General features: G+C 40.1%; 1 protein-coding gene across 1 annotated transcript; it reads left to right on the top strand.

Annotated features, from left to right (window-relative positions):
* The first annotated feature begins 49,830 nt into the window (after positions 1–49,830).
* Positions 49,831–53,611, top strand: LOC149228660 (cytokinin riboside 5'-monophosphate phosphoribohydrolase LOG8-like). Its single transcript, XM_089380826.1, has 4 exons — positions 49,831–49,896; positions 50,235–50,372; positions 52,431–52,568; positions 53,486–53,611. Exons 1-4 carry the CDS (start codon positions 49,831–49,833, stop codon positions 53,609–53,611), a joined length of 468 nt encoding a protein of 155 aa, XP_089236952.1.
* The last annotated feature ends 18,478 nt before the right edge of the window (positions 53,612–72,089 follow it).

Here is a 72,089-nt window from a genome sequence, read left to right as displayed (position 1 = left end):
GCTAAACCATCTGGTCAGTCAGGGCAATCCTCGGTTGTGCAGAGTCAACCCGCTACCCAGCAAGCTCAACCTTCTGGGCAAATGGGTCAACCTCAATCTCAACCAGGACCACCAACTGGCCAAATGGCTCAGCCTCAAATCTCCCAAGTACATCCATCTCGGACTGCTCAACCGGGCACTCAAACGCTTATGATTTCTCAAACCCAACTCGGTTTTCAGCCTCAGATTAGGATCCAGACCCAATCCGGTCTTCAAACCCAAGTTGGGCCCCAAAACCAACTTGTTTATCAAATACAGCCTAGCTCCGAGGCCCAGTTTGGAGCCCAGCTGCTTTACGGTTCTCAGCAGCCCCAAGGGCAAACTCAATTCGCCCAATACCAAAATTATCAACAACCACAAGTTAACCCCTATCATAATTTTCAGCAGCCATATGTTGCTCTTATGGGTTAGCTTGGTAATCAATGGAATGCAGGGCGTCAAATCCAAGGTCAACCATCCAGTTATAGCTAGCACCCCTATGGACAAAATCCCTACGGGCAAAATCCGTCTGGACAAAATCAATGGGGGAAATTGGGAACTAGGTGGAACTCTGGTGATGTTTCTTATCCACGGCCTTAGATGTCCTTCAACCCTCAATTACCCTTTTTGGCGACGCTGGAATTACCAGACGTGTCCAAACTAATTAATGATCCTATTCTTCATAATCCGTATTGGCCACCGGTTCCAACTAAAATCCTCGGTGATTGTCCCAAATTTGAAGGTAAAGCTGGAGAAGATCCCCAAGCTCATGTCATGACCTATCACCTATGGTGTTCATCGAATTCATAGCTTGATTATTCGATCCAGCTACGCCTGTTCCAATGGACTCACACTGGCTCTACCGCAAAATGGTATATCGAGTTAGCTCGTGGAACTTTTCAGGACTTTAAATCGTTGGCTATGGCATTTTTAACTCATTTTCAGTTACCGATTCGATATGAAACGGGCACACACCTCCTAACATCATTGAAACAGAACACGGCTATGCATATCTCTGATCACATTCATGAATGGAGGCGGCGTCGTCGCTTAATTAAGTTCTATATCCCCGACCAGCTTCTAACCGACTGGTTTACAACCTCGTTTTTCAGTCCGATAGCCCGGGACATTGTTATGGTGGCATGTGTAACTGAAGAGCAGGCCATTGCGCGTGCTCAGTACATTGACTTGGTTTACTCCTAGTCTGGTACGTTATATGATATTTTTCCAGATGCTCCACGACCTAGAACTTTCCAAGCCCCGTAAATACCATCTGTTGACGGTGTCATAGGTTCCGTTAACGTGTCCTCTAAAAAAGCTCCCGCCAACCCTGCGAAGCAAAAATCTAATGTTCCAACTGAAAATTCTTCCCAGGCTTCGTCTAATGCTGGTAAAACTTCTGAGGTTAATGTCATTCAGTCCACCATGGCGGATAAATCCTCGAAAGGTAAGAAGAAGGGAAAAGGAAAGAATAAAGTCGATCAACCAAAGCAGGATCCCCCTAAGCCTCTGGTTGAGGAAGGTGCCAAACGCCAACCTAAGTATCCTTGTCTTATTTGCAACGAGGATCACTATACTAAATATTTTCCGAGGTGGTCTTAAGTTAGTCATTTGCTAAAAGGTGCCCCTGGGACTCATACTATGCTTAAAGAGCCTTTTCCCTCGCAGCAGACTCAAATGGTGGCTGATCCATCTCAATCCTCTTCCCCATTTGGCTCTCAAGTTTTTATGGCTGGGATGATTCCTGCCCATATTAGCACGCGGTCAAAAGAATATCCTCCGCTCACCGGGAAGGAAATTGAGGCCCCCTCTAGTGTTCCTCCATCCAATTCGGGTCCACTCCATATTGAACGACCTAGTACTGAGACGGTCATTCGACACCCTCCCAAACGAGTGCTTCGGAAGTCTTCTTACAACCCTAATGCTCTTGTTGCTCAGCATTATAGCATCGTTGAGGACTTAGCCCAAGCTCCTTCAGATATGTCCACATTAGAGGTCCTCCAGAGTTGTCCCTCGCAAAGGAAGTCACTACTATCGGCCATCGGTGGCATTGACCCGGCTGACTAAGAATTGATCCCTTTTGATCTGGAAAGTCATGTACCAAGACTGCCTCACCAAATAACCTTTCTTATTCAAGTCATCATCAATTCTAAGACTATTCACCGTACTGTTATTGATGAAGGCGCTTCTACTTGCATTATGTCTGTTGCTTGCTGGAAGGCTATTGGTTCTCCAACCTTGAGCCAGTCTTCCAATACCTTGGAAGCCTTCAATGGGAGAGATTATATCCCTTACAGTATCCTCCCACGTCTGCCTATTACTCTGGAAGGGAAGACGGTCGAAGTGGAGGTCGAAGTTGTCGATGCCAATTTGACTTAAACCTCCTTTTAGGACAAAGCTAGACCTATGCCATGCGAGTCGTGGCCTCACCTCTATTTCATGTCCTTCGTTTTCCCCATCAAGGGAAGATTGTCATTGTAGACCAACTGTCATTCTTTGCCTCCTCTTCCTCTGATGGCAATGTGCCTTTCGTGGAGCATACCTTCATTCCGTATGAGAGTGTGGGCGCTGGACTCTTTAAAGATCCTGCCCTTATGGGTGTTTTTTCACTCCCACCTCCAAACATCGCTCTCATAAATATATGTTCATTTGGATCTGTGGTTTCTTCCCCTCGCTGATCAAATAGAATCATGGGGTGATGTTATCTCGTTGAGTCCTGCCGAGCTACACTACGTTGAAATTGTTTCTGCAACGACTTCAGTTTCTGAACCTACTCCTTTGAGTAGGGCTCTCGAATCATACGTTCAATCCCCTTAGCTCGGAGATGGCGCTTCTTTGGATCCATTAAAGGAAGTTTTTCCTTCGGATGAAGTGATTATTGAGACTATGTCTTTTGAGGAACCCCCTGGTCTGATCATCATCATCGTTCCTCATTTCTCCCCACCCATGGGGCTACACTTGCTTGTCTTGAGCGGTTTGCTTCCAATGTCCCTTCTTAACCCCTTCAAACGCCTATACAAATTCATCAAGTTTTCTCTGAAGGCAACATGGGGAACTTCACGCAAACCCAACATATCGACATCTATGTTAATCCAAGGGTTGTCGAGCATATTCACATCGGAGTCACTTGCGCTACCGAGGAAATTCAACTTTATACTGACCTTTTTCGAGAATTTCGTGATGTTTTTGCTTGGTCGTATGAAGAGATGCCCAACATCAATCCTAGCATCGTGATGCATGAACTACCTACGTACCCAGGTGCTAAACCTGTTCGACAGCGTTTGCGCCTCGTGCACCCCTGAAAGGCCGCAACTATCAAAGCAGAAGTTGAAAAGCTTCTTAAAGTTGGTTTTATTTACCCTATCCCACTTACAGATTGGGTTTCTAATATTGTCCCTATAACCAAGAAACAGGGCACTATTAGGGTATGTGTTGATTATCGTGACATCAATCGTGCCTGTCCCAAAGATAATTTCCCCACACCTTTCATTGATCAACTCATTGATGAGTGTGCTGGGAGTGAAATTTATTCATTCATGGACGATTTCTTTGGTTACAACCAGATCAATATATCGCCCGCAAATCAACACAAGACCGCCTTTATCTATCTGTCAGGTACTTTCACCTATAAGAAGCTCTCTTTCGGTCTAAAAAATGTTGGTGCTACCTTCCAGCGTGCAATGTCTTATGCATTCCATGATATCCAGCACATTGTACAACCTTACTTGGATGACCCTCCGGCTCATTTAGTGAAGCACTCAGACCATCCAAAACACCTTCGTGAAATTTTTCTTCGCTGTCGACACTATCGCATTCGCCTTAATCCACATAAATGTGTCTTCTGCATTGAATCCAACAGACTTCTTGGGTTTTTCATCTCCAAAGAGGACATCCGCTTGGTTGAAGTCATCTTGAATCTTCCTCCCCCTGCTTCTTTGCAGCAATTGCAGCGTTTGTAGGGTAAAGCAAATTTTTTACGACGTTTCATTCCAAACTATGCTGAAGTGGCTAAAGGCTATACACAGCTATTAAAACGGGATACCCCTTTTGTCTGGGATACCATTGCACAAGAGTCATTCGCTCAGCTCAAGGCGCTCCTTGTTTCTGCTCCATTGTTACGTCCACCAAATTATCACCGTGACTATACTCTTTATTTAGTCGTCGCTGATACCACTATCGCATGGTTTTGGTCCAAGACGAAGATGATGGTACTGAGCACGTTGTCTACTATCTCAGTCGTAATCTACTCGATCCGAAAACTCGATATGCCTATGTCGAGAAGTTGGCCTTGGTTTCCGTTCATGCCATCCAATGTTTCCGTCACTATATATTGTTGCGCACCACAACAGTGATTTCCGATTGCAACCCAATGACGTACATCTTCTCACGTCAGTTACTGGGGGGAAAATACTTAAAATGGATTGTCATCTTTCAAGAGTTTGACTTGGAGTTCACCATAGCCAAGTCTAAGAAATCCCTCATTTTTGTTGAATTGCTCTGCTCCTTACCATCTACAACTACGCCATCTTGATCAGAGGACCATATTCCGGATGAGTCTCTATTTTTTATTAGCACCCTCGATCCCTGATACGGGGATATTATTGTTTATCTTCAGATGTCCTCCTTTTGTTCCAATTTATCTAAGGATGCTCGGCGACGTATTCACCACCATTCTCAACCCTATCACATTATTGGGGACACCGTGTACCGGGTCGGCGCTGACTCTGTTCTCCATCGCTGTTTGACGTTCGAGGAGGCCGAACGAGTCTTGAATGACTGCCACTCTGGTGCTTGTGGAGGTCATATGTCCAGGTATGCTACTGCTCAAAAGATCCTCCGTGCTGGTTATTTTTGGCCGTCTATTTTTAAGGATTGCCTTCTAGCTGTCCGCTCTTGTCATGCGTGCAAGATCTACCAACGGAAGATGTGTGCACCCCCTGATCCTTTGCACCCTATCATTACCGTCGGCCCTTTTTCCAAATGGGGCATTGATTATATGACCTGTAAACCTCGCTCGACCGGGGGGCATGGGTATATCATCGTTGCTGTTGATTATTTCACGAAATGGGCCGAGGCGATGGCCACGCTATCCAATGACGATAAGACAGCGGCGCAATTTTTATCCAATCATGTTATTTCACGTTTCGGAGTCCCTCAAGCTATCATCACTAATTACGGTTCTCATTTTCGTAATCATATGGTGACTGAGTTAACGACCCCGTTTGGCTTGCGGCATGATAGTTCAACATCGTATTATCCTCAGGCCAATGGCCATGTAAAAGCTGTCAACAAAGTGTTAGTCACGATGCTTCAACGCACCATTGGCATGCACAATTCCAACTGGAATCTCATGTTGTTTTCCCCTTATGGGCCTACCAAACTTCCACGAAAGATGCCACCGGGTTCACCCCGTTCCAATTAGTTTACGGTATGGAGGCCACTCTTCCAATTGAGTGTGAAATCCCTTCGCTTAAATTAGCCGTCGAATTGCTCCCGAACACTACTCTGGTAGAAGAACGTCTTCTTTACCTAGAACGGTTAGACGAGACCCGTCGACTAGCCTCTCTAGTTATTGAAGCGCAGAAGAAGAGAGTGAAAACTCACTTCGACCAAACTGTTCATCCCCGTTCTTTTGTTGAAGGAGATCTAGTCTTGCTCTATGATCAAGCGAATGATAAGCTGGGGGCAGGCAAATTCGAGCCTATGTGGCATGGGCCCTATATTGTGAAACGTGTTTTGCAAAAAGGGGCTTATGAGTTGATCGATTACGAAGGGAATCCTCTAGATAAGCCCTGAAACGGGCTTTATCTAAAAAAATATTATGCATGAATCCCGTGCATATGATTTGTATTTACGTGTGTTTTCAGCATGTATGCTTTTAGTGTGTGTTTTCTTGTATGGCTTGGTGTGCAGGGGTAATTGTCACTTATTGTGTCCTTTTACTTCTTTCGCGGATGTCTGCTACACTTTACGTTGGTTTCGCTGATGGTGCCTATTGTAGTACCCGAAATATTTCCTCTGTGGCATGGGTGATCTACGACCCTCACGGTGAGTTAGTAGACCTTCAAGGCGTTTGTCTAGGTTTCACCACAAACAATGTTGCTGAATATAGTGTTGTTATTTAATTACTGACCGAGGCAATTAACCTTGATATTCACACATTGGTTGTGAATCTGGTTTCTCAACTTGTTGTCCACCAACTCAATGGGCGTTATTCCATCAGAGATCATCGGATTTTAGGGTTGTATTTACGTGTTAAATTATTGGAAAGTAGTTTTGATTTTATTACATATCAACATATTCCAAGAAGATTAAACACGTTAACTAATGCATTGGCAAATCATGTATTAGACAGACAATTACGCAACATGTAAATCAAACAGTGTGTAGAAGCATTTAAACACAATAATAAACCATAAGATAGCATGTAGATATATATATATATATATATATATATATATATATATATATATATATATATATATATATATATATATATATATATATATATCGTGTGGCGCACCAAGGTGCTCAAAAATAAATGTATATGTCAAAAAATAGAGTCTATGTACATCTGAGACACATGTCTCTCAAAAATCAGCAGAAAGTAAAACCTAGGCGTCTACTGCGGTGGGTTATGCTCTCTATAGCACACCACTGCTCGAGCAACTCGTCTCAAGAGTCTATGCAACCTAGGTATCACCCCTATTGTATGTATCTGGTACTCTATGGGGATCGCTTTGATCCCCTTGTAATCTGGGATCCCCTCTGTCAGGCCCTCGAGATTACGTGCCACTGTCTCCACTGAACTGCCAGCTGGAGGAACCAAGGCCAGCTCTCTGATGCCTTGTGGTTCCCTCTGTGCCTCTCGAGCCAGTCCCACAGGCCTCTCTGGCCCCACATCTACAGTAGCGTAAGATACATCATTAAGACATATGCATGAAAAATTCAAAAAACATCATAAAAGACAAAATTCAAAAATAGTGTGATCGAGTGTTTACCTCCATCGTCCCACTACTCGCCAGCGGGCAGCATCATGTCAGGGTCCCCACGAAAATCCATACCTGCGTATGGCCAATCCTTGACAAAGATCATCTAGCGATTCAGCCACTCTCGAAATAGTGTCCCCCATGACACTGGTCAACCGCCACCCCCTCGTGGCATGATATGTGCCCAGCAAGTGATCTGGGTCTCCCATGGTCTCGGATCGTCTAAATCCATATCCTGTAACTGAAGTGACGGGACTCGCTCCAGCATGAGTGGGATCAGAATAGACCCGTAACCGAACTGCTTCTCTTCCCCGCAACGGCATTTGGTGAGTTGCCTCTTCATGTTGATGGTCACTACCTCAACCCAGGTATACATGGTCGGGTTAAGGCACTCAAGAGCCAACCAAAGGTGGGTCTTTATCGCCTCATGCTGGGCCTGGAAGCCCGCTACTCTCGTCACCATAAATAGAACCAAACGAAGAATCAGGTCCTCTACTGATGGAATCACTAATTTTCCGCTAGTGCTTGATTTACGTGCCCTTGGGAACACCCGAGCTATCAACATGTCCAGTGATTCCCCGCCAACTCATTGGCCCTCTAAAATTGGCATCTCGCCGTGACGGGACAATCCAATTAAGAAATAGATGGCGGTAGCATCAAACTGAATGTCTTTCCCCCAGATAACAAACTTTCCATCCATTGGTTTCCAAGCACGAATCAACAACTCTAAGAAGTTAGGTTGGGCCCGAAGATGCGAAGTGAGGAATAATTTTAGTAATCCACATTCGAGCAAAGCCCTTTGGAACCCAGCATCATTGAATGCTTATTCATCATTGGTATCGTGAGTTCTTTCTTGCTATACAAATGTCATATTGCCCTGCATTAAAAGAAATATGAATTAGAACCCTTTTTACAAAGTTTAAATCCATACATTATCAAGAATTTCAACTTTACAGCGTCGTCGCGGCTGTTTTCCAAACAGCGATGATGGCTCGAGGACAATAGTTCATTTTTCCCGAGACCTTCGCAAGAGTACATCTGTCTCTCATGACGATCGTGGAGGTGGTCTGTGTTATCATGCTCGGTCGTCGCTAACCCGAGCGATTTTCTCGCGACGACCGAGAGGCGGACCCGGATTTGAAAATCCACCTAAAACCACCTATCTAACACTAAATTGCATAAAAAAACCACTCAAATGAAGTACAAGGAAGAATGTACTTGCTTGGAGAAGGTTTCAAGCAAAATAGTGGACTATTGATGCCAGAATCGACTTCGGAAGTTTGCTCAGGTTGATGCTCCAAAACACCAAAAGTAAAAGTGCACAATGTAAATGGTAAAAATAGAGTTACCACACCCCTTTTTATAGTGTTTTCTAGAGAAATTAGAAAATTACACTTTAGGGTGTGTTTTTTTCATTTATATTGGGTTTTTTAATTAGGGTTTTGCGTTTTGACCTTATTTCTACATATATGCTTTATTTATGTCAAAGAGATCTTATGGTGCGATATTTTGTGCAGAAATAACGATGGATGGCTGATACTACAAGATCGTATACACTTGATCCGTATTTTCCGCAAAGTCCTCTTTAAGCTCTTTTCTGACTTAAAAGATGAAAATATTGCCGAGTTATTCCTTTTGACTCGTTAAACGAAATAAGAGGCGGTCTACTTTGAACTCTTTTCCGGCCGTGTAAAAACGAAAATTTTGTCGAACTTTTGTCATTTCAAGTCCGATATTGGTTACGAAACGACCTGTCTTCGATCGCTTTTCTACTCTGTCGGATCGAGATCACTAATTATGAAAAGTACTCCTTGATCGTAATGGTCAAGCGGTTCTCTCGAGTATTATTTTATACTTTTTCGGGCTCGAGGGACACAAATCTACAAAAAAGGACCCCCTGGAATTTTATTTTCCATGTCTTTTTCAAACTCCCTAAACATGAAAAAGACTCCAAGTTTTACCTATGTCAGACTCGTTAAACCTTGACGACATTGGACTCGTCACAATGACAAGACTCGAGCTTTTCCTCCCTAGGGCTCGTTAAACTATTACTAGGTTGGATTCGACCGAAGGTCAAACTTATATTACAAGCATATGCTATCCCCTTCAAGCTTGTTTTCAAAAATAATTGGTGTACTCGCCAGCAATGGTGGGGGAAAAATTTGGAAGTCATCATTGGTTATCTACGGCAGCTAGTCACTCTTGAACATCGACACTTTTGCCTCTTGTCGGGTTGGGATATCCATACATCATCATTTGGCCTTCCACGGGTCTGGGTTCCCATTTTGCCTCATTCCACCTGATCCATGTTTCCTCCCTCGAGCCTCTGATCCCTTGGTACCAAAATGCTGCCTCATTCCGGTGTCATGTTGCCGATATGTTCAAGAGTATAATCTTTCTGCAGTTTACACCCTTACCTCCTCCTCAGATATTCTGTTTCGCCATCTACCACTTGTTCCTTATCTCATGTCATTGATGGGGGAAACATCATGGCCCTCCTGTGACGAATCATCTCCTGTCGACATCAGCCCCTTATCCAGGAGATTGATCTAGAGATCCCTTTCGGTACCTTGGAACTTGCATGCCTCAATGGCAAGTTTTTCGCGCCTGACGACAAACTTTCCTCATTGGTATTCGATTGGGTGATTCCACGAGTGTTCAACTTCAGCTTATTTTTCACACATAGTGGATTGTACTAGATAGTACCTTGAGAGCCATTGGCATTATTGATGGTTTCTCTCGCGCTTGTTAATGGTTTTCATCATTGACCGGTAATCAAGCGACTTTCTATCATGTTCGACTCCAAAGCATCAGTTCACATGATAGGATTTGTACTTTGATCGGTTGGGTTTCAACACCCCGAACTGAGATTGCATATGTTCGGGTTGTGTGGATTGGTTCGTGATTACATATATGACTCCTTGATGGATGGTTGCGACCATGCTTGAGTCTTCATGGATGGCTATGACCATACCTTTGTCATTATTATGGTCTTATTAACTGGGTGGCTGAGTCCCTACCACAGACCAAGTTCTATATGTCCTGTGAATGGCTGCGCACATGCTTAGACTATATGTATTTCACTATCACATATTGTACTTGTGCCTGCAGGATCTTCAAGATGGTTCCAGTTCAGACAGTTTTGTAAAGCATTTCACCCCTCCCACTCTCTCGGGCTTCATGCTTTAGGGGGCATCTGTTACACTGTAACTTTTCACTGTCCTCATTTTAGTCCTTCTCCTGTGTCATGTGTAAAATAAACATGTTCATATCCTCCCACTAATATAAGGAGCTTAAGCAAATGCTCTCTGCTACTGCAAATTGACCCTCATTCCCTAAGTTTCTGCCTTGTCATGAGTAAAACCTTAAAATCTGCGACGGTTCTCTATCATGCACTGTATCGTTGCGACGTCATCGCTAGTCCCCAGTTCATGACCCGCGACGATCCAGATTTGGCGAATTAGTTCAAACATTCGGCCTTCTGGATGTTTCTAGAGCTGGTTGTTGGGTCAATTTGGGTCGCCTTTCTGCCTCTAGGATGGTGGTTCCACCTCTTGTGCAACCTCCTTTGAGATAATCTCCCTCTCCCTCATTTCATGGAGGCTCCTCCTCCTATAAAATCACTCACCATTGCTATGATCTGCTAGCTTTTTTAACTATTTTTGGTAGTTCTTTTGGTTGGGCAGTGCTGCTAGTGCTTTTGAGTTTGATAGATAGCTGGTGTGGGTGTGACAAATGTGGTGTTGAGGGCCCCGAAATCGGGTCAACAACAAGGGGGATACCCACCCGGTCGGGAACCTGGTTGGCGGCTCCTTGCCCGTTTGGTGTAGCGGGTCCGACTGGGGATGATGGGACCAGCTTCCCAATCTAAAATATGTGTGTGTGTGTGTAGATTTTGAAGACACTAATCTAAAGGTAATTTTAAACTAATTTAATTCTAGACTCTAAACTGACTCTATGCTACTGTAATCTAACAAAAACAACACATCTAATCTATACTAACCTGGGTAATAATTCTTTCATTATGCGATCTAAAAAGATTTCATACAACAACTGGTAATAAAGATCATTCAGCTATCATAAAAATATAAATCAATTTAAGATAAACCATTCTGCATAAGAAGTTAGGCAGAACAGTTGTGAACAGCATATCGCATAATCAGTTATTCATATGTTAAGCATAAACAAATGATTCCACCGTACAAAAGTGCCAAATGGTAATCTAGACATTCATACATTAACATATAAACAAATCAGCTATATATCACTCTAAGAATATGAGCAGAAATTAATCAAGAGATAAAAGTACCATTTATGACTGATTTCACTCACAAACTTCAAGCAATAATGATTTATCTCTACTTACTTCTAACATCTACTAAGAGTACAGAAGTGCAACATCAGCAGCAGACATTAAAATGCAAACATAAATAAATCTCGATCCATCATTCATCAAAAACCCCCTCCGAGGGTGCAAAAGTGCATGTTCTGAGGACAAGTTTTTTGACAAATTTCCGGACCCTTCTCCAAATGCCATGAGAAGGGTTAAATACTACTAACTAACTAATCTTAATTACACAAATTTAGGGAACGGCTTCAAATGACCGCCCTTTTACTAAAGCAAATTTATTTCTAAAAATTGAATCTAATTTCTAACCGTTTCTGTATCTGCTCCTTAGTGCTGTAAGCAATGTGAGGTTCGCCTGGAAAGAGTCGGCTGGTTGTCTTTTCCTTTTGTTTGGGCGATGAAAGTAGAAATAACAAAAGCTGGCACCTCCTTCTGACAACTTAGAAGATATTTTTGAAAATCTCCCTCTGACTGGGTGTTTTTTGCTGTGTGTATACTTAGTATAACCCAGATTTCTTTCAAATTGATTGTGCTGTTGCTATTTCGGTTTCCGGTCATGTGAATGACTCAATGAGTTAGGGATTTCATTGCTTGAACAATCTTACGTATTGAAAATTGTTTCCATTCTTTGTTCCAGGATTTTCTGAAGCATCATCCCTTTTCAGCGTTTTTCTTTTTGTTTTACCCAATCTGAGCTTCAGGATCTTTTGCAAACATGCTGCTTTTGTGCGCCTTTGACTCTGAGTCTTGGATATTCTATTTTCATCAGTGTCTATGGAGTGATACTCTAGACTCCGCGGCTCTGTTGCATGCGGCATTCATTTGCGAAGGCATCTCCTCTCTGTTCTTCAAGTATTGGCACTTTCCCCTTTTCCTTGGATGTTTCCTGCATATAGATTTATATTAGTTGCTGCCTTACAGTTTACGCAAAGGAAAAGAGATATGAAACGATTGACATGAAAGCTTTAAACTCTAATGAATGCATAATCATGACACTCATAAGGACTTGACTCTTCGAAAAACGCAACATGATCATTTTTGGATACTCAGGCGTGCCATCATTAATTTCGCTTAAGGTGAGCGCTCGATTTTGGGTTTACAGATCATGCCGAAGAAACTTTGCGATGAGTGGTTTCTGCGATTTGTATTGCATCAATTAATAGTTTCATTCGTCGCAGATCGCAAATCGCAAAATCACAGTTTGTAGGATCGCAAATCGCAATATCGCAATTTTCATTTGCTCGTTGTGTGCTGCTTTTGCGACATTTGCGATATGCGACGTCGCACATCGGTCGTCGGCGATTCCTTCTCATTTTCTTTTAAGGGCGCTTTCAAAATATGCGATGCGATGAATTTCGCATCGCTTCTTTGCAGCTTATTTATGCGCATAGGAAAACTCTTCACTCTCTCTCTGCGATGCGATATAGCTTTTAGGGAGTTAAAATACGAAAATTTGGATAAAAATATTTTTGGGATTTTTGTTAAGGGTCCCCCTTTGCTTGATATTATTGCTAATACTAAACAAAGAGGGGGCTTGTTGTTGACCACAACATGTGGGATTGTTGATAGCTTGTGGAAAGTTGTGGAGTGCCCTTAACTTTGTGTTAAATTTTATGAATGAAAGAGAGAGACATTGTATGTTGGGAGATTCATCCTTGAAAAGTGAATGCTTGAGAAACATACTGGCTGGACCCTCTGAGAAGGCTTGCGACGTCAAGACTTGGTTGTAAGCTTGCTCTTGATTCATTATTAATACAATCAATGATGTTTTCCTATGTCTTGTATGTAATTTACGTGATAGCTCATGACTTCTTGACTTTATGAGTAAATAGATCATTGTTGTTTCCTGGTTATGTGCTTTGTTGTTTTTCCTTTGTGTTGTTTCAGGTTAATCACTCATTGAGGAGAAGGAAGCAGACGCTAGGGCAGTGCAAAGGAACTTCATCGACCGCTGATTGAGGTAGGTCTCCAACGATGATTGTTTAAGGAAATCAATTGTTGATCTATCTTTGTTGTGACTAGACCCACTCTAGGGCTAGAGGGGTTGCCTCAATCCGCAGAGGGAACACTTCCCTACATCACAAGTTTGTCTAGACTGGGTCTAGTCCACCTCCATTCCGTATGAGAGTGTGGGTGCTGGACTCTTTAAAGATCCTACCCTTATGGGCGTTTTTTCACTCCCACCTCCAAACATCGCTCTCGTCAATATGATTTCTGTTCGTTTTGACCGTGGGTTCTTCCCCCCGCTGACCAAATAGAATCTTGGGGTGATGTTATGCCGTTGAGTCCTGCCGAGCTCAAATACGTCAAAATTGTTTCTGCATTGGCTTTAATTCTTGAACCTACTCCTTCGAGTAGGGCTCTTGACTCTTACGTTCAATCCCCTGGGCTCGGAGATGGTGCTTCTTCGGATCCATTAAAGGAAGTTTTTACTTCGGATGAAGCGATTATTGAGACTATGTCTTCTGAGGAACCCCCCTGGTCTAATCGTCATCATCGTTCCTCATTTCTCCCCACACATGGGGCTACTCTTGCTTGTCTTGAGCGGTTTGCTTCCAGTGTCCATTCTCAAACCCTTCAGATGCCTATACAAATTCATCAAGTTTTCTTTGAAGGAAACATGGGGAACATCACACAAACGCAACCCATCGACATCTCTGTTAATCCAGGGGTTGTCGAGCATATTCACATCGGAGTCACTTGCACTCCTGAGGAAATTCAACTTTATACTGACCTTTTTCGAGAATTTCGTGATGTTTTTGCTTGGTTGTATGGGTCGTGGTGCATGAAATACCTACGTACCCGGGTGCTAAACCTATTCGACAGCGTTTGTGCCCTGTGCACACCCAAAAGGCCGTAGCTATCAAAGCGGAAGTGGAAAAGCTTCTTAAAGCTGGTTTTATTTACCCTATCCCGCTTACAGATTGGGTTTCTAATATTGTCCCTGTAACCAAGAAACAGGGCACTATTAGGGTATGTGTTGATTATCGCGACATCAATCATGCCTGTCCCAAAGATAATTTCCCCACACCTTTCATTGACCAACTCATTGATGAGTGTGCTGGGAGCGAAATTTATTCATTCATGGACGGTTTCTCTGGTTACAACCAGATCAATATATTGCCCACAGATCAACACAAGATTGCCTTTATCTGTCCGTGGGGTACTTTCGCCTATAAGAAACTCCCTTTCAGTCTAAAAAATGTCGGCGCTACCTTCCAACATGCAATGTCTTATGCGTTCCATGATATCCGGCACATTGTACAGCCTTACCTGGATGACCTTCCGGCTCATTCAGCGAAGCGCCCAGACCATCCAAAACACCTTCGTGAAATCTTTCTTCACTATCGACACTATTATATTCACCTTAATACGCATAAATGTGTCTTCTGCGTTGAATCTGGCAGACTTCTTTGGTTTGTCGTCTCCAGAGAGGGCATCCACTTGGATCCCCTTAAGGTTAAAGCCATCTTGAATCTTCCTCCCCCTGCTTCTTTGCAGCAATTGCAGAGTTTGCAGAGTAAAGCAAATTTTTTACGACGTTTCATTCCAAACTATGCTGAAGTGGCTAAAGGCTATACGTGGCTATTAAAACGAGATACCCCTTTTGTCTAGGATACCGTTGCACAAGAGTCATTCGAGCAACTCAAGGCGCTCCTTGTTTCTGCTCCATTGTTACGTCCACCGAATTATCACCGTGACTATACTCTTTATTTAGCCGCTGTCGATACCACTATCGGCATGGTTTTGGTCCAACACGATGATGATGGTACTGAGCATGTTGTCTACTATCTCAGCCGCAATCTACTCGATACGGAAACTCGATATGCTTCTGTCGAGAAGTTGGCCTTGGCCATTGTTCATGTCGTCCAATGTTTCCGTCTCTATATATTGTTGAGCACCACGACCGTAATTTCTGATTGCAACCCAATGACGTACATCTTGTCATGTCAGTTACTGGGAGGCAAATACTCAAAATTGATTGTCATCCTTCAAGAGTTTGACTTGGAGTTCACCACAGCCAAGTCTAAGAAATCCCTCATTTTTTCTAAGTTGCACTGCTCCCTACCATCTACAACTACGCCCTCTCCATCAGAGGACCATATTCCAGACGAGTCTCTATTTTTGATTAGCACCCTCGATCCCTGGTATGGGGATATTATTATTTATCTTCAAACATCTTCCTTTTGTTCTGATTTATCTAAGGATGCTCGGCGACGTATTCGCCACCATTCTCAACCCTATTGCATTATTGGGGAAACCCTGTACCAGGTCGGCGCTGACTCTGTTCTCCGCCGTTGTTTGAAGTTCGAGAAGGCTGAACAAGTCTTGAATGACTGCCACTCTGGCGCTTGTGGAGGTCATATGTCCGGGTATGCTACTACGCAAAAGATCCTCCGTGCTGGTTATTTCTGGCCGTCTATTTTTAAGGATTGCATTCTTGCCGTCCGCTCTTGTCATGCGTGCTAGATCTACCAACAGAAGGTGTGTGCCCCCCCTGCTACTTTTCACCCTGTCGTTACCATCGGCCCTTTTTCCAAATGGGGCATTGATTATAGGACTTGTAAACCTCGCTCAGCCAGGGGGCATGGGTATATCATCGTTGTCGTTGATTATTTCACGAAATTGGCTGAGGCGATGCCTACGCTATCCAATGAGGGTAAGATAGAGGCGCAATTTTTATTCAATCATGTTATTTCACGTTTCGGAGTCCCTCAGGCTATCTTCACTAATCACGGTTCTCATTTCTATAATCATATGATGACTAAGTTAACGACCCAGTTGGGCTTGCGGCATGATAGTTCAAGACCGTATTATCCTCAGGCCAATGGCCAAGTAGAAGTTGTCAACAAAGTGTTGGTCACGATGCTTCAATGCACCATTGGCATGCACAAGTCCGACTAGCATCTCATGTTGTTTCCCGCCTTATGGGCCTACCAAACTTCCATGAAAGATGCCACCGGGTTCACCCCGTTCCAATTAGTTTACGGTATGGAGGCCACTCTTCCAATTGAGTGTGAAATCCCTTCGCTTAAATTAGCCGTTGAATTGCTCCTGAACACTACTCCGGTAGAAGAACGTCTTCTTTATCTAGAATGGTTAAATGAGACCCGTCGACTAGCCTCTCTAGTTATTGAAGCCCAGAAGAAGAGAGTAAAAACTCACTTCGATCAAACTATTCATCCCTGTTCTTTTGTCGAAGGAGATCCAGTCCTGCTTTATGATCAAGCAAATGATAAGCTAGGGGCAGGAAAATTCAAGCCTATGTGACATGGGCCCTATATTGTGAAATGTGTTTTGCAAAAAGGACCTTATGAGCTGATCGATTACGAAGGGAATCCTCTAGATAAGCCTCGAAATGGGCTTTATCTGAAAAATATTATGCATGAATATTTTGCATCTGATTTGTACATACGTGTGTTTTCAGCATGTGTGTTTTTAGTGTGTGTTTACTTGTATGGCTTGGTGAGTAGGTGTAATTGCCACTTCTTGTGTTCTTTTACTTCTTTTGCAGATGTCTGCTACACCTTACGTTGGTTTCGCTAATGGTGCCTACCGTAGTACCCAGAATCTTCCCTCTGCGGCATGGGTGATCTACGATCCTCACGGTGAGTTAGTAGACCTTCAAGGCATTTGTCTGGGTTGCACCACAGACAATGTCGCTGAATATATTGTTGTTATTGAATTACTGATCAAGGCAATTAACCTTGATATTCGTGCATTGGTTGTGAATCTGGATTCTCAACTTGTTGTGCACCAACTCAGCAGGCATTATTCTGTCAAAGATCATCGGATTTTAAGGTTGTATTTACGTGTTAAATTATTAGAAAGAAGTTTTGATTTTATCACATATCAACATATTCCAAGAAGGTTAAACACGTTAACTGATGCATTGGCAAATCATGTATTAGACAGACATTTATGCAACATGTAAATCAAACAGTGTGCAGAAGCATTTAGACACAATAATAAACCAGAAGATAGCATGTATATATATAGATATATATATATATATATATATATATATATGTGTCGTGTGGTGCACCAAGGTGCTCAAAAATAAATGTATATGTCAAAAAATAGAGTCTATGTACATCCGAGACACATGTCTCTCAAAAATCGGCAGAAAGTAAAACTTAGGCATCTACTATGGTGGGTTATGCTCTCTATAGCACACCATTGCTCGTGCAACTCGTCCCAAGAGTCTATGCACCCTAGGTATCACACCTACTGTATGTATCTGGTACTCTATGGGTACCTCTTCGATCCCCCTGTAATTTGGGATCCCGTCTATCAGGCCCTCGAGATTACAGACCAGTGTCTCTACTAAACTGCAGCTGGAGAAACCAAGGCCAACTCTCTCATGCCCTATGGTTCCCTCTATGCCTCCCAAGCCAATCCCACAGGCCTCTCTGGTCCCACATCTGCAGTAACGTAAGATACATCATTAAGACATATGCATGAAAAAATCAAAAAACATCACAAAAGAAAAAATACAAAAATAGTGTGATCGAGTGTTTACCTCCATTGTCCCATTGCTCGCCAGTGAGCAGTATCATGTTGGGGTCCCCACGAAAATCCATACCTGCATATGGCCAATCCTCGACAAACATCGTCTGGCAATTCAACCACTCTCGAAATAGTGTCCCCCACGACACTAGTTGCTCGCCACCCCCTCGCGGCATGACGTGTGCCCAGCGAGTGATCCGGGTCTCCCGTGGTCTTGGATCGTCTAAGTCCATATCCTGTAACTGAAGTGATGTAACTCGCTCCAGCATGAGCAGGATCAGAATAGACCCGTAACCGAACTGCTTCGTTTCCCCGCGATGGTATTTGCTGAGTTGCCTCTTCATGTTGATGGTCACTGCCTCAGCCCAGTTATACTTGGTCAGGTTGAGGCACTCAAGAGCCAGCCAAAAGCGGGTCTTTGTCACCTCATGCTGGGCCTGGGAGCCCACTACTCTCATCACCATAAATAGAACCGAACGAAAAATCAGGTCCTCTACTGATGGAATCGCCAATTTTCTGCTAGTGCTTGATTTACGTGCCCCTAGGCACACCTGAGCTATCAACATGTCCAGTGATTCCTTGTTGACTCATTGGCCCTCTAAAATTGGCATCTCACTGCTATGGGACAATCCAGTCAAGAAATAGATATCAGTAGCATCAACTCAATGTATTTTCCCTGGATGACAAACTTTCCATCTGTTGGGTTCCAAGCACGAATCAACAACTCTAACAAGTCGGGTTGGGCCTGAAGATGCGGAGTGAGGGAGAATTTTAGTAATACGCATTCGAGAAAACTCCTTCAGCACCCAGCATCATTGAATGCTTGTTCATCATTGGTATCATGAGTTCTTTCTTGCCATACAAATGCCATATTGCCCTGCATTAAAAGAAATATGAATTAGAACCCTTTTTACAAAGTTTAAATCCATACATTATCAAGAATTTCAACTTTACGGCGTCGTCGCGGCTGTTTTCCAAATAGTGGCGACGGCTTGAGGATAATAGTTCATTTTTCCCGAGACCGTCGCAAGAGTACATCTGTCTCTCGCAATGATCGCGGAGGTGGTCTTTGTTATCACGCTCAGTCGTCGCTAACCCGAGCAGTTTTCTCGAGACGAACGAGAGGTGGACCCGGATTTGAAAACCCACCTAAAACCGCCTACCTAACACTAAATTACATAAAAAACCACTCAAATGCATCGCAGACAAGAATTTACTTACTTGGAGAAGATTTCAGGCGAAATCGTGGACTGTTCATGCCGGAATCAACTTTGGAAGTTTGGTCAGGTTGATGCTCCAAAACACTAAAGGTAAAAGTGCACAATGTAAATGGTAAAAATAGAGTTACCACACCCCTTTTTATAGTGTTTTTTGGAAAAATTAGAAAATTACACTTTAGGGTGTGGGTTTTTTCATTTATATTGGGTTTTTTAAATAGGGTTTTGGGTTTTGACCTTATTTCTACATATATACTTTATTTATGTCAAACAGATCTTATGGTGCGATATTTTGTGCAAAATAATGATGGATGGGTCGTACTACAAGTTCGTATACACTTGGTCTATATTTTCCATAGTCCTCTTTAAGCTCTTTTCCGACTTAAAAGACGAAAATATTTCTGATTTATTCCTTTTGACTCGTTAAACGAAATAAGAGGTGGTCTACTTTGAGCTCTTTTCCGACCGTATAAACGCGAAAAGATTGCCGGACTTTTGTCATTTCAGGTCCGATATTGGTTACGAAATGACGTGTTTTCAATCGCTTTTCTACTCTTTCGGATCGAGGTCACTAATTACGAAAAGTGCTCCTTGATCGTCATAATCAAGCAGTTCTCTCGAGTATTATTTTATACTTTCTCGGGCTCGAGGGATACAAATCTACGAAGAAATACCCCTTGGAGTTTTCTTTTACGTGTCTTTTTCAAACTCTCTAAACATGAAAAAGACTCCGAGTTTTACCTATGTCGGACTCGTTAAACCCTGACGACATTGGACTCGTCATCATGACGAGACTCGAGCTTCTCCTCCCTAGAGCTCGTTAAACTATTACTAGGCTGGATTCGAACGAAGGTCGAACTTATATTACAAGCATATGCTATCCCCTTCAAGCTTGTTTTCAAAAATAATTGGGGTACTCATGAGTAATGGTGGGGGAAAATTTGGAAATCATCGTTGGTTATCTATGGCGGCTAGTCACTCTTGAACATCGACACTTTTGCTTCTTATGAGGTTGGGATATCCATACATCGTCATTTGGCCTTCTGCGGGTCTGGGTCGCCATTTTGCCTCATTCCATCTGATCCATGTCGCTTCCATCAAGCCTCCGATCCCTTGGTATCAAAATGCTGCCACGTTCCAGAGTCGTGTCGCCGTTATGTTCAAGAGTATAATCTTTCTGTAGTTTACACCCTTACCTCCTCCTCTGATCTTCTGTTTCGCCATCTAGCACTTGTCCCTTATCTTGTGTCATTGGTGGGGGAAACATCATGGCCCTCCTGCGGCATATCGTCTAATATCAACGCCAGCTCCTTATCCAGGAGATTGATCTAGAGATCCCTTTTGGTACCTTGGAACTTGCATGCCTCAATGGCAAGTTCTTCGCGTCTGACAACAAACTTTCCTCATTGGTTTTCGATTAGGTGATTCCACGAGTGTTCGACTTCAGTTCATTCTTCACACTTAGTGGATTGTACTGGACAGTACCTTGAGAGCCATTAACATTATTGATGGTTTCTCTCACGCTTGTTAACGGTTTTCATCATTGACCGGTAATCAAGCGACTTTCTATCATGGTCGACTCCAGCACATCCGTTCACATGGTAGGATATGTACTTTGGTCGGTTGGTTTTCAAAACCCTGAACTGATATTGCATATGTTTGGGTTGCGTGGATTGGTTCGTGACTACATATGTGACTCCTTGATGGATGGCTGTGACCATGCCTGAGTCTTCATGAATGGTTGTGACCATACCTTTGTCATTATTGTGGTCTTATCAGATGGGTGGATGCGTCCACACCACAGACCAAGTTTTATATATCCTATGGATGGTTGCACCCATGCCTAGACTATATGTATTTCACTATCATAGATATTAGTTATACTTGCACCTGCAAGATCTTCAAGGTGGTTCCAGTTCAGATAGTTTCGTAAAGCATTTCACCCCTCCCACTCTCTCAGGTTTCACGCTTTAGGGGGCATCTATTACACAGTAATTTGTCACTGTCCTCATTTCAATCCTTCTGCTGTGTCATGTGTCAAATAAACATATTCATATCCTCCCACTGATATAAGGAGGTTAAGAAAATGCTCTTTTCTGCTCAAATTGACCCTCATTTCCTAAGTTTCTGACTCGTCGTGATTGAAGCCTTAATATACGCGACGTTCCCATGTCCATAACAGTCTCATCGCGACTTCGTCGCAGGTGTACATCTATTTCCCGCAACGGCCGGATTTCTAGGCCCTAAGCGAAGTTATGAGTTGTATCCTGTGACGGTGGGTCCACATGCATAATATCCTCGCGATGTCGTCGCAAAGAATTAGTTTACGGCCAGCGACGATCCAGATTGGGAAAATTCGTTTCAACAGTCAGCCTTCTGGATGCCTCCAGACCTAGTTGTTGGCATAGATTGGGTTGTCTTTCCCCTCCTGGTATGGTAGTTCTGTCATTTGTGCTACCTTCCTTAAGGATGAGCTCCTCCTTCCACATTTTATGGAGACTCCTTCTCCTATTAAAGCACTCACATTTGCTATGATATGCTAGTTCTTTTGGTTGGGCAATGCTGCTAGTGCTTTTGAGTTTGATAGATAGCTGGTGTGGGTGTGACAAGTGTGGGATTGTTGATAGCTTGTGGAAAGTTGTGGAGTGCCCTTAACTTTGTGTTAAAGCTTATGAATGAAAGAGAGAGACCATTTAAGGTTGGTAGATTCATCCTTGAAAAGTGAATGCTTGAGAAACATACTGGCTGGACCATCTGAGAAGGCTTGCAACATCAAGACTTGGTTGTAAGCTTGCTCTTAATTCATTATTAATACAATCAATGATGTTTTCCTATGTCTTGTATGTAATTTACTTGATAGCTCATGACTTCTTGGCTTTATGAGTAAATAGATCATTAGTGTTTCCTGGTTATGTGCTTTGTTGTTTTTCCTTTGTGTTGTTTCAGGTTAATCACTCGTTGAGGAGAAGGAAGCAGAAGCTGGAGTAGTGCAACAGAACTTCATCGACCACCAATTGAGGTAGGCCTCCAACGATGATTATTTAAGGAAATCAATTGTTGATCTATCTTTGTTGTGACTAGACCCACTCTAGGGCTAGAGGGGTTGCCTCTCTCCGCAGAGGGAACACTTTCCTGCATCACACTTCCTGACCAGCTCAAGGGGGCCAATCATTTTAGCAAGATCAATTTGAAGTCGAGCTATCACCAGGTTCCAATAGAGCCCACAGAAGTATGGAAAACTTCCTTCAAATTCAAAAAAGGGCATTTTTGAATGGTTGGTCATGCCTTTCAAATTGGAAAATGACAAATGGAATGTTGATTTTATGTATTCAATGAAAAGAGAAAAATTAATTTAGTATTATTGGTCTTGAGGCATGGGTTTCATGCTCAAAGGAAATTTATTTTAGGTCAAACTCCCATTGAGAGCTTCTAGGATATGCCATTGAATCAAAAGAGTCAAAAGAATATTTTTCATGTATGAATAACCCTTCATGGGTATGTTACATATTTATTTGAGTCGATATGTTTCTACAATTGTAAAGGAAACCCCTTCAAGATTAAGGATACAAACCACCAGTCAAGTCATCCTAGAAACTTCATCAAGTCCGCATGCCAAGAGATGTTGGCCTATTTTGGAAGCCTAGTAACGCATATATAAAGGAGGGCTCGACCTCTCTCAAAGGACACAGAAGCAATCACAAAAGTTTGATCTAGAAACAAGGAGTCATATACCATAGCAAAGGAACAACAAAAAGGAAGAACAAAAAGCTGAATCGTTTGGGCCTGTGTATGAGACATCTTTTCCACATGTGTGATCTACAACTAGGGCACAATTCTCAATTGTCAAAAGACGAAATTTTGGTAGAGGAGGAGTCATCTTGGATGTCGAGTGGTTGAAGTAAAGGCATCTCCTCAATCGAAGAAGAAAGGAAGGCAATTTCTCCATTATCTTGACTACACGAACTGTCTAAGGTTTCTGTAGTTAAATCTAATTGCAGATCCAAAAAAGGAGGTCGAAAGAGAAGCCATCATCATTGGAAGGCTTGTTTGACTAAATTTGACTTTGTGAAAAGGTTCATCAGAAAAAAACATTGAGTTGATCTTGGAGGGATTGTGGTCAAGGGTCTAGGTCTTGGAATTTGTCAATTGAAGATTCTATAAGAAGAAGAATTCGTTTGGGTTTTCCTCTCAAGTTGGAGAGGTTTTGGCCCTAGCTGATTGCCTACATTATGTGTCTTGTCTCTTAATCTAAAGAAGTAAAAAGCATTCACAATCAGTTATCATATGAAGAGAAAACACCTAATCCTAAAGCCCTAGATTTCTCAACATGGTATTAGAGCTAAGGTGACAAATCAAAGAAAGGGCATCTCATCAAAAGACACACAAGCACTCAAGGATCAAATCTCGAAGGACATCAAAGCAAAGTCAAGTTCTACAAAGAAGTGTCAAAAACCTAGATTGAAGAAGAAGTCTACACCAAAGAACTCTTGGGATCCTCAAGTAATCATCAAAAGACCACAAAGACCCTACACAAGTTGAAGACTATTCATTAAAAAGAAGCAAGATCAAGAACATTTTCATCATCATCAAAAGTTCGAAGGCAATCTCTCTCATTGAAGTAAGTACTTCATCATTCAAGAAGTAAAAATCAACAAAAGGTCTAAGGTGATCTCTCTCTTTGGGGATTCAAGGATCACTCTTGAAGAGAACTACCTTCAGCAAGAAGAAGTCTTTTATCATCTATGTCTTCATCAAATTCAAAGAAGAAAGTGGAGAAATAAGCAACTTTACAAGTGAGTATATTTATGACTACGTCTGAATTTGTCAAAATGTATTTTTGCAAGGAAAGCAACAAATTGGTTGGGGCTTCAAACTTTCATGCATGGAAGAAAATGACATATCTGAATCTCATTGAGAATGAAGTCATGGAATATGTTAAGGGATCAATCACTAAAAATCCAAAAGAAGATGCTCAAGCACTTGCAAGGTTTATGAAAGGGGAAGTGTGGGCTCAAAGGATTCTCATAGAAACAATCAAGGTTCCCTTCATTCCATATGTATCTAAACTCGACATTTCAAAAGAAATATATGACAAATCGGTAGAGTTATTTTCTGTAACCACTATAGGAGAAGTTATCTCTCTAAGGAAACAACTCTACAAGCTAAAGATATCAAAAGAAGAAGGGATAGCCTCATACTTTATGAGGATATCTGAAATAAGAGATCAACTTCAAGATCTGGGAGAAATAATGTCTAACAAGGAGATGACCACCGTAGTACTAAATGCACTACCAGAGGAATGGGGTAACTTTACTTCAAGAATTTATGAGAAGAATGAAGCCACTCCATTCCTGGATCTATGGTCACTATGCAAGATTGAAGAAACCAGGTTGAAGGAAAAAACTGAAAAGAAGTCTAAGAAAAAGGAAATAAAATATATCTACTATGACTTAAATAGTGTCCCTCGCCTAATTCTTTTCAGGTTTCTGTTTTCAAGTTTTTAGTTGTAAGATATGGATATCATGAGTCTCTAAGGAAAATGATAAGACGCATCATGGCACCATAGAATCATTGAAAGAAAGAGCTTGTAACATCATCGTAGAGAAGCATGAAAGATGGTTGAAATAGAAGTCTATGGGAGTCACCTATGCAAGGATATAGGACTTGATAACCTCATTAGAAGTATAAGTGGTAGTTATGAGAAGGAGAAAAGTTCATCTAGTACAAATGTCATCATACATCAATGAAAAGGAAACATTTGTTGAAAGAGGATACACAAGATCCTCTATTGGAATTTTCATTGGAAGATTCAATGTTTGAAAAAAAACAAGTGTTTCATCAAATTCCAACTTGTAGGAATTCATGGAGGGTTCTTTCCTTACTAGTTAGTTTTCCTAAGATTTTGAATTAAATCATCCTGGCAGAATCACCAATCCCATCTCTCGTTCCAAGTGACCAAGGGTCTCCATCTTCTGTCACTCCCGAGGTACCGGTTGCTAGTGATACTCTTCCTGTTATTCCAAGTATCCAACCGCTTAACTCTCGCGCTCCAGAAGACAAGTCTTACGATATTCGTTGGAACCCTATTTGGGAGTCTTCCGAAGAAGACTTTCCCATTACTCCTATAGGTGTTTCGGTCTCAATGTCTTCCTCAGACATAGATGAGATGACCCCCGTCTCCGGTGAATAATCCTTTGTGGCAGGAGATGAAATCCCTATGCCTACGGAAACTTCGCCTTTCCGTGTCACCTCTCTTGGTGTCTCATTGCCTTTACGCTATAATGCTTTGGTGGATATCATCGGTTCTAGAACTCCCATTTTGAGTTCCATATGGTCTCGCATTGTCGCTCCGACTTCAGAGCCTTTTACACCCCAGATTCACAATGTGTCTGTCACATCTGTTCCGACTATTCCAACCGTTTGTGTGGCTTCTTCAACCACTGTTGTCAGTGCTGTCAATGCTTCTTCAGTGGTGACTACTGTTGTCGGACCTTCAACTGGTCCTGCAAATAGTGGTTCAATGGCAGGAGTTGTTAATCCTACCCTGAGTGCCCCACCTTCTTCTGGTTCCATTCCATCAGGAGGACCATATGATCAATATCTTCAAGCTCTTCAGAATATGAATCCACAAAATCTGTTTCATTATTATGATTCTCGAGGAGCTCATATTTATTACCCCGGACCTATGCCATCTCAACCTGCGGTTGAGGTCTCGGTTACGTTATTTGTTGCCTAGGGTACCACCACTAACCATGGTGGCCAAGCGCAACCTTCGAATTTTCAAGGACTACCTTATCAAGGTCAACAATCTTACGAGCAGCCATCTCATGTACAGCCGTACTACAGACAGCCTTATCCAGGGAAACCTGGCAGCGCACAAGGACAACCCTTCTAGGGACAACCTTCGGCCTTTGGTGGTTCATCTTTTACCTATTTCGAGCAACCTTCTGATAATCCAGGACAACCTTATATACAACAAGGTCAACCCGATCTCCAACAAGGCTACTCTTCTAGGCAAGTCGGTCAACCTTACGTTCAACAAGTCCAACCCACTGTCCAGCCTAGTCAACCATCTAGTCAAATTGGTCAGCCTCAAATCCAACCAGGCCAACCAACTGTCCAGTCTGCTCAACCATCTTATCAGTTAGGGCAACCCTCGGTTGTGCAGAGTCAACCCGCTACCCAGCAAGCTCAACCTTCTGGGCAAATGGGTCAACCTCAATCTCAACCAAGACCACCTTCTGGCCAAATGGCTCAGCCTCAAATCTCCCAAGGACATCCATCTCGAACTGCTCAACCGAGCGCTCAAACGCTTATTATTTCTCAAACCCCACCCAGTTTTCAGCCTCATACTGGGCTCCATACCCAATCCGGTCTTCAAACCCAAGTTGGGCCCCAAAACCAACTTGTTTATCAAACACAGCCTGGCTCCCAGGCCCAGTTTGGAGCCCGGCCGCTTTACGGTTCTCAATAGCCCCAAGGGCAAACTCAATTTGCCCCATACCAAAATTATCAACAACCACAGGTTAACCCCTATCAGAATTTTCAGCAGCCATATGTTGCTCTTGTGGGTCAACTTGGTAATCAGTGGAATTCAGGGGATAAAATCCAAGGTCAACCATCCAGTTACAGCTACCACCCCTATGGACAAAATCCCTACAGGTCAAATCCATCTGGACAAAATCAATGGGGGAAATCAGGCACTAGGTGGAACTCTGGTGTTGTTTCTTATCCACGGCCTCATATGTCCTTCAACCTTCAATTACCCTTTTTGGCGACGTTGGAATTACCGAACATGTCCAAACTGACTAATGATCCTATTCTTCATAATCCGTATTGGCCACCAGTTCCAACTAAGATCCCCGGTGATTGTCCCAAATTTGAGGGTAAAGCTGGAGAAGATCCCCAAGCTCATGTCATGACCTATCACCTATGGTGTTCATCGAATTCATGGCTTGATTATTCAATCCGGCTATGCCTGTCCCAATGGACTCACACTAGCTCTGCCACAAAATGGTATATCGAGTTAGCTCGTGGAACTTTTCAGGACTTTAAGTCGCTGGCTATGACATTTTTAACTCATTTTCAGTTACCGATTCGATATGAAACAGGCACACACCTCCTAACATCATAGAAATAGAACATGGCTACGCATATCTCTAATCACATTCATGAATGGAGGCGGCGTCGTCGCTTAATTAAGTTCTGGATCCTCAACCAGCTTCTAACCGACTGGTTTACAACCTCGTTTGTCGGTCCGATAGCCCGGGACATTGCTATGGGGGCATGTGTAACTAAAGAGCATGCCATTGCGCGTGCTCAGTACATTGACTTGGTTTATTCCCAGTCTGGTATGTTATATGATATTTTGACAGGTGCTCCACGACCCGAAACTTCCCAAGCCCCATCAACACCATCTATTGACGATGTCATAGGTTCCGTTAATGCGTCCTCTCAAAAAGCTCCTGGCAACCCTGCGAAGAAAAAATCTAATGTTCCAAATGAAAATGCTTACCAGGCGTCGTCTAATGCTGGTAAAACTTCCAAGGTTAATGTCGTTCATTCCACCACGGCGGATAAATCCTCGAAAGGTAAGAAGAAGGGAAAAGGAAAGAATAAAGTTGATCAACCGAAGCAGGATCCCCCTAAGCCTCCAGCCTAGGAAGGTGCCAAACACAAACCTAAGTATACTTGTTTGCAATGAGGATCACTATACTAAAGACTGTCCGCGACGGTCTGAAGTTAGTCATTTGCTAAAAGGTGCCACTGAGACTCCTGTTGTGCTCAAAGAGTCTTTTCCCTCGCAGCAGACTCAAATGGTGGTTGATCCATCTCAATCCTCTTCCCCATTTGGCTCTCAAGATTTTATGGCTGGGACGATTCCCGTCCATATTAGCACACGGTCAAAAGAATATCCTCCACTCGCTGGGAAGGAAACTGAGGCCCCCTCTAATGTTCCTCCATCCAATTCGAGTCCACTCCATATTGAGCGACCTAGTACTGAGACGGTCATTCGACCTCCTCCCAAAGGAGTGCTCCGGAAGCCTTCTTACAACCCTAACGCTAGTGCTGCTCAGCATTATAGCATTGTTGAGGACTTAGCCCAAGCTCCTTCAGCTATGTCCACATTAGAGGTCCTCCAGAGCTGTCCCTCGCAGAGGAAGTCGCTACTATCGACCATCGATGGCATTGACCTGGCTGACTCGGAATTGATCACTTTTGATCTGGAAAGTCATGTACCAAGACTGCCTCACCAAATAGCCTTTCTTATTCAAGTCATCATCAATTCTAAGACTATTCACCGTACTATTATTGATGAAGGCGCTTCTACTTGCATTATGTCTGTTGCTTGTTGGAAGGCTATTGGTTCTCCAACCTTGAGCCAGTCTCCCAATACCTTGGAAGCCTTCGATGGGAGAGATTCTTGCCCTTACGGTATCCTCCCACGTCTTCCTATTACTCTGGAAGGGAAGACGGTCGAAGTTGTCGATGCCAATTTGACTTACAACCTCCTTTTAGAAAAAAAATCTAGACCTATGCCATGCGAGTCGTGGCCTCATCTCTATTTCGTGTCCTTCGTTTTCCCCATCCAAGGAAGATTGTCACCGTAGACCAACTGTCCTTCTTCACCTCCTCTTCCTCTAATGGCAACGTGCCTTTTCGTGGAGCATACCTCCGTTCCGTATGAGAGTGTGGGTGCTGAACTCTTTAAAGATCCTGCCCTTATGGGCGTTTTTCACTCCCACCTCCAAACATCGCTCTCGTCAGTATGATTTATGTTCGTTCCAATCCGTGGGTTCTTCCCCCCGCTGATCAAATAGAATCATGGGGTGATGTTATGCCATTGAGTCCTACCGAGCTCAACTATGTCGCAATTGTTTCTGCATCGGCTTCAGTTTCTGAACCTACTCCTTTGAGTAGGGCTCTTGACTCGTACATTCAATCCCCTTGGCTCGAAGATGGCACTTCTTCGGATCCATTAAAGGAAGTTTTTCCTTCGGATGAAGCGATTATTGAGACTATGTCTTCTGAGGAACCCCCTGGTATCATCATCATCATCATTCCTCGTTTCTCCCCACCCATGGGGCTACACTTGCTTGTCTTGAGCGGTTTGCTTCCAATGTCCCTTCTAAACCCCTTCAAATGCCTATACAAATTCATAAATTTTTCTTTGAAGCCAACATGGGGAACATCACGCAAACCCAACCTATCAACATCTATGTTAATCCAGGGGTTGTCGAGCATATTTACATCGGAGTCACTTGCACTCTCGAGGAAATTCAACTTTATATTGACCTTTTTCGAGAATTGCATGATGTTTTTTCTTGGTCATATGAAGAGATACCCGGCATCAATCCTAGCATCGTGGTGCATGAAATACCTACATACCCGGGTTCTAAACCTATTTGATAGCATTTGCGCCCCGTGCACCCCTGAAAGGCCGCAGCTATCAAAGCAGAAGTTGAAAATCTTCTTAAAGCTGGTTTTATTTACCCTATCCCGCTTACAGATTGTGTTTCTAATATTGTCCCTGTAACCAAGAAACAAGGCACTATTAGGGTATGTGTTGATTATCGCGACATCAATCGTGCCTATCCCAAAGATCATTTCCCCACACCTTTCATTGACTAACTCATTAATGAGTGTGCTGGGAGTGAAATTTATTCATTGATGGATGGTTTCTCTAGTTACAACCAGATCAATATATCGCCCGCAGATCAACACAAGACCACCTTTATCTGTCCGTGGGGTACTTTCGCCTACAAGAAACTCCCTTTCGGTCTAAAAAATTCCAGCGCTACCTTCCAGCGTGCAATGTCGTATGCGTTCCATGATATCCGGCACATTGTACAGCCTTAATTGGATGACCTTCCGGCTCATTTAGTAAAGCGCTCAGACCATCCAAAACACCTTCGTGAAATTTTTCTTCGCTGTCGACACTATCGTATTTGCCATAATCCAAATAAATGTGTCTTCTACATTGAATCCGGCAGACTTCTTGGGTTTTTCGTCTCCAAAGAGGGCATCCGCTTGGTTGAAGCCATCTTGAATCTTCCTCCCCCTACTTCTTTGCAGCAATTGCAACGTTTGCAGGGTAAAGAAAAATTTTACGACGTCTCGTTCCAAACTATGCTGAAGTGGCTAAAGGCTATACGTGGTTGTTAAAATGGGATACCCCTTTTGTCTGGGATACCATTGCATGAGAGTCATTGGCGCAGCTCAAGGAGCTCCTTGTTTCTGCTCCATTGTTACGTCCACCGAATTATCACCATGACTATACTCTTTATTTAGCCGTCGTTGATACCACTATCGCATGGTTTTGGTCCAAGGCGACGATGATGGTACTGAGTACGTTGTCTACCATCTCAGCCGTAATCTACTCAATCCGAAAACTTGATATGCCTATGTCGAGAAGTTGTCCTTGGCTGCCGTTCATGCCGTCTAACGTTTCCGTCACTATATATTGTTGTGCACCACGACAGTGATTTCCGATTGCAACCCAATGACGTACGTCTTGTCACATCAGTTACTGGTGGGCAAACACCCAAAATGGATTGTCATCCTTCAAGAGTTTAACTTGGAGTTGACCACAGCCAAGTCTAAGAAATCCCTCATTTTTGATGAGTTGCTCTGCTCCTTACCATCTACAACTATGCCCTCTTGATTAGAGGACCATATTCCAGACGAGTCTCTATTTTTTATTAGCACCCTCAATCCCTGGTATGGAGATATTATTGTTTATCTTCAGATGTCCTCCTTTCATTCTAATTTATCTAAGGATGCTCGGCGACATATTCACCACCATTCTCAACCATATCACATTATTGGGAACACCCCGTATTGGGTCAGCGCTGACTCTATTCTCTACCGTAGTTTAACGTTCGAGGAGGCCGAACGAGTCTTGAATGACTGCCACTATGGCGCTTGTAGAGGTCATATTTCCAGGTATGCTACTGCTCAAAAGATCCTCTGTGCTAGTTATTTCTAGCCGTCTATTTTTAAGGATTGCCTTCTCGCCGTCCGCTCTTGTCATGCATCCCAGATCTACTAACGGAAGATGTGTGCGCCTCCTGCTCCTTTGCACCCTGTCGTTACCGTCAGCCCTTTTGCCAAATGGGGCATTGATTATATGACTTGTAAACCTCGCTCGGCCATGGGGCATGGGTATATCATCGTTGTGGTTGATTATTTCACGAAATGGGCCAACGCGATGCCCACGCTATCCAATGACGGTAAGATAGCGTCGCAATTTTTATTCAATCATGCCATTTCACGTTTCGGAGTCCCTCAGGCTATCGTCACTAATCACGGTTCTCATTTCTGTAATCATATGATGACTGAGTTAATGACCCAGTTGGGCTTGCGACATGATAGTTCAACACCGTATTATCCTCAGGCCAATGGCCAAGTAGAAGCTGTCAACAAAGTGTTGGTCACGATGCTTCAACGCACCATTGGCATGCACAAGTCCAACTAGCATCTCATGTTGTTTTCTGCCTTATGGGCCTACCGAACTTCCACAAAATATGCCACCGGGTTCACCCCGTTCCAATTATTTTACGGTATGGAGGTCACTCTTCCAATTGAGTGTGAAATCCCTTCGCTTAAATTAGCTGTCGAATTGCTCCCAAACACTACTCTGGTATAAGAACGTCTTCTTTACCTAGAACGGTTAGACGAGACCCGTTGACTAGCCTCTCTAGTTATTGAAGCGTAGAAGAAGAGAGTAAAAACTCACTTCGATCAAACTGTTCATCCCTGTTCTTTTGTTGAATGAGATCTAGTCCTACTCTATGATCAAGCGAATGATAAGTTGGGGGCAAGCAAATTCGAGCCTATGTGGCATGGGCCCTATATTGTGAAACGTGTTTTGCAAAAAGGGGCTTATGAGCTGATCGATTATGAAGGGAATCCTCTAGATAAACCCCGAAACAGGCTTTATCTGAAAAAATATTATGCATGAATCCCGTGCATATGATTTGTACATACGTGTTTTCAGCATGTGTGTTTTTAGTGTGTGTTTGCTTGTATGGCTTGGTGTGTAGGGGTAATCGCCACTTATTGTGTCATTTTACTTCTTTTGCAGATGTCTGCTACACCTTACGTTAATTTCGCTGATGGTGCCTGTTGTAGTACCTGGAATCTTTCCTCTGCGGCATGGGTGATCTATGATCCTCACGGTGAGTTAGTAGACCTGCAAGGCTTTTGTCTGGGTTGCACCACAAAAAATGTCGCTGAATATAGTGTTGTTATTGAATTATTGATCGAGGCAATTAACCTCAATATTCATGCATTGGTTGTGAATATGGATTCTCAACTTGTTGTCCACCAACTCAACAGGCGTTATTCTGTCATAGATCATCGGATTTTAAGGTTGTATTTACGTGTTAAATTATTGGAAAGTAGTTTTGATTTTATTACATATCATCGTATTCCAATAAGATTAAACACGTTAACTTATGCATTGGCAAATCATGTATTAGACAGACATTTACGCAACATGTAAATCAAACAGTGTGCAGAAGCATTTAGACACAATAATAAACCATAAGATAGCATGTATATATATATATATATATAGATATACATGCTATCTTATGGTTTATTATTGTGTCTAAATGCTTCTATATATATATATATATATATATATATTTCGTGTGGCGCACCAAGGCACTCAAAAATAAATTTATATGTCAAAAAATAGTCTATGTACATCAGAGACACATGTCTCTCAAAAATCGAAAGAAAGTAAAACCTAGGCGTCTACTGTGATGGGTTATGCTCTCTATAACACACCACTGCTCGAGCAACTTGTCTCAAGAGTATATGCACCCTAGGTATCACCCCTACTGTATGTATCTGGTACTCTATGGGGACCTCTTCGATCCCCCTGTAATCTTGGATCCCCTCTGTCAAGCCCTCGAGATTACGTGCCATTGTCTCCATTAAACTACCAGCTGAAGGAAACAAGGCCAGCTCTCTGATGCCCTGTGGTTCCCTCCATGCCTCCCGAGCCAGTCCCACAGGTCTCTCTAGTCCCACATCTGCAATAACGTAAGATACATCATTAAGACATATGCATGAAAAATTCAAAAAACATCATAAAAGACAAAATACAAAAACAGTGTGATCGATTATTTACCTCCATCGTCCCACTCCTCGCTAGCGGGAAGCATCATGTCGGGGTCCCCATGAAAATCCATACCTGCGTATGGCCAATCCTCGACAAAGATCATCTAACGATTCAAGCACTCTCGGAATAGTGTCCCCCATGACACTGGTCGCCCGCCACTCCCTCGCAGCATGATGTGTGCCCAGCCAGTGATCTGAGTCTCCCGTGGTCTCAGATCGTATAAGTCCATATCCTGTAATTGAAGTGACAGGACTCGCTCCAGCATGAGCGAGATCAGAATAGACCCGTAACCGAACTACTTCACTTCCCCGCAACGGCATTTGGTGAGCTGCCTCTTCATGTTGATGGTCACTGCCTCAGCCTAGTTATACATGGTTGGGTTAAGGCACTCAAGAGCCAACCGAAGGTGGGTCTTTGTTGCCTCATGTTGGGCCTGGGAGCCCGCTACTCTCGTCACCATAAATAGAACCGAACGAAGAATCAGGTCCTCTACTGATGGAATCGCCAATTTTCCGCTAGTGCTTGATTTACGTGCCCCTGGGCACACCCGAGCTATCAACATGTCCAGTGATTCCCCGCCGACTCGTTGGCCCTCTAAAATTGGCATCTCACCATGACAAGACAATACAGTCAAGAAATAGATGTCTGTAGCATCAAACTGAATTTCTTTCCCCCGGATGACAAACTTTCCATCTGTTGGGTTCTAAGCACGAATCAACAACTCTAAGAAGTTAGGTTGGGCCCGAAGATGCGGATTGAGGAAGAATTTTAGTAATCCACATTCGAGAAAAGCCCTTCGGCACCCAGCATCATTGAATGCTTGTTCATCATTGATATCGTGAGTTCTTTCTTTCCATACAAATGCCATATTTCCCTGCATTAAAAGAAATATGAATTAGAACCCTTTTTACAAAGCTTAAATCCATATATTATCAAGAATTTCAACTTTACGGCGTCGTCGCAGCTGTTTTCCAAACAGCGGCGACGGCTCGAGGACAATAGTTCATTTTTCCCGAGACCATCGCGAGAGTACATCTGTCTCTCGCAACGATCGCAGAGGTGGTTTGTGTTATCACGCTCAATCGTCGCTAACCCGAGCTGTTTTCTCGCGAAGACCGAGAGGCGGACTCGGATTTGAAAATCTGCTTAAAACCACCTACCTAACACTAAATTGCATAAAAAAACCACTCAAATGCAGTGCAAGTAAAAATGTACTTATTTGGAGAAGGTTTCAGGCGAAACCGTGGACTATTGATGTTGGAATCGACTTCGGAAGTTTGCTTAGGTTGATGCTCCAAAACACCAAAGGTAAAAGCGCACAATATAAATGGTAAAAATAGAGTTACCACACCCCTTTTTATAGTGTTTTTTGGAAAAAATAGAAAATTACACTTTAGTGTGTGGGTTTTTCATTTATATTGGGTTTTTTAATTAGGGTTTTGGGTTTTGACCTTATTTCTACATATATGCTTTATTTATGTCAAGCAGATCTTATGGTGCGATATTTTGTGCAGAAATAACAATGGATGGCTCGTACTACAAGACTGTATACACTTGATCCGTATTTTTCGCAAAGTCCTCTTTAAGCTCTTTTCTGACTTAAAAGACGAAAAGATTGTCGACTTATTCCTTTTGACTCGTTAAACGAAATAAGAGGCAATCTACTTTGAACTCTTTTCCGACCGTGTAAACACGAAAAGTTTGTCGAACTTTTGTCGTTTCAGGTCCGATATTGGTTACGAAATGACCTCTCTTCAATCGCTTTTCTACTCTGTCGGATCGAGGTCACTAATTACGAAATGTACTCCTTGATCGTAATGGTCAAGCGGTTCTCTCGAGTATTATTTTATACTTTTTCGGGCTCGAGGGACACAAATCTACAAAAAAGGACCCCCTGCAGTTTTCTTTTCCGTGTCTTTTTCAAACTCTCTAAACATGAAAAAGACTCTGAGTTTTACCTATGTAAGACTCGTTAAACCCTGACGACATTGGACTCGTCACAATGACGAGACTCTAGCTTTTCCTCCCTAGGGCTCGTTAAACTATTACTAGGTTGGATTCGACCGAAGGTCAAACTTATATTACAAGCATATGCTATCCCCTTCAAGCTTTTTTTCAAAAATAATTGGGGTACTCACCAGCAATGGTGGGGGAAAAATTTGGAAGTCATCATTGGTTATCTACGGCAGCTAGTCACTCTTGAACATCGACACTTTTGCTTCTTGTCGGGTTGGGATATCCATACATCGTCATTTGGCATTCCGCGAGTCTGGGTTCCCATTTTGCCTCATTCCATTTGATCCATGTTTCCTCCCTCGAGCCTCTGATCCCTTGGTACCAAAATGCTGCCTCATTCAGGTGTCGTGTTGTCGATATGTTCAAGAGTATAATCCTTCTGCAGTTTACACCCTTACCTCCTCCTTTGATATTTTGTTTCGCCATCTACCGCTTGTTCCTTATCTCATGTCATTGATGGGTGAAACATCATGGCCCTCCTGCGACGGATCATCTCCTGTTGACACCAGCCCCTTATCCATGAGATTGATCTAGAAATCCCTTTCAGTACCTTGGAACTTGCATGCCTCAATGGCAAGTTTTTCGCACCTGACGACAGACTTTCCTCATTGGTCTTCGATTGGGTGATTCAACGAGTGTAGGGCATCCAAAATAAGAGTAGGCAAGAGGACCGATATTCTTTGAGGGCTGGGAACCCAAGATAACAATAGTCCTAGAAAGTCATACTCAGTGAACACCCAAGTGGGTATGTACCTTGAAAGACAATGATGAAAGTGTATATAGTCACTGGTCTCACCAACCCAGTGAGAAACCCAATCTGATTCTTCTTATGAGAAATTCTTCAAATTGAGAATGACCAAGTACCATTTTAAATACCTCCCTAGTTAAGAGGGAGTGTTGAATATAGTGTAACAAGGTTCGTTGTTTACAAATGTAATTTTGATCTTTGTACTTGCTAAGAAAAATAAATATTTTTTTTGTAAATTATAAGAATGAGTTTCTTTCTCATTCCATAGGTCTAGGAAATTCAAAGAGTCAAAGTTATGTGTAAAAATCTCTTCTTGAGCATATATGTAAAATGTATACAAGTCTAGAACAGCCCTCCAAGACAAGCACGAAGAAGTTTGTCTACAAAATGATGAAGATAACAATTAAGTCGCCCTCAAAATGTATATTGAAGAACAGTCATGTCGGCTCAGTGAAAGTGACATCTATTCATGAATACAAGTCGGCTTACCTACAGGGCAGACCACTATATATACCAATATGGTCTGCGCAAAAGTGTGAGAAGATAACTCGGATTTCTCTAAGATTCTTCGTGGGTACAACTACAGGATCTCGGACTATTAAAAGATAATTACAGTGACTAAGACCTAGCAATCTCAGAAGGAATCAAGCCCTTTGGATGGATGACATACAGAAGATCTCAATGATTCAATGGTAACCTAGTCTCGGTATAATCATGAAGCATATATCTCACAGTCGCACTCTGACATGGAATACAATCTCAGCGTTATTTCTGAGTCAACGCATAACCTCGATCATTGATATAATCTCTCAACATAATTACAATCTTGACTTAATTGGATCACAGCGTATTCATTATGATGTTACTCTATTGTGATACTGCGTAATAAACAATCACAGCATACCTATAACAATGAAGATATCAATACATGAAGGAAAACATAGTCAGAGACTCGACATACATATAATAAGGTTACACTCTGTATCAGCGATCGTTCTGGATGATGGTGATCATGATCTCAGTCACAATACTCAAGGTCATAATATTAACAAAGATCTTGATAGAGAAGAAGTAATGGCCTTGGTGTTGCAGCAGTAATGACAATCTCAATAATGCAGTAAAGATGGCTTCAGTGTTGCAACTGTAATGATGATCTCACAGCAAGAAGAGTATTGGGGTCTTGGTCTTAGAGTGGACTGGCAGGTCAATGGTTGTGGTCTTGGTATTCGTCAATTGGAATCTCTATAAGAAGAATTTTGTTTGGGGTTTCCTCTCCAAGAGGGAGGGGTTTTGGCCCTGGAAAAATGTCAACATCTCGTGTTCTTGTCTCTTTGTTTTTGATAGCTATTTGATAAACTAAAAAAGACACACTCTAATAGTAACAAGTAAAGGTTGAACAAGAAGAATAAGTTGAAACACCTCACAAATAATTATCATGAAAAGAAGATTCACTCTAACTCTAACTGCGCTAGATTCTTCAACATGTCCTCCCTAAGTTGAGAGGGAGAGATAGACATGTCATTCTTGTCTTCGCTTGGGAAAAAAAATGGAGGATTAGCTAAACATTTGGCATTTGATACTCTTTGAAGATGAGTTAGGGCATCCAAGATAAGAGTAATCGTAGAGGACCGATATTCTTTAAGGACAAGGAATCCAAGATAAGAATATTTCTTGTTGAAAAGATATTAATCTAAAGAAATAAAAATCATTCACAAGTAGTTATCATATCAAGAGAAATCACCTAATCCTAAAGCCCTAGATTTTTCAACACCTACAACATTTATGGGGTTGATCGATGACATCTTGCAGTCATTCACCAACTCGTTAGTGGTTGTATATTTGGACGGCATTTTTATCTTCAACAAGAGTTGGGAAAAGCGCTTGCAACACATTCGACAAGTCCTTCAAACCATGCGACAGCACAATCTATGTGTCAACCTGGAGAAATGCACCTTTAGCATGAGTCAGGTCCAATATTTGGGTTACATCATAGATGAGCAAGGCGTGCATGTGGATCCAACTAAGATCCAAGTCATTCAGGATTGTCCACCTCTGAGCACTCTAACAGAGTGTCGCAGCTTTTTGGGCCTTGCCAATTTTTATTGGAGATTCATGTTGGGATTCTCCCGTATCACTTGGCCTTTGAGTCAAGTTACCAAGGGCGGAGCGAAAGCAAATTTTTCATGGTTTGAGTCCCAACAGAAGGTGTTCGTTGAGCTGAAACACCACCTCTGCTCTACACCTGTACTCACATTGTCAGACTTGGAATAGCCAATTGAAATTGAGACAGATGCCTCCGACTATTGGTGCAGTTCTCACCCAACAAGGGCATCTAGTGGCTTATCACAGTGAGACACTTTCCAATACAATTCGCAAGTACCCCACCTATGCTAAAGAGATTTAATCTATCGTGCAAGCTTTCTAGCAATGGAAACATTACATTCTGGAGAAGGAGAGGGTCATCCACACAGATCACTGACCTCTTCAATTTATACACACAGAGGAAGTTGCAAAATGATCATCATTAGAAGTGGTCTACATATCTGCAACAATTCCACTTGAACATTAAGTACAAGATGGGCAACACCAATCATTTTGCAGATTGCCTCAGTTGGCCCCTAGTTGCAACACTAACTATTGTTTTCAACTCTTGTGGTCATGAGACCTCTGGATGGATGCAGTTGTACAAGAATGATCCAGAGTTCTCCACCACATACCAGATGCTAGTAGATGGCAAGAAAGTTCTAAATTTCCACCTCCAAGATGCATTGTTATGCTACATGGGCCACCTTTGTGTTCCTTCAAGCAAGCGTGCCAAACTAATTTAAGATACGCACTACAGTTGGGCCACAAGAAACTTTGGTGTGGAAAAAATTGTGGTCATACTAATAAGTATTTTTATTGTCCAAGACTCTGACGGGATTTTGGAAAATATATCAGATCATGCACTACTTCTATCATCGCCAAGCCAACCGTTAAGAAGCAAGGTTTGTACACTCTACCTACTCCCATTCATCATTAGGAATCCATCTCCATGGATTGTCTGTCTGGCCTCCCTTCTACCAAGCATAACCATGACTGTGTATTTGTGGTCGTGGGCAGATTTTCTAAGATGACTATATTGACGACTTGCAAAATGAGACAGAGGACACTGCCACTCTTCTTTGAAGGAGTGTGGGTACATTTTGGGATCCTGCAGACCATTATATCAGATCAAGATAGCAGGTTCCTGAGCACATTATGGTAAAGTCTATGAAGTGAAAAATTCTCGATAAATAGCAATATATATATAAATATCTTATTAATAAATGAATACTAAATTGAATGATTACATTTTTAGAGAGAGGCCCAGCTATATACAACCTTAGGTGCCTCTTGGTGAGAGGGCATGATCTTTGGTCATGCCCTTTTGCCTAAATAACTACAGCTAATCTAATTTTACATAACCCTAACTAATTTTTACATAACATTGCCTTCCTCTCGAAAGAATGCTTTGTCCACAAAGCATACATAACGACGGGTGTTGTTGATAAAATGCTTCATTCTCCCAAGAAGCTTCTTCTTCGGGTAAGTCCTTCCACTTGATCAGATATTCCTTGCATAATTCAAGTTTTCTTTTAATATTTGGACGATTTTTTGGGTTTCTTCTAGTTGATCTTTAACAGTAGGTAGATTTGTCTGGACAATAGCTAGATCCTTCCATTTCGGGGCTTCATACCCATATAAATCTTGAAATGGCGTCATTTTTGCTGATGTATGATAAATGGAATTATACAACCACTCAGCAAGATGTAACCATTGAGCCCACTTATTTTGTTTTTCTGTAGCATAGTGACGTAGGTAGGCCTCCAAACATTTATTGACAACCTCTGTTTGGCCATTTGTTTGAGGGTGATAAGCGGAACTCATATTTAGGTAGGTTCCTATATGGTTGAACAATTCCTTCCAGAAATTACCCTTGAACTTGGCATCTCTATCACTCACAATGACTTTCAGAAACCGTGTAACTTATATATATTTTTGCAAAATATTTCAGCGATTTCTTTTGCCGAGTATGATTTCTTTATTGCCATAAAGTGAGCATATTTGGTGAGTCTAACGACTACTACGAAAATCTTGTCCTTGCCTTCAAATACTTGTAATCGTTCGATAAATTCCATCGAGATTTCTTCCCATTTCTGATTTGGAATGTTTATAGGGCAAAGTAATCCCGGTGTCGTAATATTTTCACTTTTATTCCTTTGACATGTGTCACATTCTGCTACATACTTCTGAATATCGCGATTCATTCCCTTCCAAAAGAATGATTGACGTGCATTGTAGTAAGTCTTAAAGAATCCTACATATCCAGTTGACGGTGAGTCATGTGATTCCTTGAGTATCTTAAATTTAAACTTGGAATTTGTATTTAGATAGATTCTTCCCTTGTACCATAGTATATCATTCTTCCACTCAAATTTTGAGTTGTTGGGAAGGTTATTGATTATTGCCGTTATTTTTGGATCCTTGGCATACTCACTTCGAATTTCGTTAAACCACTCAGGAACAACAACTGAAATTGCAAGTAGTGTTGGTTCTTCATCTTTCCTGGATAAGGCATCTGCTACTACATTGTTTTTACCTCTTTTATGTAGTATTTCCAAATCAAAAGCGGTAATTTTTTCAATCCATTTTTGTTGTTCTTCGGAAAGTGTTTTTTGTTGAAGGAGATGCTGGAGACTGTTGTGGTCTGTTCCAATGGAAAACTTAATTCCCAAAAGATATTGCCTCCACTTAGCTAGTGCGTGCATGATAGCGAGCATTTCTTTGTTGTATGTGGATTTGAGGCGTTCTCTTTTGTTGAGCTTCCTACTTTCAAAAGCTATTGGATGTCCTTGTTGCATTAATACTGCACCTATACCGAAACCGGAAGCATCACACTCGATGATAAAACGTTTAGAAAAATCTGGTGTTGCTAATACGGAAACATTAGACATAATTTACTTTAATTTTTCAAAACACCATCCTGCTTCCTCATCCCATAGAAACGAATTCTTCTTTAAAAGATTTGTTAGAGGTGCAGTTATATGTGCATAGTTTTTAATAACCCTTCGATAATATCCAGTGAAACCTAAGAACCCTCTTAGCTTGGATATATTGACAGGTTTGGTCCATTCTTTTATAGCTTTGATTTTATTAGGGTCCACCTTTACGCCTTCATGGGATATAATGTGTCCAAGGTATTCTACTTCTTCCTTTCCGAAGGTGCATTTGAATTTTTTTTGCATAAAATTGATGTTCTTTAAGTAGTGTAAGAACTTTGTCCAGATGTTGTAAGTGCTTCTTCCAAGTTTTACTGTAAATTACAATATCGTCAAAGAATACTAATACAAACTTCCTAAGATGTGGACGAAATAATTCGTTCATAGTTGCTTGAAACATTGTTGGTGCATTAGTTAATCCAAACGGCATTACTTTAAATTCATAATGACCTTAGTGTGTTCAGAATGTCGTTTTTGATATGTCTTCCAATCTGATTCTAATTTGATAGTACCCTGATCTTAAGTCCAATTTTGAGAAGTACCTTGCGCCATGTAGCTCACCCAACATTTCATCGATAAAGGGAATTGGGAACTTGTTTTTTATTGTTATTTTGTTTAATCCTCTATAACCAATACATAGCCTGAATGAACCATCCTTCTTCATTACCAATACCACTGGAGCAATGTAAGGACTTTTACTTTTCGAGATGATCCCACACTTTAAAAAGTCTTGGATAAATCTCTGAATTTCCATTTTATGGTATGGATATCGGTATGGCTTGATGTTGACAATGTCTGATCCTGCCTTGACTTCTATTCTATGCTCAATTTCCTTATTAGGCGGCATCTTCATAGGTAGGTCTTGAAATACTTTTTCGTGCTTCCGAATTAGATCTTGTATCTCTGGTGACTCTTCACTGGTCATATTTGCAAATAACATTTCTAATTGGTGATATTGTACTACAGAAGCGGGTGCTCCTTTTCGAATCATCTTCATCATTTGAGATGATGATACAATTTGATTCTCTGGTGCTTGGAATCCATGTAATTTGCACTTCTGACCTCTGCATATGAATTTTATAAACTGTACTTGATGGTTGGCGGCATAAGTACCTAAAGTTTGTAGCCATTGGATACCTAAGACTACATCTACTCCTAACGGTACCGTGAAGAACAGAGACTCTAAATTAAAGTCTTGAATCTGAAAATTGACTTTATCGCATTTCCCCACCTTTTCGTTCTTCTTACTGTCAGCTACCATCACTTTCATGTTTGGTAAGGGAAATGAAAAAATATTGAGTCTCTTTGCCACGGTTGCATATAAAAAATTGTGTGCTACCAAAGTCGATGAGAACCACTACGTTGTTCTTCTTTGTGTCCTTTTAAATTTAAGGTCTGAGGTTGTGATATTCCTATCATAGCTGATAATGACACTTGCGGAATACTTCCGTCATCTAATTCTGGTGAGAATTCTAGGGCATCTTCTATTTCTTCTATGTCAGAATCTTCACTATTTAAATCATTGGTTGCTTTACAATTATATAAGTTCTTTGGTTCTTTTCCTTTAGCACATCTATGTTTGGGGTCCCACTTCTCACCACAACGTTTGCATTTACCCTCCTTTATCCTCTGTGTTTCCACATTAGATTTTTCATCTTCACGACGATGTGTTGGAACATATCTTGTATTGTTTGAGTCCACATAATGGGGTACTCTTCGTCTTGAATATGTTTTTTCCGATTTTGACCAAAATATTTGTTCGAATTTCTTTTCAGTTGTTTTTGCTTTTCATCTTGCTACTTCTATTGATGTAATATCATGCATCTCAAGTTCTACTTGTAAATTGGTTTTGAGTCCTAAGACATATGATTGAATTAGACGAGATTCTGATAACCCAGGTACTCGTGTTACTAACGTCTCCCATTCTTGAGTGTATTCGTCCACACTTCCTTTTTGTCGTAATTTGATGAGTTTTGAAAAGAACTCTTCCTTTACACCTTGGAATCTTTTAAAGAATGCATCTTTGAATTTTCTCCAACTAATGACATGTGTTGTCTTTTTCCACCACATATACCAATTATATGCTTCCCCTTCCATTTTCATGGATGCATGCCTGAGGCTTTGAGCTTTTCGTCATCATCATTGATGTCATATATCTCAAAGTATTCTTCTGCTTTATTTATCCATGCAACATTTTTTTTTCGTTTCCATCGAATTTAGGCATCTCAACTTTTGCCCTTCACTAGTATGTCGCTAATGGTTGAGTGAAAAAGGGTGTTGATTGCTAAAGGTATCCCAGAGTTGCTTGTTTGTAAGAGTCGCGTTACTTATTTCTTGGTGGGGTGTCGCTGATATTTTTGGGGATTCAGCTTTTTCATGAGTCCTTTGATTTCGTTGAATCTAATGAGTTGTGCTCTTGAGTTTCTTCATCTTCTAGTAGTAGTTGTGCAGTTGTATAATTCATCTTTTTACACAGAAGTTTCAGCAATGTTAATGACTCTTTGAGATCCACTTCTGTTTGGACACAGTGATTTTCCATCTTTATTTCTATTCGATTTGTCATATCCTGAAGATTTTTGATATTGTCAACCTGCCCCTTAAGCTTGATCTGGAAATCATCTAATCTTTTACTGACCTCATCGTGGTTGTTATTTATCTTATGCTCCGTGTCAACCAATTTTTTTTGGAAATCCGCCATTGTCATTGTCAACATTAAGAGAGTTTGTGGGGGCGTGTATTTATCAACCAGCTTAAATTTTTTTTTAATTAATTAAAATAAATTTGATTAATTAAATTAACGTTATATATATAACTTATAACTTATAATTAAATTAAAGTTATGTATTATATATAGCATATATATATAATTATATTATATATATTATATATTATATATAAATAAACGTTATATATATAATTTTGACATTATAAATATATTATATATATCTACCGCTGACAGTCAAGCCTGCTAGTGGGGGTCACCTCCCGTTGACCATCCAAAAGAAAAACCTTCGAGCAGATAACACTCAGCGATTATTCCAAGTAACCGCAGGTCCACCACACGGAACCACAGGTCCCTCCGCAGAGAAAAACGTTGCTGGTTCCCAAGGGTTTAGTGTATTACCGCAGAGAAAACAACGTCGGTTCCCTGAGGGTTTAGCGTATTACTTCTGACGCTGTAGCGTTTTTTTCCCTGTGGTGTGAGATTGTAGTTGGCTATTTTAATCGCAATCCTGTAACAGCACACTCCAGGCAGAACAAGGATAGTCCACACGCACCGCTTTTTTCTGAAAGCCCGTAGGGCCTAATGGCCAGCAAAACTTGTGGGTGTCACCAGTTCGTTTTGGCTCTGATACCAGATGAAGTGAAAACTTCTTGATAAACAGAAATATATATATAAATATCTTATTAATAAATGAATACTGAATTGAATGATTACATTTATAGAGAGAGGCCCAGTTATATACAACCTTAGGTGCCTCTTAGAGAAAGGGCATGATCTTTGGTTATGCCCTTTTGCCTAAATAACTACATCTAATCTGATTTTACATAACCCTAACTAATTTTTACATAACAGTCTAAGGACATTATTGGACACCAAGTTCACCAAGTCGATTGCATTCCATCCCCAAACCGATGGCCAAACAAAGGTCGTCAACAAGATAATAGTGCACAGACTATACATGTACAACTCCAAGCATCCATGAACCTAGGATGAGAGCCTTCCTTATGTGCAACACAGTTATAACAAAGCTCTCCATAGCTCGATTGGTCGCAATCCCTTTCAAGTGAGTCTAGGATTTCAACCATTAGGTTTGATTGATGTTGTCATGCCTCATGTGACCACGCAGACAAAATCTGCACATGTACATTATGAGGCTAATAAAGCAACCAAGTTTATTGAATGCATACAGCACATCTGCCAACATGTGCACGAAATCTTAGATAAGTCCAATGTCAAGTACAAGCAGTGGCATGATCAACATTGGGTGCCACATAAGTTTCAGGTGGGCGACAAAGTTTGGTTGCATTTGTAGAAAAAACGTCTTACCAAAGCCCATCAAAAACTCTGACCACTCTGATATGGGCCTTACACCATCACCAAAGTTGTGGGAGAGACTGCTTTCAAGCTCAGCGTTCCCTCATTCATCGGCTTGCACCCAGTGTTCAATGTAAAACGCCTTCAGCCATACTTTCCTCCATTGTTTCACACATCAAACATTGCAGAACAACTAACAACAACAGAGTTCAACCCATATTACATGTAACAGGCCACCACTGATCAAATCATGGACACACAAATTAAGAACACTCGTCAACAGAAGATCCAACTATATCGAATTGTCAAAGTTAGTCAGCTCTTGCACTAGGGCAAGTGGCTCACTAGGGACCAAGTCCATCTCATGGAGGCACTCAACGCATTCGGGACCACTGTTTCCTAAGTGGGGAGGAATAATCCAAGTGGATATTGGTAGCCACCCACTTATTCCACTTGGACCCCTAACATCATTTCTTTCAGTTTTCTTAATTATAGCACAAACTACTATTTTTAACAATTTTTTGGGTCCTTAACTTCGAAGTCATTTTGAGGCTTCAAACAACGTTTTTTTTTTTTTTTTTTTTTTTTTTTTTTTTTTTTTTTTTTTTTTTTTTTTTTTTTGGAAACAAGCAAACCCATATGTTTGCAATAGAAAGTTGTAGTCCTCCAATAAATCTTTCTAACGAGGTATCGTATGCATCAAACGGAAATCATATGCCAAAGTTATGAACCTGAGAAGTTGATGTACCAATTTACCCCAACGAGACCCATAGTATTTTGGCATTTCATCTCATAGGGTTATATTTTTGGATGTCTGAGGTTTTCAAATGTTTCTCATGAATAAATAGGCATGTGAGCCTCACAATAACACAATTCAGAAGGCATGTAGCTGCACATCTCTTCTCCGAGATAAGCTACCATCATCGAACTAGTCTATTTCCATTCCGCACATAAACAGTGTTTAGTACTTCGTTATTAATGAATTGAAGTTTTGTTTTCAATGTAGCTTTGTGTTTCTATTTATATTTGTATTTCATTTCATTCCTTCATAAATTTGGATCAGAGTTACCAATTCCCATGGTTAAAAAACAATAATAATTTAATTATTTTGTTAAACACTGTAATGTCCATATTGTTGACTATTAATAGATATATAGAAGCATTTTTTGCCGATCAGATTTATCTCGAGTGCTTAAGAGGAATGATTGTTATCCTCCCCACTTAGGTTAGATTCTCACAAGTGACATGAACTCATATTGAATATATTGTTGTAATGGCTTCAAGACTACTTGTTAAGTGACCTTAAGCCCCAAAGAATTTCTTACCCTTGCCCATGGATGGCAGCGTAAGGGTGCTCGATTACATGAAATATATATAGGTTTGTTGTCTGATCCTTTTGGCTATATATATTTTCTTACTATATGCAAAGAATCTCTCTCTCTCTCTCTCTCTCTCTCTATATATAGAGAGAGAGAGAGAGAGAGATTCTCTACATATAGTAAGAAAGAAAATATATATATAGCCAAAAGGATCACACAACAGAGCCAAGTGTGCCACAAGAGAAATCCATTTCCAAAATCTTATTACATTCATTCCCATCAATGCTCCTACTCCTGTTTGAACACTTAAAATGGTATCTTCACAATATCCCTCCATTGATCTACCAAACATGATGAGGGGGAGTGGTCTACAACCTGTTATGACCAATGTTGCTGACGTTGACATCAGGTTAAATAGGCAAGCGTCCAGAAAAGCAAAAAAAATAAAAATCAGAAAAATATCAATAAAATTCAGCGAATACAACAATATTCATTTTTTCAACTTATTTAAAATATAAAGCAACAACAACATCAAATAAATGCATTGCCACATAAATATGAAAATAGAACTAATATATAAAATGTATAAAATGTCTAGTGCTACATCACACATCAACACTAAATTATGCCATGAATCTTTAGTCCTAACTAAGACTCAAAATATCACCAAAACACATATAATAAATGATCTCACCATCGTGAGTCATCTAGAGCGAAAATAAACACATAAACTAGTGTGGTTTCCTCTGCCCCTTTAACATGCAAAGGTAATGGCTTTTCCTCTAGAGAAAGAAGGCGCTAAGGCTGGTGTTGGACTCGGATGTCTTTTAGAAGAAGAAGAAAACCAGTCTCCTCCTACTTTGCTCTCCAAATGCTTCTCTTTGTTTGCAAAATGACCCAAAAAAGCCACTTAAATCACCTTTATCCACGTGGATGACAATTTTTTGTGCTCTCCAAATGCTTCTCTTTGTTTGCAAAAATGACCCAAAAAAGCCACTTAAAGCACCTCTATCCACGTGGATGATAATTTTTTGTTCTGTGTCACAATTTTTTCACTTGGTAAAAATTGCCAATTTTTACTGGTGATAAAATCAGCCAAGTGTAAAAATCACCATCACAAGATTTTTTTGCAATTTTATCATGATTTTCATAATTGTCGTTATGACTAAAGCAAAGCTCCCATACTACTTTTCTTGTAAGAGTCCAGGCCTTTGTTTCAAGCCTTTGTTTCAATAGAGAACTGAGCAGGAGATAAAATCTCCATGTACATTGGAAAACTCAGCAATCCTCATTTCAAATACTTGGGGCTTGATCAATAAGACAGCCCAGAAATATGGTGGCATTTCTATTTTAATGAAAGACATAAATTGCAACATTTTCTCATTCAAGAGTTAAGGATTTAATATTAGAAAAATTGCAATAGAAGGTGTGCCACCTTTGAGTTTATTCACTGAAAAAGCAAAGAGAAATTATAGCCAAAAAATTAACCCTTCTTGTTACACCGTAGGGCGTTCCCTCTGAAAACAACTCCCCTCTCACATTACGTGTACATTTGTGGGCCTTTGATTTCTAATGTTAGACGATTAAAATAGTTTCAACCATGCGATTAATTTTACCGGTAGCAGGTAGCGCTTGCTTTGCACTATCCATTGTCTAGAACACTTCTGGAAACCAGAACGCTTCTGCTACCAGACCGAGGGTGCAAAACTAGGGAAGAAGACGATGGCTGATGCGATGGGACAATGGCTTATGCGCGACCATGACTTTATTTGCGATGCACTGTTCTCATAATAGTTAGTTTTGAGCCCCACTGGAAATGTTGTTCTACTCTACTGCTGTGGGAATCCCCTTCTTGATTCCTCCAATGATTTGATTTCTCCTCATTTTCCTCCCAAAACCTTGTCCTGATTAGATCTTTTGGAAAAGAGCGCTCTCCTTGCAGGAATTCCCCGAGGAAAACTGGCAGGTAGAGGGCTTTTGCTTCCATGTTTTTTTCTGGGAAAAGAGAACAGCTAACAGAAGGCATGCACAATGTACAATTAGCAGGTCCTACTCAAGACTAACAGAAGGCATTCGTCAGAAGGGGAGGGAGAAATTTTTCAAATTCTAGATTTGGGCTAATCCGAAACAGTCTTCAGAATTGTTTAATGCTTCTATCTTATCTTGGCAGGCAGAGGGCTTTTGCTTCCATGTTTTTTTTCTGGGAAAAACGAACAGCTAAATAAATTTACAGTTGTCGATTGCCACTCATGGCCCCAACATTTTCTGGAAAAGAAAAAACAAGTTGGTCTCGCTCCAGCTGCAATAGTTCAGGTGCAGAGAGAAGTGGATAACACGCTCAAACCCCTGAATATGAATCGAACTTTAGTGGCGGGTGAGTTTTGAAATCGAAACTTTATTAATGTCCACAGATTATCAAAGTAGGTAACTAGGACGCATGAATTCTATCTTGTCCGTAGGAATTTGCAGGCTTAGCCATTTTTTCTCATTTGGTTGCTGCCAGGATGGTTGATTCAAAGTTTCCCTTTGTGTTTGGATATTGTCTGACCCATGCGGGTAAGGCCCATACACAACTTTCATTTACTATTGTAGACAAAAGAATTTGGGTAATAACCTTTGACACGAAGGAATAAAATCACACTATTTGTGAGGTTAGGTATTGCCCGTGTGATGTCCCATTGCTCTTAGCATCAAAATGAATTAAGACCCGTGGGAGCTATTAGACAGGGGTTTATATTCTAGGGTAGATGTGAGATTTTTCTAAGACTATATTCCGAGAGACAGTGTTTTCTCCTTGAGTCATGGATTGGATACTTTACCTAGTCGTGTCAGATCTAAACACAATTCCTTAGTAGCAATGAATATCTATTTAGATGGGGATGCAGAGATACTGAAAGAGCATCTCACAAGTTTAATCAGTTAGTTACTATCATGTCAGGCCACATACATTTCTTAATATATACAATCAATGATAATAATTGATTTACTGCTTATGTACTTCTGGTTCAAATTTTCTTTCAATGTACCTCAATTGTTTGGTTGTAATTCTATAGCTAGGTTTTTAGTACGTTTGGATTAAGGACCTTTGAAGACACAACAGGAGCTATTGTCTTTTGTTATAGAATACAATTATTTGTTTGCATGGCATTTATAATCATAGTGTCTCTTCTGTTTTAGGATAACGTTATTTGTTTACATGGTTTTTCACAAGCAATGTAATTTAAGCTAAATGAAAATGATGGAGGCTTAAAGGAACTGTCACTCTGAAATTAAGGGAAGCATTCTTTTTCACTGTTTAATTAACTTCAAAAATTTCAACCAAGTGATTGTTCTTATCTACAAGTAACTTTTATTTCATGTTAAATGACATTGAACCATTGGTGTCTATATCTGCTGCCCCAAACAGTTTGGGAAATTAGTGGTTACTGGCCTTCTCATATTACAAATCTTTAGTCCATCTTTGAAATGAAAATGGGACAGTTATCTCAAACTTCTCTAAATCTAGGCCAACCAGAACAGTATCAGGCTAATCAGAAGGTACACAGAACATAACAGAGGATATAAGAGAGGGAGATAAAATAAAGAACAATGACCTATTCAACCTGATGTTTTGTTGTATAACATCAGTCAAACATGCTAAGAGGAACAATGTATTGCAGTGAAATTACTGGTATAAGGCTTCTAGTTTTCTTTTCCAAGGACTGATTGCTCTGAAATTGGATGATTAGGATTTTGCATATTGCAACTGATTGATGTGCTTTTGATGCTATGGGCATGACTATTTTGGATTTTTATGTAATTGAAATAGTTTTACTATCGATGTTGCTTAAAGATCCTACAACCTAAACTGTTTAAGATGGTAAATTATATCACAGATATCTAGTCATACAGTCGGTGAAGTAAAGACTGTTGCTGACATGCATGAAAGGAAGGCCGAAATGGCTCGTCAAGATGATGCTTTTATTGCTCTTCCAGGTGATTTGATACTTTGCATTTTTAAGAAACTTTTTGGGGTATGATAAATAGGATGGTTTGTTGTTAATTGCAATTAAGTTTTAATTGCACCTTGAGAAGCCAGGTGCACTCCATAGCCAAAGCGTTGTTCTGCGCTGAAATTGTGATCCAGTTAAAACTTCATGTGGATACGGGAAAGGGCAGACTGAAATCGATAACTAAAGCGCTTGTTCCTAGGGGTTATTAAGAGGCAGGGGATTGAGTTCCAGGAGCAAAGTAAAAGGTAAAGGCAGCACATGTAGTTGACCTCGTTAATTGAGTACTAGAGCCTAGTCGAGCAAATCTGATTCCAGGCGAAAATATAGTGTCTTAATCACGAGCATCCTCACGACTTCCAACTTCGTAGCTGGCTGGCGTCCCTATTTCATTTCTCTATCCCTACCCCGCAGATTGAGACCGAGTTGGAGTTGAAACAGACCCAGTTGAATAAGCTTCTTAATAACCAGCATAAGTTACTATCTAACCACCACCATCAAATGAAGAACAAAAGCACGAGTTTAAGCCGCGACAATGACTGTTTTTATAGCCATAGTCTTTGGTTCGAAATATTTGGTTCTTGGCAGGAAGAGGGCTTTTCCTTCCATGTTTTTTTCTGGGAAAAGCGAACAACTAAATAAATTTACAGTTGTCGATTTCCACTCATGGCCCCAACATTTTCTGGAAAAGAAAAAATAAATTTACAGTTGTCGATTGCCACTCATGGCCCCAACATTTTCTTTTTCCTTCCATGTTTTTTTCCGGGGAAAAGCCAACAACTAAATAAATTTACAGTTGTCGATTTCCACTCATGGCCCCAACATTTTCTGGAAAAGAAAAAATAAATTTACAGTTGTCAATTGCCACTCATGGCCCCAACATTTTCTGGAAAAGAAAAAACAAGTTGGTCTCGCTCCAGCTGCAATAGTTCTGGTGCAGAGAGAAGTGGATAACACGCTCAAACCCCTGAATATGAATCAAACTTTAGTGGATTGGATACTTTACCTAGTCATCTCAAGATCTAAACACAATTCCTTAGTAGCAATGAATATCTATTTAGCTGGGGAAGCAGAGATACTGAAAGAGCATCTCACAAGTTCAGTTAGTTACCATCATGTCAGGACACATCCATTTCTTGATATATACCATCAATGATAATAATTGATTTACTTCTTATGTACTTCTAGTTCAAATTTTCTTTCAATGTACCTCAATTGTTTGGTTGTAATTGTATAGCTAGGTTTTTAGTATGTTTGGATTAAGGACCTTTGAAGACACAATAGGAGCTATTGTCTTCTGTTATAGAATACAATTATTTGTTTGCATGGCATTTACAATCAATGTAGTGTCTCTTCTGTTATAGGATAACGTTATTTGTTTACATTGTGACATAACGTTATTTGTTTACATGGTTTTTCATAAGCAATGCAATTTAAGCTAAATGAAAATGATGGAGGCTTAAAGGAACTGTGACTCTGAAATTAAGGGAAGCATCCTTTTTCTTTGTTTAATTAACTTCAAAAATTTCAACCAAGTGATTGTTCTTATCTACAAGTAACTTTTCTTTCATGTTAAATGACATTGAACCATTGGTATTTGCTGCCCCAAACAGTTTGGGAAATTAGTGGTTACTGGCCTTCTCATATTACAAATATTTAGTCCATCTTTGAAATGAAAATGGGACAGTTATCTCAAACTTCTTTAAATCCAGGCCAACCAAAACAGTGTCAGGCTAATCAAAAGGTACACAGAACAGAACAGAGGATATAAGAGAGGGAGATAAAATAAAGAACAATGACCTATTCAACCTGATGTTTTGTTGTATAACACCAGTCAAACATGCTAAGAGGAACAATATATTGCAGTGAAATTACTGGCATAAGGCTTCTAGTTTTCTTTTCCAAGGACTGATTGCTCTGAAATTAGATGATTAGGATTTTGCATATTGCAACTGATTGATGTGCTTTTGATGCTATGGACATGACTATTCTAGCTTTTTATGTAATTGAAATAGTTTTTCTATCGATGTTGCTTAAAGATCCTACAACCTAAATTGTTTGAGATGGTAAATTATATCACAGATATCTGGTCATACAGTCCGTGAAGTAAAGATTGTTGCTGACATGCATGAAAGGAAGGCCGAAATGGCTCGTCAAGATGACGCTTTTATTACTCTTCCAAGTGATTTGATACTTCGCATTTTTAAGAAACTTTTTGGGGTATGATAAATAGGATGGTTTGTTGTTAATTGCTTAATTTTTAATTTTTAATTTCACCTTGAGAAGCTAGGTGCACTCCATAGCCACTAAAATGTGCCTTGACGGTAGGTAATTCTAATAAACTAAAATGAAAATAAAATGTTAAGGTCCAATTATCAATGTTAAGAAAGGAGTTCAGGCCATTTGTAATTATGTTATAAAAAATAATAATAATAATAATAAATAAATAAATAATTAAAAAATAATAAAAAATAAATAAATAAAAAATAAAAAATGGCATAGATCCATCATACTTGGTAACTAGAAATTTGAATATCTTTTTGTTTGTTTGTTAAGTATATATCTCTTTGTTTAATAGATCAAAGGTTACAATGAATCTATGCTAATTCTAATAAACTAAAATGAAAATAAAATGTGAAGGTTCAATTATCAATGTTAAGAAAGGAGCTCAGCTCAAGCCATTTGTAATTATGTAAATAAAATTAAAATTAAATTGACATAGATCCATCATACCTGGTAACTAGAAATTTGAATATCTTTTTGTTTGTTTGTTAAGTATATCTCTCTATGTTTAATAGATCAAAGGTTATGATGAATCTATGCTAATGGTGAATATGCATTTATTAGGGCCTGGTGAGAGACAATATGCAGATAATTTATAATAAAACTTCCAAATCCTTTGATATTCCATTCCCTGATTTCTTCAAGATTTGGCTGATTGAAGGTGGTTATGGCACAATGTAGGAGCTGCTAGAGATGGTCACATGGTCACAGCTAGGCATTCATGATAAGCCTGTACATATCCACTGTTTAATGTTGAATTGTTTTAGAGTTCATTCAGTGCCCTTACCATTGATCTTCAAGAGTATTGCCAATTATTAAGAGTATTGATCAGTCATAACTTACTAAAAGTGCAGGTGGGTTTACTTAATGTTGATGGTTATTACAATTTCTTGCTTGCCTTATTTGATAAGGGTGTTGAAGAGGGATTTATAAAGCCTTATGCACGGCATATTGTTGTGTCTGCTCCAACAGGAGAATAACTTATAGCCAAGATAGAGGTAGGGAGAATGTTATGGAAGTGATTCTAGCTTGATGTTTGCAGTGTCTAGAAAAGAACATGGTCAGGGGTTGGTATCCAAAATAAAATGTTATCATTAATGGATTAGAACTTTCGACTGCTTGCAGTGTCTAGAAAAGGACATGGTCAGGGATTGGTATCCAAAATAAAATGTTATCATTAATGGATTAGAACTTTTGACTGCTCATCGTTTGGTTATATATTCACATATTCTGGTGACAGGGATTAAAAACATCATTTGGATATTCTGTGCAGGAATATGTACCCTGCAGCCTCTGATTTGCATTCATAATAAATTTGACCTGGCTTGGTCCCCAATTGTGGGCAGTTGTTTGTTTTGAATGATGATTCATTGTTGCAACATTTGTAAATAATGTGGAATGAACCATTCCATTGAATCTAATTTTTTGTTCTACAAACGCTGGCCAAATTATTGTGGGCATTAACATGATTGCAATGTAATGACATTGATATTTATTTGATCTTTTAATGTGTCCTAAATGTGTTTTGGGTGTTTTTGTTTTCTCTATACCCAAGAGCACAGTGAATGCCGGAAAAGTTGGGCAGAAGCTCCTAAAAATAATGGAAAAGAAAACTTTAATTTCTTACTATGTTTGTTTGTCTATAGTTGAGTATGTGGTGAGAGTATGTACATCTTTATAGATTTTGGTAGTCAAATCGCTGCATGGAAGTGGGTCCTTTATCCTACAAACAAGAGGTCCTAAAAAGATTGTGTATTCAATCCCTCTGTGAACCGTGCTTTTGTGGAGTGTTGTGTATCCAATCCCTCTGTGAACCGTGCTTTTGTGGAGTGTTGGCAATTTGCAGCCACAGTGTTAGCAATTTGCAGCCACATTTTGCATGAGATCTACTCAGATGAAGTGTTGGCAATTTGCAGCCACATTTTGCATGAGATCTACTCAAATTCATCTGTTTGCCCAGATAGGAAAAAGACAGGAGCCAGTGTTATAGTTCTTTCCATGGTTAATATGTTTGCATAAACTAGAGAGATCGAACGTTCTGCCATGTGAACCGTATAGCATTTAAAACTTTCGAGGAAAAGGTCTGATAGAAAGCTCCCTTCCATATTTGTAGGATTAAAATGCGAGTGCTATTGCTTTACCCGATGAATGGATGTAACAAATGCGATAGTTTATATTACTTGGCTAATAAAGCAACAATATATGAATGGTCATGGATTTGTCCATGGTATTGTAGTTTCATTTCATTCATACAATGCTGGTTAAACAACCATATTACAAGTAGATGAATTATGATGATCGAATTTGTCAATGGCCAGTATGTCTGTTTAAGTGAACACAGATTCTAGAAGATGACCTAGAAGCATCAAGCGTTGAATCACTTCTTGAGGGAGAGAGTGCGAGGTGTAAAAGATCTAGAAAGGAAAACAAGTCATGATTATGGAGATGCAAGTAGTGTGGCATGTGCAAATGGGGAGGAGGATGATTTAGATGATGTGCTTCAACAACTATTGTCAAAGCATCAAGAAGGCAACTCGGGCAGATGCCAATGCAGAAGAAAAAGATGTTGATGAAGAGGAAAGGATTAGGCGTGTCAGAAAGGCCAACTTAGACAAATGGCTCCAGAATTCGCTGCAAAACACAGAGGCATGAGAACAACATTGTTACAACATCATTGTTGCATTATATGGTGGGATTCTTCTCCAATTTATGCCTTACGGCATTTCCTTTGCAACATTTGGTGCAATTGCTAGTTTATTTACAAGGAATTGCAGCAAAATACCTACAAGGTCAAGTTCACCCACTATTCATCTGTTCTTATTGAATAGTCAATTACACTCCTAAAGCAGCTAATTATGTCAAATATTAAAACAAGATAAAGCTAAAAAAATTAGGAAACTGAACTAAACAGCACTATTACAACATACTGAATGTCTTCAAATTTCCAGCAGGATAAACAGTTCCAGATTAAAATACAAAATTTAGATATATCTGCTCACAAAATTTCCTAGTGTTTACTGCTACTGTATATTCTATAGAAAGGGCCTACCATTCTAATAGCTTTAAAAAACTTTTAACTGAAAATATAGTGCCTTTTAGCCTTTTCCAGACCCATGTTAGTGGGCACAGATCCCTGTTCCCCTATCTCCATATCCTCGATGAGCTGATGAACTGTATCATCTTCTTTTGGTTCTTCAAGACTTGAATTTATAGACAGCCTCTAATTTGATACCCCACATTGAGCATCTTTACACAGGTTGCCTATCAGGTTCCTTATCAAATCACATTTCGCTTCAAGGATGAGAATTTGTTTATTTAATTGAAGCAACGAACTCATCACAGAAGCAAGTTGAGAGACTATCTGCTATTCATTATCGTGCACCCTAGATGTAACAGTAACTATCGAGGTCCTGTTACTTTGGATCATTTCCTCGTGTGATCATAAGACTCTCCTAAACTCTTGCAAATCTCTGAAGTCCATGTATGCTATTGAAGAAACAGAAAGCCGATCTAAAAAGAACTGGTGTCAAACAAGCAAACAAAACCATAGCCAATCCCAAGATGACCTTAACCAGGCCAGCAAAAAGCACAAGGATACTGGTTCAGACTCCAGAGACCGCGACAACCAGACCAATGAGCTAAATTTGAGCAAAGGACTGGAGCTTGTGGACAGAATAACAGCATTCCCATAAGGACAGTCCACCCAGATACAAAATACCTTCTATAAGTTAAACAGACCAAGAAAACCAAAACACCATGCACACTGGGTCCACAGCAATCGGGTCTTCACGGAACAAAACGCAGCAAACAGTCTTGCTAAAAGACAAACAAACCTCAAATTCACCAGCCTGAAAGAGGAGACCAATCTGAAGATCGCAGCTGAAAATTCCCAGCATCAATTGATCAAGAAAGGTGGCATCCCATGGACCTTCCTGCATCTCATGCTGCAAATCAAGATAATCCCACCTCATCTAGGATATAAAATAACCCAGCACTCAAATTTCTGGTTCACCACAAGCCTGAGCATGTGAGGGGGACTGGGGATCGGGAATAGTTGTGTTTATTGCATTGTGTTGATAGTAGGGCTTGCGTGTGATTGATGTGTCACTTATTAGATTAGTGGTACTTGCCAATGAGAGCGTGGGTATCACCTAAGGTATAGTTTGGTAAAATAATAAACCATTACCCCTCAATACCCCCATTTTTAATCTAACAGCTTCATTTTGCTAGAGAGTTGGCTTCACAATTATGTTAGGATATTCAGACATTCAGGAGTTAGTCAAGATCAATGTGTCTTTAGGTAAAAGTGTGTTTCTTTAATATGCATTAGTATGTATTTGTAGTTATGTAATCCAATGGCCATGACATGTTCTACAGAGTGATCCGACAGCTCATATTATCCTTGATACTAATGGCTATTGATCCATGGCTTAACACCAGATTGGTCCATGATCTCTATTCAATGTGCGTGGAGGATCATTTGCTGATGATCGATTCTGAGAATCTCTCTTATGTACATTTTTTTCTTTTGCATTAATAAATTGCCTCAGATGGCCACGTTGGTGGGGGCCATGGTGAACTGTTTCCCTCCTAGAGGGTTTTAACCACAAAAACATTGGTGTTATGATCTTTGACCTGGTTGTGAGAGTGGCTATTTAAGGTAGGTGTTTGTCTTGTGTGGAATACTTATCTTTTATGTTGATGACCCTAAGCTTTTAACTCATGTGAAAATAAACATTGAGAAACAATTTGAAATAACACACTTCGGTTATTTGTATTATTTCCTTGGCTTCCAAGTATTGCAAACCAAGGAAGAAATTTCTCTTTTGCAATCTAAGTATGCATGTGACCTCCATTTCTTTCACATGGAAGATTGGACACCAGCCCCTTCTCCTTTCTCATCTGGAGCCATATATGCTGCCACTTGCATACACCCTAAGCTTATGATACTTTATACCATTAGTTAGTTGTTAGCCTCTTATATTTGACTCATACCCATCCTCGTATTTCCTTTGATGTTGGTTTTTTTTTCTAGGACATGCAAGCAGCCCATGAAAGTGATTATAAAGCAAAAAAAGGATAATTCAGTATATTTGGGATACATTACAGTTCATGGTGGACTCCTTTGTTTTGTTCATTTCACTGATTCCAACTGAGCTGACAAATTGATAATCGAAAATCTATTGTAGGTTATGTTTTCAATCTTGGTTCAAGACCTATCACTTGGGCTTGTAAGAAGCAACAAGCTATTGCTCTTTATTCAACAGAGGCAAAGTACCAAGCAATGGTTAACGCAAGTCAAGAAGCCTTGTGGCTTCAAAAAATCCTCCTAGAGTTTGGTTTCCAGCAGAAGTTAACCACCCTTTGATTTGACAATCAGAGTGCCATCAAGCCTGCAAAAGATCCAGTTCAACATCAGTGCAACAAACACACAGCTACAAATGTACTTCATATACATGCTCATTCATGATTGTGTTCTTGAAGTGCTCTTTTGCTCGATGGATGATCAAGTTGCAGACATTGTCACAAAATCTCTTACAAAGCGAAGTTTTTTAAACTTCAATCTATGTTGGGAGTTCAAGAAGTTGTCATATAGGAAAGATAAGCTCTAATGCCTTCTTCCTTATCCTATTGTGTCATCTTTGTAAATGCTTCAATCCTATCCCAAGTTGTTCTTAAGGGGTGTTGTTATGACATTGAAAAACTTGGGGGTTAGTTAAGATCAACTTTGGCCTAATGTGTCTTCAAGTAAAAGTGTGTTTCTTAGTGTCTCTCTAGTATGCATTTGTAGTTCTATAAAAACACCAGTGTTATGATCGTTGATCTGGTTGTGTGAGTGGTTACTTAAGGTGCTCATCTTGTGTGGAATACCCTATTTTCTTGAACAAATTATTCTCTCTTAAGATCTGGAGGAAGGATATTTTTTGAAACCCTATGACCTCCTAAAGAGCTAAAAAATCAAAACTTAAGCAAGCTTGTAATCGACCAGAAAATATTTTTTGTTCATCAACTAAATGATTATGCTTGAGTCTACTATCACCGTGAGGGTGTCGGTTCAATGATCCAAAGTCATTCTCAATCCTCGAAGTAAAGCATATGCTTCAGCTTGGTTATTAGAGAAAATTCCTCATCCCCATGCATACAATAGTTCAAGTTTTCCTCCAAAATTGATGAAGGACCCCCCACACCTACCACACATGAATTCCCTTTAGATGCATCATCAAAAAACAAAATATGTGACCACTGAGATGATTTCCACTAATTGATATCCAATGCATTCAAACAAACCTACCAATTTGATCTGGAGGTGAACTTACTTATAGCAGGATTAAGAGGACCAGGAGTTAGTTGAAACTATTGGAACCAGTTCTCCTCATCCATCAAATTGTTGCCTTTCACAGATTCGCCTGATCTTAGCCTCAATATGATCCCCTAGTAACCTTATTGCCTTGTTGCTACTTTTTGGGGATTGTCTAAACCCTACATGAAGACCACTCTATCACACACTCGCCATCTTTTCTACCAAAGGTACATTGGCAACACTACCCATAATCTTTTGAAAAATGGCCTGTTCTTGAGAGACCCTATGTAATTTTTATTCCATTGTATCAAAATGTTTTCCAAGAGCTCAATATTCTCATTCTGTGACTAATTCCAGAATATGTTGCTTGCCAAACTTGATAAGTAAAATTGCACTATAGGAAAATATGTTGGATTGTTTCATAATTGGATAGGCATAAGGCAAATCTTGACAGACCATGGACTCTTCTTTTTAATAAGTTTTCGACAGTTGAGATCTTTCCATGGACCTTTATCCAACAAAACATGTTTACTTCAAGGAAACCACCTGAGTGCCATACATGGTGAAGCATTGTTGGTTGAATTTGATTTCAATACCCACTTTTAACACTATAATCTATCATCCCCATCCTCTAAAATCCACTAATGAAACATCCCATGGCACACAGCCTTTAGAGAACCATAAAAGAAAGTCAGAGGGAGGAGATGCATTGGAAGGTCCATTTTCCAACAAGTGCCCTAATCTAATCTAGGGAAGCAAAGCATGTAAGGTTTTAAGATTTTGTTCATCCATCATAGCTACAATGGTGGGAGGTCCAGTTTCCTTTCCAATGGCTAATTCCCCATTACACTATCTTGTCAAATAGGGATGGTTTCCATTTACCTAGAATCCACGTTAATTTTTCTTGAATGATGGGATTAGCAACTTTAATTACATTCCATATAGGTGATCTGTTCTTGTTTTCCAATGGGTGATCTAGATTCTAAACATTGAAGACAATCCCCACTGAAGTATTTTTGTGGATAACTCTTCCACCAATCCAGACTACCAAAAATAAACCTCCAAATGACTTTGGCTCCCAAGGCTAGTTTCATTACAGATGAACCTTTGATCCCAAGGCCAATGTTTTCTTCCAGCCTCACAATCTTCCAACTAACTAGAAGGTATTTTTTGAGTTTGTCTTGCCCCTTGCTAAATGAATTTTCTTATGTCCTGAGCCACGTGGTGAATTACTCTACTCAGAGTTGGCATGGTTGAACTCTAAAAAATTGGCAAGTCTGATAGAATAGATTGATAAACATAACCCTTCCAACCTGGTTAAATCAATACAATCCCTATTATTGGAATTTCAACTTAATTTTCCCTAAGACACTTTACCAAGATTGGGTTGTTAGAATGTACAGGCAAATTAACACTCCTAAATACTTAAAGGATGTTCAAGAATTGTGGTGAGGAAACATAAATATCCTAGAGATAGCTTGAAGTAGGTGTTGGTCGATGTTCCATCCATATATTTGGCTTTTATTATTATTGAATTTTCCTCTAAACGCTTCAGTTCACATACCTAGCATGCTTTTAAATCTTGAGGCCATTATAGTCGAAGCCCCCCCCAAGTAATGTCATTTTCAAATTGTAAGCGCTTTATACTTGTCACTGCCCTTCATAGTTTTATTCTCAGTAAATTTTCATTTCACCTCCCTTCCTCCAACTTTCTACTCTAATGATAATAAATAAGAGGGGATGAGGGTCAGCCTTAACATAGTCCCGCACTCCCTTCGAAGAAAGTTGATGGTCTCCATTCGTCACTAAAGGAGTTATCCAAGGGTTACAAACACATGAAGAAAACCAATGAATAAAAGATGGACAGAAGCCAAACTTACGCAAAATATCAAGAAAAAAATAATGTCGAACCCTGTCAAAAGCATTTGCCATGTCAATCTTAATAATCATACCTTTGTCCTTATTCACCCGATTAGAGTGCATCACTTCTTGAACTAGTATAATATTGTCAATGATCTACCTTTTGTCGCATAAACCTCCTTGTTTGTCAAAGATTATTGTGGGGAGAAATTTTTTCAATATGTCTTCTATGATGTTGGATTAAATTTTGTAGGAAACATTGCACAATGAAATGGATTGAAACCTAGAGAATGCAAAGGGGTTAACATCTTTGGGAATGAGTGTAAGAAAGGTTAAATTTGTGCTACTTCCTATCCTACAAGACTTGAACATATTGCATCATTCTTTTGAAGTCAAATTTATTAAGTTCCAACATGCCCCATAAAAATGAATTGTAAACTTATCTAGCCCAAGAGCTTTATCTAGACCCAACCCCCATATTGCATTGAAGATGTTTTCAACACTGATTTCGATCAAGTTTGCATTCTCTTCTAGTGTAATGAGTGAGGGAATGTTCTCTAACATTGCCGTCATTATACTTGGATCCACTCCCATATTTTTTGTGTATAAGCCATCAAAATGAGCTCTTGTTGCCTCCTCAATTTTAAGAAAATTTCTAAGGATTATTCCATCTTCTTGAACAATCTCTTTTACATTGCTCCTATGGACCTAGCTATTGCTTGTGGAAGAATGACATATTCTTGTCCCCTGAGTTTAGCCACTGTTGAAAATTGGCAGCTAGGGGAGCAATTCCCTCCTTGGGGAAGCCCAGCAAACCCTAAGGAGACCCCACTTACCCTTGGAAAAATTAAATTTGCACATGGGAAAATATTATTTTTAATATGGGTCCAAGTCGTCTTCAAAAGTACAAGTCGGCCTAAAGGAGAAATTCGACCCCCCAAGACCACATATAAACACACCTAAGATGGCATCACTTGGAGACATCACATCACACGTCAATCTTCTTCATTTGGTTCGATCTGGTCTGAAATTTCAGGGTCCAGTTCACACGTGTGAAGGAGAGATAGGAGATTTATGTTGGATGTGTTGACTTTATGTTTTGGCGTCTTTGACTAGCATTGACTTTGGTTGAATTGACTTAGTTTTCAATCTATTTTGGAATGCCGAATTCAGGGAGAGGAAAACCAAACTTTTCTGGACACTTTGACCAGTATTGACCACATATCTGAAGCTAGGGTTTCTGCAAGTTGACTTTGACTTTGACCAAAATTTGTGGGCAAATTTCTTGGACTATTTTGACTAGGTTTGACCAAGTAAGGAAGGCCGAATTGCCTTGACTGAAAAAAATTTAGCACTTTGGGAGCTTTGACTTTGACTGGTTAGGGCTACATTGATTGCTGTTGACTTTGACTTTTACTAGGCCAAAAATTGTTGAATTAGTATTTGACTAGATTTGACTTTTATGATCATTTTTACTGGACATTGGTTTGTTGACTTGGTTGGTCAAGGGCTTTGACCTTTGACTAGTTGCTGATGTACTTGGACCATGTATCTTTGTTGAACATTTGATGAACATCTAATAGAAGAAGAACCTGGTTGGGTTTTCCCCCTTGTCTTTGACATAAATCTTTGTGTCTCATTGATCTTGGTTGTCTTCTATTGTGCATATTGTTTATTGTTCTGTCTATAATTGCTCACTGTTATTGGGTGATTGAAATTAATTGAAAAAGTAAGTGATTGCTACTGAAAGAAGAAATTTTTAAAAGTGATTGTTACAGCGTAGAACGTTCAAAATTTAACATGGAATCAAACTTGAGGTGAAAACAAGCCCAAGGAGACGAGGAATCACCCCCTTAAAGAGATCTTAGTTGCTGCTGAAGTTTATTTGACTTGGCCAAGATGTCTACCTCATACTTCAAGATTGAGGAGAAGTTGAATGACTCATCAAGCTTTGCTCCATGGAGGGCTATGCTGGATTTGACTTTGGAAGAGAATGGTGTCATGGAATATGTTGAAGGCAAGGTACTTGAGCCTTTGGAAAATGCTTCTGTGGTTGTCAAGTCCAAGTACAAAAAAGGTGAGATCAAAGCTAGGAAAATTATTATTGATTCTCTACGAGATCATTTGATCACTTATGTTTCAAAATTGAAGAAGTCCAAGGAAATGTATGATAAGTTGGTTGGGATGTATGAAGCCAACAAGAATTCTTTTGTTCAAGAATCAACTCAAGTATATCAAAACGAACAAGGGTGAGAACATACAAGCATACTTCATGAGGATATCTCAACTCAAGAATCAACTTTTGACTGTTGGTGAGATTATATATGATAGGGAGTTGGTGTTGATTACCCTTGGAGGTCTTCCTATGATATATGGGAGACATTTATTACAACTATTAGCAACAATGACAAGTTTCCCTCAAGAGGAGTCCAAGATGATCTCTAGAGGGAGAATTCAAAAGCATGAAGAGGGAGAACCCACTGCCTTTTCTACCCAAGCCAAGAAGAGGAAAGAAAGAGGAGCACCATCTAACAAGAAAGCTTGCTCCAGCATTCCAAAACTCTAATAGAAGATTCAGAAGAGACATGTCAAAAGTTCAATGCTACAATTGCCACAAGCATGGTCATTACGCACAAAACTGTTCGAAAATGGAAATGCTCCAAGGTCCAATAACAACAACTATGGCTACAACAACAAGTCTAACGATAGAAGAACAAAAGAAGCTTTTGTTGCTCGTGAAGAAGGTCATCGTCCTCAAAAGATATCAAGAAATACAAGGTATGATAATACTGCAGCTACAACCCAATCCAAGTATTTTCTTGTTTCTGCTCTTTCCAGTTCCTCTCCTCTAGAATCTTTTTATAGTTGATTGGTAGATAGTGGGGCTTCTTGACATTTCACTAGCTATAGAGAAGTCCTCTCAAACCTGGTTGAGAGGAAGTCTAATTCTTGAGGGCAATTCTACATATCCTGTGAAGGGGTTTGGATTTGTTTCTTTTCATTTGAACTTTGGTCAAATTATACATCTACATGATGTCTTATATGTTCTAGGATGGAAGAAGAACCTTGTATCAATTTCTGCCATGGAAAACAAGGGTTTCAAGGTTGCATTCATCAATGGGAATGTCCTTGCTTGGGCAAGGAGATATAGTATGAGAGATGTCTTGACACTTGGGACTAAAAATGAAAGCTTATATAAAGTTTGTGGAAGCCCTATGCAAGCCTTGGTTGCTTCTCATCAATGTGAACTGTGGCACCGAAGCTTTACACACCTTTACTATAAAGCCTTGCCTCATGTGAGAAAGATAATTTCTAGGATGCCTAAGATTTGTGTGGATCATGAAGGAGTTTGTCAAGGATGTGCAAGTGGAAAGCATGTGAAGGGACTGTTCCCTTCTACTAGAAGCAAAACCAATAGGATACTTCAACTCATACATTCTGATCTATGTGAACCTATGCCAGTGACTTCTCTTGGCGGCTACTTGTACTATACAATCTTTGTGGATGACTTCTCCCACAAGACATGCATTTCCTTCTTAATGCACAAGGACCAGGCATTTTACATGTTCAAGGATTTCAAGGCACTGGTGGAAAATCAAACAGGAAAGAAGATCAAAATCTTCAGGTCTGGCACTGGAGGAGAATTTACTTCAAATGAATTCACTGAATTTTGCAACAAAGTTGGAATCAAGAAGGACACCATCGTACCTTACAACCCCGAGCAAAATGGTGTAGTTGAAAGAAAGAACGGGACTATCATGGAAGCAGCCCGAGCTATGTTGCAGGATCAAAAGTTGCCAAAGTTTCTATTGGGAGAAGTTGCTAACATGGTTGTCTATGTTCAAAATAGGACTCCTCATCAATCCTTGGGTGACAAGAGTCCTGAAGAAGCTTTCACAAGTGTAAAGCCTAAAGTTGGACATTTGAGGATCTTTGGCTGCCCTGTCTACTTTCATGTGCCAAAGGAGAAGAGGATCATTCTAGAAGCTTTAGGAAACAGAGGTACTTTTGTCGGTTATCGTAAAAATTCTAAAGCTTAAAGAATCAAAAATATATGTACTTGGTCAAAGGAATATAGAGCTTAGCAGGGAAGTGACATTTGATGAAGATGTTGCTCTTGGGAATGCAAGGGGCACTCCTCCCCCTGACAATGTTGAGAGAAAGGATGATGCCACAGATGAACAAGAAAAGCCTCCTATGCCTGAGCCAAAGCTTGATTTTGATGATGATCCCTTGGCACCTATGGACCCCTTTGATCCCCCTCCATGTGATCCTCCTGGAAGGAAAAGGCCATTATGGCTTCGTGACACTTTACAGGATGTTGAGAGACATGTTGCAAGAGGAACCTTCAGGCAAACCAAGAAGCCGTGTTGATATCATGGATATGTTGTGGCTATGAGCAACATCATACAGGTTCAAGCATGCACTTTTGATGAAGCAAGTAAAAGAACAAGTATGGAAGGATGTTATAGCTGAGGAATATGAGTCCATCATGAAGAACGATGTGTGAGAAGTGGTTCCAAGGCCCAAAGTGAAGTATATCGTGACTTATAAATGGATATGCAAAATTAAGCACGGTGATAATGGAAATGTTGAAAAAATACAAGGTAAGGTTTGTGGCTAGAGGATTATCCCAAAAAGAGGGAGAGGACTATGATGAGATCTTTGTGTTGGTTACCCAATATACTACCATCTGATCTATTGTTGCTTTTGTTGCTAGCCAGGGATGGACACTTCACCAAATGGATGTGAAGACTGCATTTCTGAATGGCATTCTTAAAGAAGTATACTTGGAGGAACCACAGGGCTTTGAGGAGCATGATAGGAGGACTCATGTATGCAGGTTGAAGAAAGTACTTTATGTGTTGAAGCAAGCCCCCAAGGCTTGGTATGTCGGTGCCCACATTGATAGCTATCTGATGAAGCTTGGATTTACAAGAAGCAATGTTGATCTAAATCTCTACTTCAAGGTTGTCCAAGCTAGGCCCTGTTAAAATTTGAGTACCAGAGGACAATTGGTTCCCTAAGGCTTTGATCTTTGGCCTAGGGAAAAGTGTCCAAATTTATTTGTACTTTTCTCCTAAAGTGACTTTATAAGTGGTAAAGTCAATTTAATTTAAAAGTGACTTTATAAGTGGTAAAGTTACATTCTAATTTAAAAGTGACTTTATAAGTGGTAAAGTTATATTCTAATTTAAAGGTGACTTTATTAAAGTCAATGAAGAATTAGAAAGTGAAAAGTGACTATGGAAATAAAAGGCTAAGTGGGTTTTTATTTAAGTGGGTGAGTTAAAAAATAGAAAGTGAGAATTAAATGCACATTTATTCTCATCCCTAGATCTAAATGAATCTCAGCCATTAGATCTTAGGGTAACCCAAAAGGTCATTTAGAGAGTAAAAGGAGAAGAGGAGAAAAAAGATCAAATTCATTCTTTCATGAGCATTTGAGAGAAAGAGAAGAGAGAGCAAGGAGACAATTTCTGAGTAGTGAGGAAGTGAAGGAGAACAACAAGAAGACATTTCAACAAATCTAGGCAACAGCATTTATTGGCACGCATCACAAGGCAAAACCGTACAATAGGAGAAAGGCACAGAAATCGAGGAAGAGGGACAACAGCAAGGGTACAATTTTCGAGGCAGATTTGGGCACGATTTTTTAGGGAGTCGTACTATTGAAATCCTACAACCCGTACAATAGGTTCGGGCACATTTTTCGAGGCAGGTCGTACAACATTTAATGTTGTTTTATTGCTGAAAAAAATTATGTTTTGGTTGTTTGCTGATTGGCACGATTTTTGAGGTGGAGTTCAAGCACAAAAATCGAGATAAGTTGTAATTTGTGGTTGCTAGAATTTTTACTGTATATTTCAGTTTCTCTGTAAAAGCATTTTCAGAAATAAATAAGAGCTCTCACACTGGTTTTCCCCAAGAGTTGTAGGGGGTTTTTCCAGGGTCACATTGATCAAAAACCACTGTGTTATTTTCTATGTGTGGCTGTCATAATTTTGTTGTGTTTTATTTCTGCAATTTCAGCAATTGTGAAATCTCTAAATTTGTGTTTTCATAAAATATTGTCATTTCCAGATTTTAGAATTTTCTATCATGCTTGGATTTAAAACTAAACGCATGGAGTGATAAGGAAAATGGATAACCGGAGTGGGGGTTGAAATTTCTTCATGCCCCAGATTTTGGTATTATATGTTGATGATTCATTCTTGACAAGTGGAAAGCCTCTTATTCTCCAATGTAAGAGGGAGTTGGCCTCTGAATTTGAGATGAAAGACCTTGGTTTGATGCACTACTTCCTGGGCTTAGAGGTGTGCCGGAAACCTTGTGAGACTTTCCTTTCTCAAGGGAAATATGTTGTCAAGCTATTGGAGAGATTTGGTATGGTGGAACGCAAGTACATGGCCACACCAATGGAGATGAATTTTAAGAAGTTATGTGGTGAAGCTGCAAGCCCTGACTTGGCAAATCCCTCTGGGTACCGACAATTGATTGGGGAACTGATGTTCTTGGTGAACACTAGACTGGACATACATTTTGTTGTCAACACTTCGTCAATTTATGACGAAAACACTACATGCACACTAGGTTGTTGCTAAGCATGTGCTAAGATACCTGCATGGGACTACTAATCTTGGACTGAGATATACTATCGGAGACGTAAGACTACATGGATACATTGATTTTGATTGAGTCGGAAATGTTGTTGACAGGAAGAGCACATCAAGGTGTTGATTTAGTTTGGGCTCTGCCATGATATCTTGGATGAGCAAAAAGCAGAAGTGTGTTTCCCTTAGCACGGCTGAGGCTGAGTACATTGTTGTTAGCATGGCTAGCTGTGAAGCAGTATCATTGAGGAATCTCTTTGGAGACTTGTTTGAGCAAGCACTGGATACGACTGTGATATACTGTGACAACAAGAGTGGGATCTGGCTTTCAGAGAATCATGTATTCCACAAAAAGTCCAAGCATATTGAGATCAAATATCCCTATATCCGGGATATGATGTAGAGGAGACGTAAGACTCTGTCACATTTTGACTGATGAGCAGATCGTTGACATACTTCCCAAGCCTTTGCCAAAAGGGAAGTTCTTGGTCTTCAGAGATCAGCTTGGACTGGTAAAGGTGACCCTTCCATGCCATATTCCTATCAATTCTTCAATCAACTCAGGTGCATAATTTCAAAATTTTCAACCAAATGTTTCCAAATATATTTATGAAATCTCGTTGATACTTTTTATCAAACACTTCAATTGGAAAGTCAAGAAATTCACTTCAATAGATGACAAGAATATTTTATTAAACAATTGGTATGCAAGAACAATTTCTTAGGAAAATTTGATCTTTTATTTGGGGCAAATATCAAAAATTACAAGATCACTGCAGAGATAACACCTGGAACATGCGCAATCCAACAGTACTCCCTTGGTCAAGCTCTGAAACCTAATCGGCCTACCCAGATCAGTTGCTTCAGGTATGGGGACCAATTCGGCCTATTTGGGAAAGCTACTGCTAGCATGAAAATATTAATCTAGATCCCCTTCAATGAGTTGGTACAAGTCTGAACCAATTCAGCCTTCTTGGATCCTTGGAATGATCTGCTTTAGGTGACGATATGATCTTTAGATCTGGAAACAAATATGGTCCTCCCTATAGTTGTAACTCGGCACCCCAACAATGCAATTTGGCCCTTCGAGAATTGATTGGATTTCTAATCATTAATTTCCTCTGCTACAACATCTCCAATTGAACCAATGAGATCACATAGGGAATTCGGCTTCACCCTTTTTGACACTAATCTTCAATTGGATTCAACCATCTTCAACTAATGAGACTTCTACAGGAATTCGATCGCTTATTTCAGCGTTCTTGATCTCAAAATTGTTGAAGAATGTAACTAATGTCGATCTTCATAATTGTATTTGTCAAAAGAAAGAAAAAGAAATTGACTTACTAAAGCATGTGTTTCATGCTTGGATCAATGGTCAATAGGTCAAGCCTCCATTGTAGGCTTCTAGGATTATTTCTTGAGTCATTGTCATCATCATTTTGTTCTAGACCCTTCTTGGGATCTTTGTGTCAAGAAAGAAAAATCATGTTTATGCATATTATCCTCCTCCACCAAGGAGGCTTCCTAATCCTACAAATCGGCCTCAAAAGCAGTTGACAAGTCAACCTAAATATGGAGATTCGAGCTACAATATATGAAAGTGTATTTGACCTATTGAAGCATGGTGATAAGGCATTCGATATGAAGCTAAGAAATGGACAAGAAGTGTGAGATACTAGAAGGAGAAGTCTATCTTATGACAAGAAGAAGGAAAGCTTAAGCGAAAGTCCTAAGTTATTGATCCTCTGCCACGTGTGAATTCTCTAAATATTACAGGGCCGAAAAAGTGCAGGAGATTGAAAATTGCAGGAAGATGAAAAGAGGGATCGAAACCCTAGTTTGCGTGATATTTTCCTTGACGTGATACGCGACAATTTTACTTGGGAGGCTGACTTGTTGGAGTGAAGGAAGTCATTTGTTTTGGTCTTGGGTCCTGGTTGTCTCAATCTGATTTGAATCTACTAGTGGAAGAGTTTGACTAGGTTTTCCCCTTCATAGGGGTTTTTCCCTCGCTGAGTGCTTATATCTTGTGTTCTCTTGTTGTCTTTGAAGTTTTGGCAATTGTCTTGATGATGAAAAATGTAATAACAAAGAAGAAGAAATAATAACTAATCACAAGAAATTGTCAAGTAAAGGAGAAATCGAATTAATAAGAAGCCCTAACTATGTTGCCCTAGATTTCTCAAAATGGTATCAAAGCTAAGGTCAGTGATGAAATGGCAGCTGAAAGATCAGTATTGGTTGGAAAAACAAGAGTTTTCAAGTTTACCTCTCAAGTCCTAGCTATCTAAAAGAAGGACCGAATTAAATAAGCTCATTCTTGAACTTGTTTATAAGTCGAAATATCAGAAGTTAGGCAAGTGTTGGAAAATCAAAATAATTATGGAAGTCGTCAAGCATCAATTAAGGATTCTAGAAAATCAAATCTATAAGCTTTATCTAAGCCAAGGTCCTTGAAGGATAGAGCAAAGTTTCAATTGTTGAATGAATTATAGACCGAATTGTTTAGAAGTATATTACAGTGCCACAATCACTAAAGAAGTTGAGATCATTCTGGAATAAGACGAGGATCTATGCATAAAAATAAGGGAAGTACCATGCAAGAAAATCTAAGTCCTAAATCATCTCAGGAGTTCATAAAATCATATGGTTCTATAATTTATTGTAGCCTGTTGAAATATGTAACTAGGTTCGATCTTCATAAATATGAAATGTACTCTTGATTCTTGTATATTGTAAAAAGAAAGAAAAATTATTATTGTTATTTTTAGTAGCATGAGTTTCATGCTTAAGGTCATTTTATTTAGAGGTCAAGCAACCATTGAGTGCTTCTAGGGTTTGTCATAAAGTCAAGAAGTCAATAAAGTCATTGTCATATCAAGAAGACCCCATTGGGCATATTGTAACATGCCAAAAGAATTATTTTTGTATGTAAAGAGTCAAAATATCCCTCCAAGGCCAAGTCGCCCTGGCAGCTAAGAAGTTGGCCTCATTAGGGCATGTCGTCCTCCTTGGAACCATATATATAGGAGAGAACTCGACCTCCTATGGACACTCACTCATTCCTCATCATCCAAGCAAAGAAGAGGCAAAAGAAAGGCAAGCAAAGAAAGATAGAAGAAAGAAGGACGAAGTTTGTGGGTTAATTTTCTCACTCTCTCTCTCGCTCTCTCTCTCTCTCTCATGCAAAGATAATGCTAGGGTTTTGCAACTACAAGGTCGAAGTTGTCAAGTTGCAAAAAGAAGGTCGAAGACGTGACTTTTAGGTCATCTACTAGCCCTAGAAGGAGAAGCAACCCAAGTGAAGGAGCAAGGAAGCCTTGGAAGCCATAATTTCGCTGACACGTGTGAAAGCAGTGATTGTTGCAAGGGCCGAAAATTTCATACCTGCATTTGAGGCTGAAATTTTGTAGTTGGGGGCCGAAATTGTGCAGCTGGAAGAAATTTGATTGGGTCTGACTTGGATAGAAGAAGCACACAATCAAGAAGGTCTGGCTTGGTCTTGGAAAGGTATTAGTCTTGGTCTAGAGGTCTTGGATTTCGTCATTTGAAGAATCTATAAGAAGAGGATATTTGTGGGTTTTCCTCTCAAGGGGAGAGGTTTTGGCCCTGGCTTGCAACCTACATCTTGTGTTCTTGTGTACTATTGATCTTCATGTTTTGGTAGACGTTTGATGATAAGAACAACATAATAATAAGTGAAGAAACTAATAATCAAGAAAAAACATAAATACATCACAGGCAGTGATCAAGTATAAGATAAATCATCCTAGTTATAGCCCTCTTGATTTCTCAACATGGTATCAGAGCTAAGGTTGACAAAGGGCATGATGAAGATCACTACATCTTTGAAGAAGTCGTTGAAGTAGTTTTCTATGATGGCAAGTCATCTCAAGCAAGCTTTTTGGAATCTCCTATAATCTATCAAGAATCATATGACCAAGAATTCTACTACAACGAACAAAGGGTTATCGAAGATGAAAAAATATGGGTAATTGACAGTGGAGCATCAAGATATATGACAGATGAGCACAAACAACTAAAGACCCTATCTGTTATGAAACCAGCTCAAGAAAAGATAGAAAAGAGAGATCAACGCCTTAGAATTCAGCCTCTTCGAGGGGACAACCTCCTTTACATTACATAAATGAACAATTCTTGGATGCTACAAATGAAAAGACCTCCTTTCTATATATAGGAGTCTAAGGGGTCATAACATAATCAGAGCCGACATAACAATAATAATGTAAGGGCACAATAATAACAATAGTGAGCTTCTATGGGGCACAATAGTAACAATATGGGCACTACATGGGTACATCAATATAATAAGTGGGTTGTACTAATAACAATAAGGGGTTACACTAGTAGTATAGGGGCCTAACATGCCCCTCTCCTTCAAAAAGCGTTGTCCTCAACGCTTGAGTAGTTCTTGATGCTTCTGTATAAAATTCTTGTCCTCCCACGTGGAATCTTCAGTGGGTAAGTTCTTCCACTTTATGAGATACTCTAAAATTGATTGATTTCGTAGCTGTCAGGTTTTTGTTTCTGTGACTGCTACAGGTTCCAATATGATTTTTCCTTCCTCTTCAATTTCTAGCAATATTGTTTGAATTGGGATCTTTTGCAACTTTTGAATAAGTGGCCATACTTCTTCGTCCTTCTTCCATTCATCCCTTG

This window comes from Pinus tabuliformis, chromosome J (genome assembly GCF_031772625.1).
Source record: "Pinus tabuliformis cultivar Carrire ecotype Pingquan chromosome J, CPIR1, whole genome shotgun sequence".
In the NCBI taxonomy this organism is placed as follows: domain Eukaryota; kingdom Viridiplantae; phylum Streptophyta; class Pinopsida; order Pinales; family Pinaceae; genus Pinus; species Pinus tabuliformis.
This window is presented reverse-complemented; position numbering and strand designations above follow the sequence as displayed.

Coding starts and splice junctions, on each gene's coding strand:
- LOC149228660 (XM_089380826.1), top strand. CDS start 49,831: ATGGGACAGTTATCTCAAACTTCTCTAAATCTAGGCCAACCAGAACAG. Junction 50,373..52,430: donor TTTTTAAGAAACTTTTTGGG/GTATGATAAATA, acceptor ATTATATCACAG/ATATCTGGTCATACAGTCCG. Junction 52,569..53,485: donor TTTTTAAGAAACTTTTTGGG/GTATGATAAATA, acceptor CTAAAAGTGCAG/GTGGGTTTACTTAATGTTGA.